Here is a 72,089-nt window from a genome sequence, read left to right as displayed (position 1 = left end):
TCCAAAAGTTTCTTCCTACCCTCTTATTTATTATTACTATTTTACAGTAAGAACACTTAACACAAGTGTTAAGTATACACTAATTAAAAAAAATTTAAAGTATACAATAATTTAAAGTGTTGTTAACTATTGGTACCATGTTATACAGTAGGTCCCTAGGACTTATTCATCTTGTCTAACCAAAACTTTGTACCCTTTGACTAATACCTCCCTGATTTCCTCTCTCTCCAGCCCCTGGTAACCACCATCTCATTCTCTGCTTCTCAGTTTGACTATGTCCTCCGTAACTAGATGGAGGAGGATATGAGGCAAGAGGATATAGTAATTAGGATTTATATGGATGTAAGTGGTAAAATCTAATTAAAATTAGTCTTGTACAAAATACTAATTTGATTCATATAAATAAATTGTACAGAGGGGAATCTGATTTTAGTCATCGTTGGTTTCAGGAGTTAGAATGGCATCCTCAGGCACATTCTCTATCTCAGCTCTACTTTCTTTCTCAGTCTCTCCCACATATTGACAAGGAAGGCCAGGAGGAGCTCTAGGTTTATATTCCACCCATTTGGAGATCATTACAGAAAGAATAACTTTTTTTCTGACACCAGAGCAGCACTTTTAGGATTGTATCTGATTAGCCTGATTCAGGTCACTGGCTAAACCATACCAATCACTATGATTAAAGGAATAAACTTAAAAAAAGTTAGTCTTTGGCAGGTCCTATTTCCATGCTTACCCCTGTTTTCAGAGGGTTGGGACATTCCCACCCTGTACAACATGGACTGAGAGTTGGGGACTGTTGGTCTCTCAAAAGAAAAATATGCATAATTTTTCTACATATTATATAGGTCTACAAATTGTGTAGCATTATTATGCAGAGATGTTGCATAACAAAAACAACAGATATCCACTTCAAAGACACTGAGAAAGGAGGGAGAAAGAAAAGAGAAGGAAGGAGGAAAAAGGAAATTATATGGAAGAGAGAGAAGAGGGGAAGTGAGAAAACACAAGGGAGTAGAGAGAGAGAGACAGAGAGTGATTGAGAGAGATTGAGATTGAGAGATTGATTCATTTTGGTGATCAGCATCATAAGCTTCATGGGAGCAATTAGCAGACCTGCTTAGAGCTGGAAATCCAGCAGATAGGCACTATTTAGAAGATTTACATGAGCACTTTATTTTGAAAAGAATGGGAGTCCCATATTTGATTTTGTAAACATACAAGCTATAATGACAGTAGGTTTTATAGATTCATCTTTGAATACAAAAGACAAGATCTGGAGACTAGGGGGGAGGAGTCCAAGATGGCAGAGGAGTAGGAGACCAGTTTCGTCTGGTCCCAGGAATTCAGCTAGATAGCTACCAAATCATCCTGAACACATGCAGATTCAACTGGAGATCTAAGAAAAGAATAGCTGCAACTCTACAAATAGAAAAGTGACCACTTTCTGTAAGAGGAGGTGCAGAGAAGTGAATCCGAGGCGATACATGGGAAGATAAACCTGGGTGGGGTGGGGTGGGGGACCCTCTGTAAGCCAGCTACTGGAAAGTGATATAGCAGCAGAGCACAAAATCAGAACTTTTAGAAGTTGGCTCCACCTGAAAGGGCTCAGATGGTGAAGCGGGGGTGGAATCCTAGATGGAACAGTGTGGTCTCAGAATTCTTGGGGTCATAGGAAGATTGGGGGAGCCTGAGTGTGGCAGAGTTCCCAGGCAAGCCGGCTGCAATCAGCAAGCCCAGGAGAGGGCTCTCAGCTCGGGGTTGCCATATACTGTGAACCATGGCACAGTCGGGCAACTGCTCTCCAAGCCCAAAAAACAGCAGAACAGGCAAGACCCCCCCACCTCCCCTGGGAGGAATGGCATGGCATCGCGCCGCAGGAGTCTGCAGGGTTTGGAGAGTTGAAATGGGGTTGTTTGCCTGAGATAGAAACACTCGGTCACAGGCTGGGTAAGCACAGAGTGTGGATGGAGACCAGGGAGACAAGAGTGGTTGACTGCTTTTCCTTGAGGGCCCACTGAGGATTGGGGCCCTCAGCTTTTGGCTCCAGGGCTAGAGATTGGGAGGCTGCCATTTTCATTCTCATCCTCTAAAGCTGCACAGAAAGCCTTCAGGGAACAAAAGCCACATAAAGCAATTGGGAGCAGATTACTTAGACTGGCCCCCTGGCAAGGGTGGTGCAATTCTGCCCAGGGCAGAGACACTTGAAAATCAAAGCAACAGGCCCCTCCCCCAGAAGATCATCAAGAACATCTGGCCAAGACCAAGATTACTGATCATTGAGAACTGCAAAACTCCATCGCTAGGGGAATATAGCATATAGAATTCATGTTTTTCCCCCCCCCATGATTCTTTAGTCTTTCAATTTTAATTTTTTTCTCTTTCCTTTTTCAACCAATTTCTTATTTTATCAACTCTTTTTAAAAAATCTTTTTTAATTTTCATTTTTACAGTTACATTCTATCCTTTCCGTGTATTTAATTATATATATGTGTATATTTATATGTACATATATATATATAATTTTTTCTTTCTTTATAATTTTGGAATGCAGTTTTTCTAACAGACCAAAATACACCCAGAATCTAGTATATGACGCTGTTCTCTTCACCTGTCTGATCATATTCTCTCTTTCCTCCCCCTCCTCCTCCTCTTTCCTTTTTTTTGTTTTGTTAAAGTCTTTTTAAATTTTCATCTTTACAGTTATGTTCTATCCTTTCCATGTATTTAATTTTATTTTTGTATATATATTTTTCTTCTTTTTTTTTTTTTTTAAGATTTTATTTATTTATTTGACAGAGAGAGACACAGCAAGAGAGGGAACACAAGCAGGGGGAGTGGGACAGGGAGAAGCAGGCTTCCTGCCTAGCAGGGAGCCCGATGTGGGGCTCGATCCCAGGATTCTGGGATTATGACCTGAGCCAAAGGCAGATGCTTAATGACTGAGCCACCCAGGTGCCCCGTGGTTTTTCTTTCTTTACAATTTTGAGATGTAGTTTCTTCTAACAAACCCACCAAAATACACTCAGGATATAGTGTATTGCTCTGTTCTGTTCACCTGTCTGTTTATAGTCCTTCTTTTTATTTTTGTCTTTTAATTTTCATTTTTACAGTTACAGTCTATCCTTTCATTGTATTTAATTTTATTTTTGTACATATATAGGTTTTTCTTTCTTTATTTTGGGATCTAGTTTTCTAACAAACAGACTAAAATACACACAGAATCCAGTGTATTGCTCTATTCTGTTCACCTGTCTGATTTATTCCTTTTTTTTTTTTTTTTAATTTTTCTCCAGTTTCAGGTCTCTTCTGATTTGTCTAGAGTATATTTCTCTGGGGTCGTTGTTGCCATTTTAGTATTTTTTCTCTCATCTATTCTTCGCTGGACAGAATGACAAGATAGAAAAACTCACCTCAAAAAAGAGAACAAGAGGCAGTACTGACTGCCGGGACCTGATCAGTATGGATATAAGTAAGATGTCAGAACTAGAGTTCAGAATAACAATTATAAAAATACTAGCTGGGCTTGGAAAAAGCATAGAAGACACTAGAGAATCCTTTTCTGGAGAAATAGAAGAACCAAAATCTAATCAAGTCTAAATCAAAAAGGTTATTAATGAGATGCAATAAAAAATGGAGGCTCTAAATGAGGCAGAAGGGAGAATTAGTGATATAGAAGACAAAATGATGGCGAATAAGGAAGCTGAGAAAAAGAGAGATAAACAATTACTGGATCATGAGGGAGAATTTGAGAGATAAGTGATACAATAAAGTGAAACAATGTTAGAATAATTGGTATCCCAGAAGAAGAGGAAAGGGACAGAAGGGCAGAAGGTATATTGGAGCAAATTATAGTGGAGAAATTCCCTAATCTGGGGAAGGAAACAGGCATCCAAGTCCAGGAGGCACAGAGAACCCCCCTCAAAATCAATAAAAATACATCAACACCCTGACATCTAATAGTAAAACTCACAAGTCTCAGAGACATAGAGAAAAACCTGAAAGCAGCTCGGGACAAGAGGTCTGTAACCTACAACGGTAGAAACATTAGACTGGCAGCAGACCTACCCACAGAGACCTGGCAGGCCAGAAAGGACTGGCAAGATATATTCAGGGTGCTAATTGAGAAAAATATGCAGCCAAGAATACTTTATCCAGCAAGGCTATCATTCAAAATAGAAGAGATAAAAAGTTTCCAGGGCAAACAAATTAAAAGAATTTGTGATCACCAAACCAACCTTGCAAGAAATATTAAAGGGGATCCTTTAAGCGAAGGGAGAGCCCAAAAGTAACATAGGCCAGAAAGGAACAGGGACAATATACAGTAACAGTGACTTTACAGGTAATACAATGGCACTAAATTAATATCTTTCAATAGTTACTCTGAATGCAAATGGGCTAAATGCCCCAATCAAAAGGCACAGGGTATTAAATTGGATAAAAATAGCAAGACCCATCGATATGCTGTCTGCAAGAGATTAATTTTAGACCTAAAGACACCTCCAGATTGAAAGTGAGGGGGTAAAAAACCATTTTTCATGTTAACAGACACCAAAAGAAAGCTGGGGTAGCAATTCTTATATCAGACAAATTAGATTTTAAACCAAAGACTGTAATAAGAGATGACGAAGGACACTATATCATACTTAAAGGGTCTATCCAACAAGAAGATCTAACAATTGTGAATATTTATGCCCCTAACATAGAAGCAGCCAGTTATATAAACCAATTAATAACAAAATTAAAGAAACACATTGATAATAATACAATAATAGTAGGGGACTTTAACACCCCACTCACTGCAATGGACAGATCATCTAAGCAGAAGATCAGCAAGGAAACAAGGACTTTGAATGACACACTGGACCAGATGGACTTCACAGATATATTCAGAGCATTCCATCCTAAAGCAACAGAATACACGTTCTTCTCGAGTGCATATGGATCTTTCTCCAGAATAGATCTCATCCTGGGTCACAAATCAGGTCTCCACCAGTACCGAAAGATTAGGATCATTCCCTGAATATTTTCAAACCACAATGCTTGGAAACTTGAACTCAATCACAAGAGGAAATTTAAAAAGAACTAAAATACATGGAGGCTGAAGAACATCCTACTAGAGAATCAGTGGGTCTTGTTGACTGTTTCCTTTGCTGTGCAAAAGCTTTGATCCGAAGGGGTACGTGCACCCCAGTGTTTATAGCAGCAATGTCCACAATGGCCAAATTTTGGAAAGAGCCAGGATGTCCATCAACAGATGAGTGGATAAAGAAGATGTGGTATATACACACACACACACACACACACACACACACACACACACACACAATGAAATATTATGCAGCCATCAAAAAGAATGAGATCTTGCCATTTGCAACGATGTGGATGGAACTAGAGGGTATTATGCTAAGCAAAATATGTAAATCAGAGAAAGACAAGTATCATATGATCTCACTGATATGAGGAATTCTTAATCTCAGGAAACAAACTGAGGGTTGCTGGAGTGGAGGGGGTGAGAGGGATGGGGTGGCTGAGTGATAGACATTGGGGAGGGTATGTGCTATGGTGAGTGCCGTGAATTGTGTAAGACTGTTGAATCACAGACCTGTACCTCTGAAACAAATAATACATTATATGTTTAAAAAAAAAAAAGAAGAAGATAGTAGGAAGGGAAAAATGAAGGGGGGATAATCGGAGGGGGAGATGAACCATGAGAGACTATGGACTCTGAGAAACAAACTGAAGGTTCTAGAGGGGAGGGGGGTGGGGAGATGGGTTAGCCTGGTGATGGGTATTAAAGAGGGCATGTATTGAATAGAGCACTGGGTGTTATACACAAACAATGAATCATGGGACACTACAACAAAAACTAATGATGTAATGTATGGTGATTAACATAACATAATAAAAGAAAAAAAATCATGGAAACAAATGAAAATGAAAACACAACTGTTCAAAACCTTTGGGATACAGCAAAGGCATTTCTAAGAGGGAAGTATATAGCAAATACAAGCCTTTCTCAAGAAACAAGAAAGGCCTCAAATATACAACCTAACCTTACACCTATAGGAGCTGGAGAAAAAACAGCAGATAAAGCCTAAACCTAGCAGGAGAAGATAATTAATAAAGATTGGAGCAGAAATCAATGAAATAGAAACCAAAAGAACAGCAGAACAGATCAACAATACTAGGAGATGGTTCTTTTTTTTTTTTTTTAAGATTTTATTTATTTGTTTCAGAGAGAGAGAGAGTGCAAGCAGGGGGAGTGGCAGGCAGAGGGAGAAGCAGGCTCCCAGCTGAGCAAGGAGCCCAATGTGGGACTTGATCCCAGGACCCTGAGATCATGACCTGAGCCAAAGGCAGACACCTAACCAACTGAGCCACCCAGGTGTCCCTAGGAGGTGGTTCTTGAAAGAATAAGATTGATAAACCCCTGGCCAGGCTTACCAAAAATAAAAGAGAAATGACCCAAATAAATAAAATCATGAATGTCTGGAACCAGAAAAGACCCCAAAGAGGAATGTTGAAAAAAAAAAAAACCAAAGCTGGTGGCATCACAATGCCAGACTTCAAGCTCTATTACAAAGCTGTAATCATCAAGACAGTGTGGTACTGGTACAAAAACAGATACATAGATTAACGGAAGAGAATAGAGAACCCAGAAATGGACCCTCAGCTCTTTGGTCAACTAAATTCGACAAAGCAGGAAAGAATATCCGATGGAAAAAATACAGTCTCTTCAACAAATGGTGTTGGGAAAATTGGACAGCCACATGCAGAAGAATGAAACTGGACCATTTCCTAACACTATACATAAAAATAGACTCAAAATGGCTGAAAGACCTAAATGTGAGGAATCCTTCAAAATCCTAGAGAATACAGGCAACAACGTCTTTGACCTTGGCTGCAGCAACTTCTTTCTCAACACGTCTCCAAAAGCAGGGGAAACAAAGGCAAAAATGAATTTTTGGGACTTCATCAAGATAAAAAGCTTTTGCACCGCAAAGGAAATAGTCGACAAAACCAAAAGACAGCCAACAGAATGGGAGAAGATATTTGCAAATGACATATCAGATAAAGGGCTAGTATCCAAAATCTATTAAGAACTTAACAAACTCACACTGAGGATATCACATGCCTGAAGACCTTTTATATTTTCCACAGATGCAGATATCTGCTCAGGACTTTCTTCACAGCCTCTTTCACCTCCTTATTCCTCAAGCTGTAGATGATGGGGTTCAACATCGGGGTTACCACTCCATAAGACAGTCCAATGATTTCATCAGATACTTTGGTGTCCTTTGACTTGGGCTTCATGTACATAAAAAGGGCTGAACCATAGAATAAGATAACCACAGTCAGGTGGGCTGAGCAGGTAGAAAAAGCTTTCTTTCTCTCCGTAGCAGAATTAATTCTAAGGATGGAACGGAGGATAAAAACATAGGAGATGAAAATTAACACAGAGGAATCACCAATAAAACAGTACTTGCCACTGTCATGATAAGCACATTCATGGAAATATCTGAGCAGATGAGTTTAAGAAGGGCCAGGATCTCACAGTAAAGATGGTCGATGACATTATTCCCACAGAAAGGCAACACCATTGTCAGGACTGTTTGCACTAAGGAATTCAGACAGCCTATGATCCAGGACCAAGCAGCCATGTGCACATAAAGCACTCTGCTCATGATGATGGGGTACCTCAGTGGGTTGCAGATGGCCACATACCGATCATAGGCCATCACAGCCAAGAGGACACATTCAATGCAACCCAACCCAAGGGAGACAACCATCTGCAGAGCACAGCCAATGAAGGAGATGGATTTTGTCTCAGAGCTAAATATGATGAGCATCGGAGGAATGGATGATGATGTATAACAGATGTCCAGGAATGAGAGGTTTCCAAGGAAGAAGTACATGGGGGTGTGGAGATGAGAATCCAGTATGCTGATAATAATGAGGAGGCTATTTCCCAGGAGAATTATCACATACACGATGAGGCAGAGCATGAAAAGGAAAAACTGGAGCACTGGGTATTGGGAAAGTCCCACCAGAATGAATTCAGTCACAGGCGAGTAATTCCCCATCTTCATGAGTTCCATGTCACTTTCAGTGTTTAGAAAAGGAGAAGACTCAGGGAAATTTAAATTTATAATGTAGATTTTTAGTACACCTTCACTTCCAATATTGCATTTGATTCATCTTGAAACACTCCTAGGAATCAAAAGAGGAGGGATATGATATTTATTTTATTCATGATGGATGGTAGTAAGGCTTTGGAGAAACCCAGAACATCTGAGGACTACACAGCAACATAGTCAAGGCCAAAAATTCTCCTGGAAAGTGTCAAATAAAATTTAGGACAAACTGCTTTCAAATGTAGATATATAAGGATGTCTTTATTAATGGAAAATTTTAAATTAAAGCTGTTCTGATGAAGCTGGTCTCTATTTAAAAGATTATGTAGACTGGGTGTTATACGAAAACAATGAAACGTGGATCACTACATCAAAAACTAATGATGTATTGTATGGTGACATAACATAATAAAATAAAAAAAATTTAAAAAAAGATTATGTAGATCTAGCACCATATCATTTAACCTGGGTGTAACTTTAGTAAACTGTTTATTTTTTCAGGGTCTTAGCTCATGGTAAACTGGGAAAAAGCAATAATTATTAGTTAAGTTGTCATTAGAATCAACTTAGATAAAATGTTAGGCCCCTACAACAATGGGTGGTTCCAACATGGCATATATATAATATATAACTATATTTACTCTATGTAATATAGTATATTACATAATACATATATACACACAAAGATGAAAGAGCAATGTCTTTCTCTGTGTTCAGAAAAGGTCCCAGATGAAGGAAGCCTCTTACCAGAATTTAGGTCAAAACAAGAGAAAATGGAAACAGTAAGTTTACCAGAAACACCAAATCAACCCGTCAGGTGGGCCTATCTGAACTTCTTCAGGTACCTCTGCTTTCATTTTTGCCATTTCTTCTGCTATGGTGGTGTCAAGGGAGGTTTTGTTTCCTCATGATCTTCATCAGCAACTGCACAAAAAATATTTTAATAGGAAAATATAATCCGTGTAAAACAGTGTGCTTCCTATGCAACACAACTTCAAGAAAAGTCCTCTAGCTTCTCCACCAATCACATTGTTACCCCTTGATTCTTCTGTAGAAATTTTGGAGGCACCACTAACACCCTAAATGCTCTGCAGAGGCCATGCTATTTCTTTCAGTCTCCCCATAATACTATACTCTTTATGCATTTTTTAATTTAAAGATTTTATTTATTTATTTGAGAGAGAGCACGTGAGAGATAGCATTAGTGGGGGAAGGGGTAGAGGAAGAGGGAGAAGCAGGCTAGGGCCTCGATCCCAGGATCCCCGGATTATGACCTGAGCGGAAGGCACACGCTTAACCGGCTGAGCCACCTAGGCTCCCCTCTTATGCATTTGTACATGTTGCCTTCTTAAGCTAGAACGACCCCTCCTAACTTAGACTTCACCTTTCCTAGGAGAACAATCTCACCTCCTCTTGTGAGGAGGATGCCCCTTGTAAGTACTGTCACAGCACTCTGTACATAATGTCTCTCATAGAATCCTTTGTTTATTCATCTACACAGCTCATACTCTGCTTTATGTACTATTGTAGGTAATAGAGATCCCATTATGAGAACTTGGTTTTCAAAATGGAGCTGGATGCAGAATGCTTATGAGTTATTTTAAGCTTATTTCAAGCTGAAAATATTGTTAAAAATTGTTAAAAATTGTTTCTTTTTCAAGAAACAATGTCTGTGCTATATGACATGTTTCAATGTGAAAAAATGTGGAATATTTTACAAAAACATTTTATCAAACTAAAATAGCCTGTTATTCCAAATTGTCAAGGATAGAAGAAAACTATGATCAGTATTACTTATGCATATATTTAAGAATCATCAGTAAAGTACATCCAAACTGTATACTAAAGTGATATAATTTATTTCATGAATTAGTGAAAGTCCAAATTAATATTTGAAAATCTATCAATATAATACACTAAACAATTAGGCAAAAAATCAAAACACATGTTCATCTAATAAGATGTCAGAAAGCATTTGATAAAAATACCATACTCAGTAAAATCTCTTAGAAATCTAGATATGGGATGATACATAATTAATATAATAAAGATCATCTCTATCAAATCATTGGGCCCCGTAATTCAAAATGGTGAAACTCTGGAGTGTATTTGTAGAAGTCGTCAGAGATTGGTATTAGCACTATTATTATTATTCAACATTTTTTCTTCTGAATGATCCACCAAATAGAAATAATAAGAGAAATAAATGATATTTATTTATTGATATTTTATTGCATGTCCTTTCATGTTTCAAATTTGATCAGGATTTGAACAGTTGCAGCAATTTTTCTTTTAGGTTGCTGGAAGTCTGGTTTGTGTTGATCATGGGTCATTCTATATTCATGAGATGACATACCTTCATATGTTATACAACCAATAAAAATTGTAATCTTGGAGAAGAGTAAAGGGAAGGGAAGATGCTCATGGTATAATGTTACATTAAAATAGGAAGCATATAGCAGTATACATGATTACAATTTGTATATATGTGGCTGAAAAAAAGCCAGAGCAAAATGTTAACTAGTTTTCTCTGAAATGCATTTGGAAGCATTATTAATATTCTTAATTTTTCTTCATTTCCCCAAATTTTCAAAACATGAAGCATATATATTTTATGACTGTAAAAGTCAGTATTTTAAAAATCTTCAACAATATACTAGCAAACTGAATCCAACAATACATTAAAAAAATAATTCACCACAATCAAGTAGAATTTATTCCCAGTATGCAAGGGTGTTTCAATATTCACAAAACAATCAGTGTGATACATCACATCAATACAAGAAAGGATAAAAACCATATGATCATTTCAGCAGATGTAGAAAAAGCACTTGACAAAGTAAACATCCATTCATGATAAAAACTCTCAACAAAGTAGGTGTAGAGGGAACATATCTCAACATAATAATGGCTACTTATGAAAAACCCACAGCTAACATCATCCTTAATGGGGAAAAACTGAAAGCTTTTCCCCTAAGATCAGGAACAAGACAAGAATGTACACTGTCATCATTTTTATTCAACACAGTACTGGAAATCCTAGCCAAGGCAATTACACAACAAAAAATAAAAGGCATTCAAATTGGTAAAGGGGAAGTAAATCTTCCACTTTTTGCAGATGACATGATACCATATACAGAAAACCCTAAAGACTCTACCAAAAACTACTAGAATTGATAAATGAATTCAGTAAAGTCACAGGATACAAAATCAATATACAGAGATCTGTTGCATTTCTATATACCAATAATGAAGAACCAGAAAGAGAATTTAAGAAAACAATCCCATTTACAATTCCACCAAAAATAATAAAGTACCTAGGAATAAACTTAACCAAAGAGGTGAAAGACCTATACTCTGAAAACTATAAAACACTGATGAAAGAAATTGAAGATGACACAAGGAATGGGAAGATATTCCATGCTCATGGATTGGAAGAACAAATATTGTTAAAATGTCTATACTACCCAAAGGTATCTACACATTTAATGCAATCCCTATCAAATACCAGCAGCATTTTTCACAGAGCTAGAACAAACAATACTAAAATTTGTATGGAACCACAAAAGACCTTGAATAGCCAAAGCAACATTGAAAAAAAAAAAAAAGCAAAGCCAGAGGCATCACAATTCCGGACTTCCAGTTATTTATTATAGGCTGTATTCATCAAGACAGTACGGTACTGGCACAAAAACAGATACATAGATCAATAGAACAGAATAGGAAACCCAGAAGTGCACCCACAAATATATGGTTAATCAGTCTTTGACAAAACATGAAAGAATATGCAATGGGAAAAAGTCTCTTCAACAAATGGAATAAACTTAACCAAAGTTCAGTTGGGAAAACTGGACAGCTACATGCAAAAGAATGAAATTGGACTACCTTTTTTTTTTTTACAGCATACATGAAAATAACCTCAAAATAGATTAAAAATCTAAATGTGAGACATAAAACCATAAAAATTCTAGAAGAGAGAACAGGCAGTAATTTCTGTGACATCAGCTGTAGCAACATATTTCTAAATATGTCTCCTGAGGCAAGGTAAATAAAAACAAAAACAAACATTTGGGACTACATCAGAATTAAAAGCTTCTCGGGGCGCCTGGGTGGCTCAGTTGGTTAAGCGACTGCCTTCGGCTCAGGTCATGATCCTGGAGTGCCGGGATCGAGTCCCGCATTGGGCTCCCTGCTCAGCGGGGAGTCTGCTTCTGCCTCTGACCCTCCTCCCTCTCATGCTCTCTTTCATTCTCTCTCTCTCAAATAAATAAATAAAATCTTAAAAAAAAAAAGTTAAAAAAAAAATTAAAAGCTTCTCCACAGTGAAGGAAGCAATCAGCAAAACTAAATGAAAACCTACCAAATGGGAGAAGATATTTGGAAATGGCATATCTAATAAAGGGTTAATATCCAAAATATATAAAGAACCTATACAACTCAGCACCCAAAAAAATAATCCAATTTAAAAATGAGAAGACATGAACAGACATTTCTCCAAAGAAGACATCCAGATAGCCAACAGACACATGAAAAGATGCTCAACATCACTCATCAGGAGGGAAATGCAAATCTAAACCACAATGAGATATTACCTCATACCAGTCAGATTGGCTAAAATCAAAAACACAAGAAATAAGAAGTGTTGGGAAGGATTGGAGAAAAATGAACCCTCATGTACTGTTGGTGGGAATGCAAACTTGTACATCCACTGCAGAAAACAGTAAGAGCTTCCTTAAAAAATTAAATATAGAACCATCCTACAATCCAGTAATCACACTACTGGGCATTTAGCCCCAGAATACAAAAATATTAATTCAAAGGGATACGTGCCCTCCTATATTTACTGCAGCATTATTTACAATAGCCAAATTGTGGAAGCAGCCCAAGTGTCCATTGATAGATGAATGGATAAAGAAGATGTGGTATATATATATAATGAATATTTATGTATATATACCACATGATGATATACCATCAATATAAATATATACACACACACAATGGAATATTATTCAGTCAAAAAAGAATTAAATCTTGCCATTTGCAACAACATAGAGCTATATAGTGCTAGGTGAAATAAGTCAGAGAAAGACAAATCCCATATGATCTCACTCATATGTGGAACTTAAGCAACAAAACAAATGAGCAAAGGAAAATAAAAGAGAAAAACCAAGATACAGACTATAGAGAACAACTTGATGGTTATCAGAAGGGAGGTGGGTGGAGGGGTGGGTGACACGGGTGATGGGGATAAAAGAGTACACTTACTATCATGAGCACTGAGTAATGTGTAATGTGTAGAATTGTTGACTCACTATATTGCACCCCTGAAACTAATAGAACATTATGTTAAGCATACTGGGATTAAAATAAAAACTTAATTAAAAATCAGAAGTATTTTAAAGTATTCCTTTTAAGGAAACCGTGGCAAGGATTTAAGGAAATCTGTCCTCAGTTTTTCATTAAAACCCAAGAAAGGGTAAGAACAGTTAATGGGTATTGGAGAGAAGTTTTCTGTTGATTTATTACACAGACTGACTTAAGGCCATTTGATGTTTTGATTTCAAGCAATTACTTCACAAATATATGCACCCTGAGCAGACTCACTGAAACAGTTCCAATTCTTGGAATAGGATTCTAGAGGTCACCAGTTAGAATGGTCCAGGTGGGCAGTATAGATAAGATGTACCTTATGAGGCACGCAAGTATATCACACAGTAAAAAGATAAGGCAGAGGAGAGACCCAACGTGAGGAGTGTGTGGGATATTAGTGATTACTATTACCGCAGCTTCTTTATTTCTACCAAAAGAGGTAAAGTTTCAGTTTCTTTGCTGGCTGTTTTTTGTCAATCTCTCTCCAAAGTGTCTGTCCTTAGATTGATGCTCATCTTCGGAGATTATCTGTAGAAGGAAAGCAAACCCTGCTTGAGGACTTGGATCATGAAGCATTCACCTTTCTCCCCATGTTTACCAAGAAAAAAGAGTAGAAGTTTGTAAAGCACATGTACTCACCCAGACTTCCTGATTTTAACCTGAGGAACCTCTTGAAACAGGCTGTGCCTCGTTCCCCTCAGAAGGAAACAAAATGCACTATTGCGTCCAGCTCCTGCTTCAGCTAGTTTCCCCTCCTGTTTATGAAACAACATATTCTTCATGGTATCAGACATCCCTGATGTGCTAGATCTCCAGTGCTTGTCCAAATAAATAGCAGCCCCAAGATTGCTGATAATGAGCAATAGTGTTCTAGTTAGAGCAAGGCTTCTTTTCATTTCTTACATGGTGTTGAGAATTATCCTGGGTTTTCTCATTTTCATTTCTGTGTGGAAACAAAGAACATGTCTTTGTTGCTGGGAGCTTCAGTGAGCTAGGCTCACTGCTGGGATCAATTCACCCAGCTCATCCTCTTCATGCTCTGACCATCTGTAGGGCTGTATAGTACAGTGCATAGCCCTCTGTCTCTGGAAGCCTACTATGTCCCAGTCCTCTTACTCCTGTGTCCCCTTAGCTGCTGCTAAAGAGACACACTGTGTCTTATTGGAAAGCACTTGGCTTGAAGGACCTAAACTTCAATCTTGGCTCTTTGGCATATTGGCTCTATAAATCTTGTGCAAAACATTATCTCACAGCATGATGTGTCATTTAAAAAGGGGGGATGAGGGCGCCTGGGTGGCTCAGTTGGTTAAGCGATTGCCTTCGGCTCAGGTCATGATCCTGGAGTCTCGGGATCACGTCCCGCATCGGGCTCCCTGCTTGGCAGGGAGTCTGCTTCTCCCTCTGACCCTCCTCCCTCTCATGCTCTCTGTCTCAAATAAATAAATAAAATCTTAAAAAAAAATAAAAAAAAATAAAAAGGGGGGATGATACCTATTTTTAGAGTTGTTTTGAGGATTAATGTGACGTACTTGAGAGTCACTGGCATAGACTGAATGCATAGCACATGTTCGTTAATCTGAATGCCTGGGATGGTATTCTTTCATTTTCCATGATAAGGGGAACTGACATCTATGATGTTCATGTATATCCATGATATTTTCTTCACCCAGTAATTCCTTAATTTTTGCACTTATTCAGCACTTTTAAAATAAAATAAATTATTCATAATTCCCAGTTCCCATTCATCTTTTCCTTTCTGGAAATACCTCTTCTCACCTTTGTCCTAATGTTCCCCATTAAATCTTCAGTATAGGATTTTCATCTTCTCGATCTACAGTAGATAGCATGGCTAATTGTGATATCAGTTTTCAAAGCAAGGAAAACATTCTCCTTTGTTTTTCATCAATGTTTCACCAACTTCTTGTGACAATTTGCTGCTCCTCCTCAATGAACTGACTTCTTAGTTTTCCTTTTAGAGCTAAAGCCAACTAAAACCTATGTTGAGTATTCCATAATCACACACAACTATTAGTAGTGATGAGGGAGAGGGAAAAACATCATGTTATAAATATATATGCAGTAGTAAATTAATATGTCACACAAGTACTTTCCTACCTCTGGGCCCTAAATATTTATTTCCAGGGGCCCCACCCATCGTTCTGGTAACGAATTTAAATCCTCCTTTGTTTTCTTCTAAGAGACTTTGTAATCCCAGAAGTGATTTCTTTTAATAATATAGAAGGTAGTAATTTTTAGGTACATTAGGGATGATGTTTCAAGAACTGGTTATACTTACTGAACAATAATTTTTCTCCTCTAAATTATTACTTCCCTGATTATACAGATAATGTATACTCAGTATAGAAATTTGAGACGTCCAGAAAATCCAAAGGGAGAAATGAAAGTCATTCATAATTATAGAACAAATACTAATATTTTGACATATTATCTACTCACATACTATATTTATGTGCATAAGACCATGCTGCATTTCTTGATTTATTATGTTTTTAAATAATTAACAATATAGTGTATGTATTTCCCATATTAGGCCGTTTTAATGAATTTCATAATATCTTTAACTGATAAAGAGGAAAAACACGTGAGAAGTGGAAATAAAACATTTTTTTTGCTGGAATCTCAGTAATATTTCACTTTTTTGGCTTTTTGAATGGATGACAAGGTTGGAGAACTGGAATCAGATTACCTTCATTTTATTCCCTGTGAGCTAAAGGGATGCACACCTCAAGGAGTGTCCAACATTCTCCTGCCATTGCTTCCCAACTGTCCCCTCAACTTCACTTACTTCCTAACAACTTACTGGCCCTTGACCTTGCTGTGCACTTCCAGGTTTGTGTTTTAAAACTCCATCTACACTTCTATTTTTCCAGCACTCCAGAATTGTTAGAAGAACACAATTCTATTCATATTTTAAGATTCCAATATGTGCCAGGACCTTTGCTAAAGTTCGATGCCAAATATATTCACTCCATGTTGTGGAGGTACATTAAAAAAAATGAAAAAGACTCTACCTCTTGATGGAGTAGCAAAGTTTCAGAGCTTGTTAAAGTAGAACTCTCTGCAACTATTTTTGGATACTGAATTTTTTTAAAAAGATTTATTTATTTCTTAGAGAGAGCGAGCAAGAGTGCACAAGCAGGGGGAGCAGCAGGTAGAGGGAGAAGCAGGCTTCCCGCTGAGCAAGGAGCCCAATATGAGACTCAGTCCCAGGACCCTGGGGTCATGACCTGAGCCAAAGGCAGACACTTAACTGACTGAGCCACCCAGGTGTCCCTGGATATTGAAATTGCCACAAGTATTGGTGTTTTGTTTTAGGGGGCAGTAATTTGGTGGGGCTCAAATTTCAAACTTGTCTTCTCTGAGGTGGGCAGCCACTGAAATCTCTGCTCAGGTATTTTAGGCTTAGCTATGCTTATGTGTAGTTTAGGGATTAGCCAGTATTTAGGCAGAGGTTATACAGAAATCTGGGGCTCCCATTCTTTCGCTCTTTTTTCTGTGTGTTTTTTTTTCTTCTAAATTTTTAACTGCTATGATCTTCCCAAACTCTCCTCTATTTCTTCAAGTCAATGAGATTGCATTTTCCATCTGAATTTTAGTTACCCTGTAGAAGGACTTTGTCCTTCCCTTATCTTAAAACCACTAAAAGGGAAACTCACCTAGTGCTGTTCCTTCTTACAAGTGTTGACTGCCCCCATTCATTGTCTGGATGCTGTTGGCCACTTCAGGAAGGTATTTTTTTGTTTTGTTTTGTTTTATTTTTATTTATTTTTTAAATCTTTAATTTTTTTTATTTGAATTCCTGTTAGTTAACATACAGTATAATATTAATTTCAGGTGTACAATTTAGTGATTCAACACTTATATATAACACCCAGTGCTTATCACAACAAGTGCACTCCTTAATCTCCATCACCTCTTTCACCCATCCCCCCACCCACCTCCCCTCTGGTAACCATCAGTTTGTTCTCTATAGTTAAGAGTCTGTTTCTTGGTTTTCCTCTCTCTTTTCCCCCATGCTCATTTGTTTTGTTTCTTAAATTCCACATCTGAGTGAAATCACAGGGTATTTGTCCTTCTCTGACTGATTTCACTTAGCATAATACTCTCTAGCTCCACCGAAGATTTCATTTTTTTATGGCCGAGTAATATTCCATTGTGTGTGTGTGTGTGTGTGTGTGCGCACACACACTATATATATACCACATCTTCATTATTGTAGTAAGAACATTTAACATGAGATCTAACCCTTCTTGACAAATTTCTAAGTCCACAACACCATATTGTTAGCTACAGGGACAATGTTGTACCACAGATCTCTAGAACTTACTCATTTTGAATATCTGAAACTTTATATCTGTGGAATAATAACTCCCCATTCACTCCTCCCATCAGCCCCTGGCAACCACCATTCTACTCTGCTTCTATGAGTTTGACTGTTTTAGATTCATCATGGAATCAGAGAGTATTTGTCCTTTATGACTGGTTTCTTTCACTTAGCGTAAGGTCCTCAAACTTTATCCGTGTTGTCACATGTGGCAAGACTTCCTTCATTTTTAAGGCTGATTAATATTCCATTGTGTATATATACCACATTTTCTTTAACCATTCGTCCATCCATTGACATTTAGGTTGTTCCATCATCTTGGCTATTGTGAATAATGCTGCAATGAACATGGGGAATCAAATATCTCTTTGAGATCCTGGTTTCAGGAAGTAAAATTATTTTTTTGCCTAGAGTTTATGGTTGATCCAAGTGTTGTCATTATTAGAACATTCTATTTCATATTTTATGTATTATTTACACACCTATGTTATAAATGAAATAAAATTAAAAGTTATATTTTCTTGTACTGTCTTTATCTGGTTTTGAGATAAAAATAAAAGGATGGGGTAGGTTTTGCTCTGGTTTTTGCTAAATAACTTGAATAAAATGACGACTATCTGTAGCTTGAAAGTTTGGTAAACTCTATGTAAAACTGTCCCCAGGAACTACTAAATTTCATTTAGAGGTTAATGAAAATAAAGATATATTTTTTTCCCATCTAAGTTACCAGTCCCCTTGAATTTTATTCATAGGTATCCTATGGGGTTAGGAACCACTGCTAGAGAGTATACATAGGAGAGGAATTTCTGTGTCATAGTGTATACACATATTCATCTTTTCTTTTTTTGTAATGTTTAGTTTTTATTTTAACAGTTTTTAAAAGTTTAATGGTTTCTTTTATTTTGGGATATACATTAATCTTTACTAACTTTCCAATTTTGTACCCTAATAGAAGTGTATGAGAGCTCCTTTTGCACAGTGTTCTTGTCAATACTTAGTATTGGCCAATTTTTGAATTATTAACAATCCAGCCTGATTCATTTGGAGAAGCATTCTTTAAGCCTCACATAAAGTAGATATTATTTGAAGGGTTTTGGAAATTATATGGGGTAGATATGAAACATTGCCTGAAGATTTCTCTGGTTTTGTTGCGAGATTAGGGTCATGCAAATCTGTAGAAGGAAGCAAATAGGTGGAGCCAAATGTTGGCCCAATAGAGTAGTGGGGGCATTAACTACATGTATAAACTCTACATGTTTGTAAGTTGTTGGTGCATCCCCGTGCAGGTACTTTCAAGAGTTCTTTGTAAACATTGCTGAAGGAATCATATTTTCTATTATATTCTGAGGCCACTAGATGGTGGCACAGACTAGCTTTTTCTTCATCCTTTGTGTACAAACCTGTAAGTGGAATTATGGGATCACCTCCACTGGTCTCGCTTGTTTGCTCTTCAAAATGTTAATTCATACTCCCAGTTGCAATGAATTAGATTTTGTGTTTCTCCATATTATTTTCATAATTTTGTATTTAACTGTGTTTTAGGTGGGCAATGTCACATTTATAAATATTTCATTTCTCTGATTTGATTATCCTTTCATATTTTTATTGATATTGGTTGTAGAACTTTGGGTGTAGAATTTGCTATATTTTTAATTGGATGTCTGTGTTTTTTAGAAACATATTCTGGGCTCTAATCCTTTTTTGTTTTTGTGTACTACAGATAAAGTCTCCCATATATGTCTAATTTTCAAACCTTCTTAATGGTGTCTTTTGTCATATAGCACATTTAATTTCAAGGAGGCTGAATTTCTCATTTTCTCTTTTTGTTTTTTAGCTTGTTTAACAAATACTTTTACTGCTTGTATGTCATAAAAATATTCTTTCATAATTTCCTATAGACATTCTAAAATTTTGCTTTTTAGCATTTGGCTATTAAATCTTTTTTGAATTTATATGTGGTATAGTATAAGGTAGGCATCTATATAGTTATCTTTTTTGTCAATATGAATAATCAATAACCGAACATGATTTATCAAATAGTCTGTTTGCTATGTACTGATTTACAATGCCTTATCAGTTATCAAGCCCTCTGATATCTGTTGTCAAACTCTTAGAGATGCCTGGGATATTTCTGGATTTTCTACTCTATTCTATTGATTTGTTGTCTTTCTGTCTTCACCAATACTACATTATCTAAATACCTACAGCTTTATAATCAGTCTTGATATGTAATATATTAGCTACCATCTTCTTACTCTTATTCTGCAATATTTTCTTGCAGTATTGTTCTTGCAATAAACTCTAGATCTTTTATTCATTCATGTAAATTTTAGGATCAACTTAACAATATCCAAAGAGGGGAAAGAAACTCATTCCATTAAACTTTTTTTTTTTTTTTTTAAGATTTTATTTATTTATTTGACAGAGACACAGCGAGAGAGGGAACACAAGCAGGGGGAGTGGGAGAGGGAGAAGCAGGCTTCCCGCTGAGGAGGGAGCCCAGTGTAGGGCCCGATCCCAGGACCCTGGGATCATGACCTGAGCCGAAGGCAGACGCTTAAAGACTGAGCCACCCAGGTGCCCCTCCATTAGACTTTTGACAGAATTATATTATTAAATTTAGAGAGAATATTGGGGATAAATATTTTTGAATTTCATAACTATGTATAAAATATAGCTCCCTGTTTATTTAGGCTTCCTATTTTTTTAAAAGATTTATTTGAGGGCACCTGGGTGGCTCAGTTGGTTAAGCGACTGCCTTCGGCTCAGGTCATGATCCTGGAGTCCCGGGATCCAGTCCCGCATCGGGCTCCCTGCTCGGCAGGGAGTCTGCTTCTCCCTCTGACCCTCCTCCCTCTCATGCTCTCTGTCTCTCATTCTCTCTCTCGCAAATAAATAAAATCTTTAAAAAAAAAAAATAAAAGATTTATTTGAGAGAGAGAAAGCATGAGCCGGGTGAGGGGCAGAGGGAGAGGGAGAAAGAGAATATTAAGCCGACTCTCCACTGAGTGTAGAGCCCCACATGGTGCTCGATTTCATGACCCTGAGATCATGATCTCAAGAGCTGAAATCAAGAGTAGGTGCCCCATTTCTATTTTATTTTTTAATAAAGATTTATAAGTTCCCTCATAAGTACTTGTGATGTTTTTCTTAGATTTATTCATAGGCACTTGACATATATGTCGTTATTGTGAGATTCTTTTTAAAATATGTATTTAAAATTTTTAATTATGATTTTAAAAAATTTTGAGTATAATTGACATGCAATGTTACATTATTTTCAGGTGTACACCATAGTGATTTAACTTCTCTGTATAAAATATAGAGTTGTGATCGGTACAAGGAACACAATTGATTTTCTAAATATTGATCTTTAGACTCAGCAACCCCATTGTTAATTCAAATAATTTGTTTGTAACTTTTCTTCATTTTCTATTAGACAATTACCTTGTCTGGGAAAGTGATAACTTCATTTCTTCCTTTGTAAACCTTATATATTCTATTTTTTACTCTTTTTAAAGTTGAACTCTGGTCCAGTGTTGATAGAAGAGGCAAAAAAGGCATTTTAAAATCTCATTTTGAACATTAAAAGTAATATGTTTAATATTTCCTCATTAACTGTGATATTTGCTGTGAGGTTTTTTTTTTTTTATTTGTTTGTTTTTTTTTTTTTTAAAGATTTTATTTATTTATTTGAGACAGAGAGAATGAGAGAGAGAGCACATGAGAAGGGGGAGGGTCAGAGGGAGAAGCAGGCTCTCTGCCGAGCAGGGAGCCCGATGCGGGACTCGATCCAGGGACTCCAGGATCATGACCTGAGCCGAAGGCAGTCGCTTAACCAACTGAGCTACCCAGGCGCCCTGATATTTGCTGTGAGGTTTTGATAGGTATCATTTATCAGGTTGAAGAAGTTCCCTTCTGTTCTAATCTGCTAAGATTTTTTTAAAATTATAAATGCATATTGAATTTATCAAATGCTTTTTCTGCATTTACTGAAATGGGCATGCTTTTTTTTTCCCCTTTAATTGATATTGTGAGTTACATTACCATGTTTTATTATATTAAAACTTGCTTGGATCACTGGGATAAATCTTACTTGGACATTAGGTATTACTATTTTATACATTGCTGGGTTATGTTGTTAATATATTATTTAGGATTTTTAACTATTTTATACATTGCTGGCTTATGTTGTTAGTATGTTATATAGGATTTTTATATCAATGTTTGTAGTAGAGTGACATATATTTTTCTTTCTTTTATTATTCTTGTGCAGTTTTTGTTTCACCTTATACTAGGCTCAAACTATTAGTTTGTGAAGATCTTCTTTTTTTTAAAGATTTTATTTATTTGAGAGAGAGAGAGAGAAAGAGAGAGAGAGCACGAGAGTCGGGGTGGGGGAGCGGCAGAGGGAGAGGGAGAAGCAGACGCCCCACTGAACAGGGAGCCTGATGTGGGGCTTGATCCCAGGACCCTGAGATCATGACCTGAACCAAAGGCAGAGGCTTGAGCCAATTTTCTGAAACAAATGGATTTGATAGTTTTTCTGTTTTAAAAAATTTATTGGAATTTTCTAGGGAAACTATTTGTTCTGGCACCTTTCTTTCTTTCTTTTTTTAAATTTTATTTTGTTATGTTATGTTAGTCACCATACAGTACATCATTAGTTTTTGATGTAGTGATCCACGGTTCATTGTTTTTGTATAACACCCAGTGCTCCATGCGGTATGTGCCTTCCTTAATACCCATCACGGGCTAACCCATCCCCCCACCCCCCTCCCCTCTAGAACCCTCAGTTTGTTTCTCAGCCTCCATAGTCTCTCATGGTTCATCTTTCCCTCTGATTTCCCCCCCTTCATTTTTCCCTTCCTCCTCCTAATGTCCTCCGTGCTATTCCTTATGTTCCACAAATAAGTGAAACCATATGATAATGTCCTGGCATCTTTCTAAGCAACTATTTCAATACTTCCTTGTCTTTAGTATTTTTTTCTGTTCTTCATTTTTTTGTAATGTTTGAATTGAATGCTTAGTGCATTAATTTTCAATCTTTATTTTCATGTTTATATTGAAGACTGAAATACCAATTTATTTTATGCCTATATATTTCCTTCTAGAGTTAAATTGCATTAACTGGTTTTGATGGCAATTCTACTGTCAGGTTCTAAATATTTTATAATTTCCATCATGATTTCTTTTTTAGCCAATGAATTATTTAGAAGCACATTTCAAAATTTCTAAATATAAAATATTTGGGGTTTATTTTTTTGTTACTAATAATTAATTCTATTGTGTGTTAACTAGAAATTATGGATGAGTGTTTTTAATTTTTTAATATTCATTAAGAGTTGCTTTGTATTACCAATGTGTGTTCTGTAGTGTTTGAATATAGAATTGTATAGATCTTAACATATTATCTATTTATATATTAGAATATATATCTTCCTGTTTATATATTTTAATTAATCTTAATAACTATGGAATTCAGATCTTCTATTTTCACATTTTTATACCTATCAGTTTGAGAGAGATGTGTATTAAAATCACTTACTCTTACTTAGTGTCTTTACAAAATTTGTGTCTTTAATTCTGGGGATTTTTGTTTTCTTTATTTCAAAGCTGTTTGTATGACTAGGTTGAAGATTATTTTTTCTTTCTGGTCTTTCTGCTATTATGATTTTTGCTTCAAGGCCTATTTTGTCTACTCTAAGCCAATAACTTTCTTTTGGTTGGTGTTTGTCTGGATGACTTTTTCCACTCCATTGCTTCCAACCTCCTTTTGTCAAGTTTTAGATGCTTTCCTTATAAATAAAATACAGTGGGATTAATGAGAATCCAATCTGAGAATCTTTGTCTTTTAATTGGTATGTTTAACATAATTATAACTATTGTGATGGATACTAATGTGTTCAAATATGTATCTTTAATCTTATTTTCCTTATTTGTTGTTTTCTATCTATTATACTTTTTTATTTGCTGCTTTTTCTTCCAACTTTCCTGACTTCTGTTAGCTTGTGAACTTTTCTTTATTTTCTTGACTGGCCTGAAAATTTGATATCTTGTTTCTGTTGTTTTGTATTAACCCTTATTTTTATTGTTTTATTTTGAAAATATTTAATTTATTTATTTGGGAGAGAGAGAGAGAGCACACGAGCAGGGGGTGGGCAGCCAGCACAGAGCCTTATATGGGGCTGGACGTGGGGCTCTATCTCACCACCCTGAGATTATGACCTGAGCTGAAACCAAGAGTCAGGTGCTCAACCAGCTGAGCCACCCAAGTACCTTGACACTTATTTTTAAAGATGTTTGCTTAACATCGCAAAGTCTAAACGTAACTAACATACTTTAGTTTTCCTGAACAACCACAAGGATCTTAGAACATTTACTTCTGATTGCCAGCCTCTCTTATCATCTTCTTTTTTTTTTTTAAAGATTTTATTTATTTATTTAATTGACAGAGAGAGAGAGAGAGACAGCGAGAGAGGGAACACAAGCAGGGGGAGTGGAAGAGGGAGAAGCAGGCTTCCCGCTGAGCAGGGAGCCAGATGCAGGGCTGGATCCCAGGACCCTGGGATCATGACCTGAGCCGAAGGCAGTCGCTTAACGGACTGAGCCACCCAGGCGCCCCTCTCTTATCATCTTCTGTATTTTGCGTTCTAGAATTTTATTTCCATGACCTTGTTTTTAAATTTGCATTTTTTTCCTTTTAAAAGTAAAGGCAGTAATTTTATAAATTCATATATTTATTAATTCTTTGTTGACTATTGCCTTTTTTTTTTTATTCCACTCTTTCCATCTAGATTGAATTTTTTTCTTTCTTAGGTACATTCTTTAATAGTTTACTCAGTCAGGGCGTCTGGGTGGCCCAGTTGGTTAAGCATCAGACTCTTGATTTTGGCTCAGGTCATGATTTTGGGGTCATGGGATCAAGCCCTGTGTGGGCTCAATGGGGAGTCTGCTTCAGGATTCTCTCTCTCCCTCTGTGCCTCCTCACTGCTCACATGTGCTCTCTCTCTCAAATAAATAAAAAATCTTAAAAAAATAGTTCATTCAATAACTTCTATGGATGATAAAAAAAAATTTCTGGAAAGTTATTTGTCTTTAGTCCTGAAAGATAATTTAGCTACTTTATAGTTTACAGTCATTTTGCTTCAGAAATTTGAAAATATGATTCCATTATCATCTGAATTCTATTTTCTGATTCCATTTCTATTTTATTCATTGATGCATATAACAAACCACTCTTACAATATAATAGGATCGCTTATTATTAAAAGCAGACTGTGCTTCCTGTTTTAAAAACTATAGTAAATGCTCTTTGTGTAAAATAATACTTCTTTTTAGACCCACTTCCATGTTTTATTACCGGTATTAGCTTTGCTAACATATTTTGCTTTATTATAAATATTAGTGCTCATTTATTTAATATTGATGAAAAACTTTGTTTTAAAATGTGAAGTGTTAGTGTTCCTGCCAAGTCATAAAATAAGGTATAGATATGATATGTATGTATGGTACACACAAAAGAAAAAGCAGGAAGAGGTCTTCTGTAGCAACTATACAAAGAACCATAGTCTAGGGTTCATGCTTTTTATTTTGTAAAAGGCAAGTGAAAGAAAATTCTGTATTTTATGTTTTGAAAACAGAGATGATATTAAGGGAAAATACTAACAAGTTATATACTTATTGAAAGAAAATGTAACTCTGTGCACACCATACTCTTGTATCATTATGCTTAGAATTTATTATGATTTATTTCATCATTGGACTTAACATAGCTGGTAAGACAAGGCAGTGAAATTCCCTACCTTAACCTGACACTAGAAAAAACAGAGCATAAGAACTTTCTTAAAATTTTGTCTTCTTTTACATGATTATTTACATGCTTATCTCTCTTCTCTTCTATAATTTGCTTTTGCTTCATGTTCATGGATTTTAATCTCAAATAGTATGCTGGCCTTTGTTTTGATTAAAAACTACTTGCCATGAAGACAGAATTTCATTTTTAACAAAGATTAATATGATAAATATTCTGTTTGTCATAAATGACAGTCTTTTGTATAGTATAGTCTTGTTAGTCTACTTCAATAATTTCTTTCATCACTGCTCTGAACACTGAGGCAACAGTTTATTGTACCATTCAAAATCCTTTGAAAATTAAATCTTTCAGATTTGAAGCATAAAATTTATATTTAATAGCTCTTTCTCACTAATTGCAGTAGTGTTAATTATATTGGCCAAAGTCCTAGTTTTTTCTTTAACAAACTGATAATGTACATTGTGCCTACATATTAATACTGATATCCTGTATCAGTCATTGTCACGATGTAACTACTATTAATTTAGATAGTCTCTAATCAATAGTATATCATAATTTAATCATTTTAAATCCCATATCTGTGTAAGAATATGAGTAACATAGAGAAAGAGTTCCTTCTTTCATTCAAGTTATAGTTTTATTTCTTTGGGTTGAACTTCAAAACCTTAGTTCTCATTACAGTTCTGTATTAGAATAGGTCCTGAGAAATGTTAGTAATTATATAATTTAGTTGTTTGAAGAACAACATTGCAAGCTATATAGGTGATTATCATTTGAATGTAGAGGAATGGCATTATCAAAAGTATCTTCATGGCTTTGTGGGTGGGTATTGAATGTGAGACTGCAGAAAAATATCGTAGGAATAACAAAGATCCTTTTGCTGTGGTCTATTCAATGTCACATGTCACAGGAACCAGTAGTTCCTGCAGAAATAGCTAAAAACAGATGGAAGACTTTAGAAGAAAACATATTATGTGACATAAGTTTATTTATAACTTTCTCCTCATTACTTAGAGTTTAAATTTGCTTAATCATCTGATACTTTAACTTGCTTCCCTCTCTGGTTCTTCCTATCCCCCAGGAATAACAATGAAACATTGTTAACTGCTAACTGTTCAGCATAGGAAACTAAGTTTCAAAGGGACCATTAAAATTTATTTTTCATTACTCCCTTGTTGGAGTTGTAAACAATCTATTAAAAAGTTTTTCATTTTAAATATAACTTTTTTTCTGAAGTGAAAGGACATTTATAATGACACTTTTAAAAAATTCATTTGTCACTCTTGCCTCCATTGGAGTCTGTTTTGCATCACACATTTAACTTGACAAGTTTCCTGTGAATTTAAAAGATATACATTTTTAGTATTGGAAAAAAATCTTCTATTTCAGGAAATGTTGTACAGACTGATTTAATAAAGAATACTCTCGGTGATGTGAAAAAAAATCTTCTATTTTGTTTTATTTTATTTATTTTATACATTTAGATATTTGAACCTTCTATTAGTCACACAAAATGCTGCCTTGTTTCCTCAAAAAAGGAAACATAAACTAGCTTCTTCCTCAATGACACACTTCTTTATTTTCATTTAAATGTCTTGAAGAGTTACCCAATTATCTAATCATATTGATACAGTATTTCAGAACTTGAGTATTTACTACCATTTACTTATTTATTTTTATAATCATGAGACATTGGATGGTTTCTTTATATAGAGTATAGCCTTTAAAAAATTTTTGTCAGAAATATTTGTAATCACAAGTCAAAAATTCCTACCAGTATGTCACAATTTAAATTTCTTGAATCCTCTGGGACTGTTTTGCCACTGGACAGAGTGGTAAAATGATTTTAACTTCTAGTTTTGCAAACATAGCGTATCATATATTTCTTTAGTTATTACATTAGTAAATGATGTGATCCCAATTTTTTCTCTTAGGGTGTCAAACTGTGTAACACAGTAAGTAGTATATCAGTGTGAAATTGGAAACTGACTTCTAGCTTGGACTCCAATCAAGATGTGACTCTAGCAGTGGAATTATATTAATCATTATTTTCTTTATCAGCAAAAACAAAACAAATAAACTAGTATGGATTATGGCAGAGTACATTGACCGGAGTCCAAGCACTTAGATTTTGAGATAAAAAGAGCTTCATCAAGATAGAAGTGTGTGTGTGTGTGTGTGTGTGTGTGTGTGTGTGTGTGTGAGAGAGAGAGAGAGAGAGAGAGAGAGAGGGAGAGAGGGAGAGAGAGGGAGAGAGGGAGAGAGAGAGACAGAGGAAGTGATAGTTCTAAGAATTAAAAGAAATCCAGCTGGAACACAGGGTGCAGAACAGTAGGGAGAGATAAACAGGGGTGAAAGATAGGCTGAAGAGTTACAAAGAATCTAGATCTTGGGCAAATTTTCAGGTCATTTTAAGAATTCTTTAACTAGTTTTATTAAAGTATGATTGATGTACCAAGAGCTCTAGATATTTAATTTGTACAACTTGGTCTATTTGGAGATAACTATACACCTGTAAAACCGTCATCACTATCAATACCATAAACTTATCTATCACCTCCAAAAGTTTTCTCTTTCCCTTTTTGTTTTTTGTATCATTTTTGTCTGATTTTTCATTATCCTTGTAACCGTTGTATAGGTGTCTGTGCATTTGAAGGGCCATTAACCTCTTCCAGTCTTTACAGACTGATTTTGGCAGGTAATGACCTTCTCCTGATGGATCTCCAGACAGAAAGGATTACCTCTGGCATCTCTGTCCAGTGGGGCTGGAGCTGGGTCACAGGGCTGCTTCTGTGTCTGCAGTTGGGTTTGTGGTGGGTGACCTTATTACTAGGGATTTGTGCATATGTGGCTCATGCTGGGTCCCTGGGTGGATGGGACTGGTGTTCAAACAAGGGGCTGCTGCCAGGTCCACAGTCAGACTGTGGTTGGGGTGGGGACTATTAGTGGAAGCCATTTGGGTGTGGTTCCTGCCAGGTCTGCTTAAGAGCAGGGTTGGTGGCAGGTCCAAGAACATGCAGTGCTGGAGCTAAGTCCACAGGTGGATTGGGCTGCTTCTGGGTCTGCCAGGTCCACAGTTGATGGTCCTGCTACTGGGGTGTTGGCCTGCTTTCTCAAATAACTTCCCTCATTCGTGGGCTCCACTGATATGTTGCATCCTCTTAACTGGATCCTGAAGCTTGCACAAAGACACTTTGCCCTATGGATGGTTACCAAATAGTGTTTCTGTGTGGGGACTAGAACTGGGGACCTTCTATTTTGCCATCTTGCTGATGTCATGCTTTCGTTTTAAGAATTTTGGAAATTATCAAAAGAGCAGGAAGCATTTTGTAATGGGAAAATGGCAGTAAGACAATATGGTATAAGATAACATGATGAATGAAAGAAATGTGTTTTATTTATTGCATTTAGATGAGATAACACTGTAAAATCCCCCAGAGAGAAATGTGGGATGTACCTGTAGATTTGGATTCATCATTTTATTGGTGATTCATTGAAACAATAAGAATGGGTGAGTTTGCTCTAGGAGATAATACTAGAATTTTAGGTGGTGACCATTTTGTGGAGGGACATTAATATCATGTCAGTGTTTGCATTTTACTTGGAAAACCAGACTAAGTTTTTGAATAGTTAGTGATGATGAACACCTTGAATTAGAAAGATTAATCTGGAAGGTAGACAGACTACTTAAAATTAGGAAAAATTCAGAGATTGTGAAACCACTTAGAACATTATTATAATATCCGAGCTGAAAGGTTGTCCAAACTATAATCACAGGATAGTAGCGGGGAACAAAAGACTGAAATGGACTTCAGAATAAACAGATCTGTGTTCAAACTCCATCTCAGACATTAATGTTCATATTGTTTGCCCTTATCTAGAAGAGTGTAGATATTCATATATTTGTTGAATGAATGAGTGAATTGAACTCAATGAATTCTAAGAACTAGTAGCCTACTCTAAAATATAAACTAATTCTAGTTCTAAAAATAAACTCAAGTGATATTTTCCTAAAGTATACAACTAAGAATAAAAAGTAGAAAATATAAAAGACAGGTTTTGACTTCATATAAGAAGATGTTTCTAATAACTATGACTACAGTCTTTCAGTAGGTGGTGAGATTCCCATTATTAGAGGTGTGCAAGAAAGCATGGATAACCACCAATTATGGATGTGGTAGAGGATAGTCAAGCCTAAAGTGTTGACCTAGGTGCTTTTAATTCTGTGAGATTTGACTGTTGTGTTAACTGACCTTTAAATATTATTTGGTAGATTAGAAACTTACTTCCCTCTGAGGTTACCATACTTGATATCTGATATTATATCTAATAATTGTATGTGAAGTCCTACAAATAATTGGAGTCAAGATCATTTTTGGTGACAGTGAGGAGATAGCCTGTTTTATTTGATAGTATGTCTCAGAGGTTTGCCTGAAGAAATTTTTTTTTCACCACAAAATCTTTTATTTCATTAGATGGGTAAAGATGATAAAGTGTCTTTTTATTATTACATGGTTGTTATTCTTGCTTTTTTTTTTAAAAGATTTTATTTATTTGTCAGAGAGAGAGAGCATAAGCAGGCAGAGGGAGACGCAGGCTCCCCGCTGAGCAAGGAACCCGATGCGGGGCTTGATCCCAGGACCCTGGGATCATGACCTGAGCCAAAGGCAGACACTTAACCAACTGAGCCACCCAGGTGTCCCACATGTTTGTTATTCTTGAAGTGAATGAAATCTACACTCTTCAAGGTGCAGGGCTCCAATATTTCTAAATTACTGGTATGATAGTAGGGACACATAGTTTTTTTTTTTTTTTAAAGATTTTATTTATTTATTTATTTTATCTAGAGAGCACAAGTGGGGGTAGGGGCAAAGGGAGAGGGAGAGAGAGAATCTCAAGCAGACTCCATGCTGAATGTGGAGACCAACGCGGGGCTTGATCTCACAACCCTGAGATCATGACCTGAGCCAAAATCAAGTTGGACATCCAACCGACTAAGCCACCCAGGTGCCCCAAGGATTGAGCCACCCAGGCACCCTGAAGACACATTGTTTTTAAAAGTGCCTGAACTTCTTTTCTGTAGTTAAAAGAGTAGAAGCTGCCATTTGTTTTGGGGGGTAGACTCACTCCTTTGAGAAGGGCCACAAGGAGGAGTGCTTTTAGTTGTCTATCCATATGTTTTTATTGGGTTAAGCCTAATGCTTGTAGAGAAAACAGAAGGTGATTAGCCAGGAGCTTTAAGAGGCCCTTGTGAGGGGCACCTGGGTGGCTTAGTCGTTAAGCGTCTGCCTTCAGCTCAGGTCGTGATCCCGGGGACCAGGGATCGAGCCTCACATCGGGTTCCCTGCTCTGCGGGAAGCCTGCTTCTCCCTCTCCCACTCCCCCTGCTTGTGTTCCCTCTCTCACTGTGTCTCTGTCAAATAAATAAATAAAATCTGGGGAAAAAAAAGAGGCCCTTGTGAGGAAGTATGTCTAGTAGATATAGAAGCAGTGATAGTAATGAGGTGGAGTTTTTTTTCTGCATCACTTTATTTTATAAGTCTGTTAAATGTGACAACCTCTTGAATGTACGTGTTTTGTATATACTCTTTGGGGTGTGAAATGGGCTGTAGAGAGCTTAAATACAATGAAAAATATTGTAAGATAATCAGAAAAGTGATGGAGAAGCATAGTAGAGCTGTCTGGAGAAAAATTGACCAAGAACTAGGAAAATGTAAAAAGTCCTCAGCAATATTTGCCAGGGGGGATAAATTATGTGCATTCATGCAACATAAAGGTTATATTATTGTAATTATTGTATTATTGTAATTGGTACTAAAGGAAGAGGTGACTCCTGAGTGCTGGTGAATTTGGGAACAACAGTGATTCTTAAAAATGACAAGTTTTTGAGACAGAGAGGATGAAAGAGCAAGAGTGAGAAAGAGATGGAAACAGAAAGAGAATCACAAAATGACTGAGAGGGAAAGACACAAACAGTTTTCTAAAGAATCAGGAAAAAGGGATATACAGAGGAAAAGTTAGAGCTAGGAGCTAGTGAGGGAGAGGGAGAGGATGAGGTAAGATAACACATTTTATCTTGATGAAGTCCCAATAGTTCATTTTTGTTTTTGTTTCCCTTGTCTTTGGAGATATATCTTGCAGGAAGTTGCTGCAGCCAAAGTCAAAGAGGTTGCTGCCTATATTTTCCTCTAGGATCTTTTTTTTTTAAAAGATTTTACTTATTACTTGAGAGAGAGAGAGAACACAAGCAAGGGGAGGGGCAGAAGAAGAAGGAGAAGCAGAATCCCTGCTGAGCAGGGAGCCCAATGTGGGGCTCAATTCCAGGACCCTGGGATCATGACCTGAGCCGAAGGTAGATGCTTAACCAACTGAGCCACCCAGGTGCCCCTCTCCTCTAGGATTTTGATGGACTCCTTTCTCACATTTAGGCCTTTCATCCATTTTGAGTTTTTTTTGTGTTTGTATGGTGTAAGAAAGTGGTCCAGTTTCATTCCAGGAGTCCAGGAGTCTTTTTTCCATTGGATATTCTTCCCTGCTTTGTCAAAGATGAGTTGACCATAGAGTTGAGGGTCCATTTCTGGGTTCTCTATTCTGTTCCATTGATCTATGTGTCTGTTTTTGTGCCAGTACCATACTGTCTTGATGATGACAGCTTTGTAATAGAGCTTGAGGTCCAGAATTCTGATGCCACCAGCTTTGCTTTTCTTTTTCAACATTCCTCTGGCAAATGTAGGGATCTGAAAGGGTACGTGCACTCCAATGTTTATAGCAACATTGTCCACAATAGCCAAACTATGGAAAGAGCCCAGATGTCCATCAACAGATGAATGGATAAAGAAGATGTGGTATATATATATATATGCGATGGAATATTACTCAGCCATCAAAAAGAATGAAATCTTGCAATTTGCAATGACGTGAATGGAGCTAGAGGGTATTATGCTAAGTGAAATAAGTCAGTCAGAGAAAGACAAATACCATATGATTTCACTCATATGTGGAATTTAAGAAACAAAACAGATGAACATAGGGGAAGGGAAGGAAAAATAAAATAAGAGGAAAACAGAGAGGGAAGCAAACCATAAGAGACTTTTAACTATAGGAAACAAACAGGGTTGCTGGAGGGGAGGTGGGTGGGGGATGGGGTAACTGAGTGATGGGCATTAAGGAGGGCATTTGAAGTAATGAGCAGTGGGTGTTATATGCAACTGATCAATCACTAAATTCTACCTTTGGAACTAAAAAAATGCATTAAAAAGGATTTATATGGTTATAAGCAGTGGAAATTAATTCAATCTATTTTAAAGGAACTTTATTGGCTCACATAACTGAAAAGTCCAAGCATTAATATTTTTAGACCCACCTTGAACCAGGAGTTAATAATGACATCAAGCACACCCTAAGTTCTTCCCTCAGCTCTACCTTCCTCTTTGGTGATTTCATTTTCAGTCTGGCTCTCCCCATATATTGACAAAGATGGCCAGGAGAAGATCTGGGCATATGTTCTACCTGTTAGAGACCTTTGAAAAAAAGAGTGATTCTTCTTTGACACTCAAGCAACATTTTGGCAATTAAGTGTGATTAGCATGGCTTAGGTCACAGACTACCCTGAATAAATCACTGTGGCTAGGGGATGTTCATTTCTCATGGCCCCAGTCTGTGTTTCATGCTTATCATTTGATCCAGAGAGTGTGGTCAGCCTCAGCCAAATATGGACTGAGAGTGGGAGACAGTTGATTCCTTAAAATAAAAAGATGTGTTCTTTTACAAGATGAGAGGATGCTGGGCAGACCAAAACAATATATACATCTGTACTTGAGGAGACTGAGAAAGAAGATAAAGAAGAGAGCAAAGAAAGAAAAAGGTAAAAGAAGGAAAAAGGAGAAAAGAGGAGAGAGAGAAGGTAATACATAGTGACAGAGAGATATTCATCATAAACAGCATCCATCATGACCTCTATGGGATCAAGAGGCATAGTTCCATATAACTAGAAGGACAGCTGCAAAGCTATTATATGAACAGATTTACATGGACATTCTCTGTTGTAAAAATGAGAATTCCGTATTTGACTTTACAAACACAATGTTCTCATTATACTGAGTTCTGCAACTTCATCTGTGACTACAAAAAATATATCTTCTCCCCAAATGTGTTCATATGTCCTAAGCACTTTCATATTTTCCTTGAGTGTAAGTATCTACTCAAGACTTTCTTCACAGCCCCTTTCACCTCCTTATTCCTCAGGCTGTAGATGATGGGATTCAACATTGGGGTTACCACTCCATAAGTTAACCCAATGATCTCATCAAATGTCTTTGTGTCCTTTGACTTAGGCTTCATGTACATAAAAAGGGCCGAACCATAGAATAAAACTACTACAGCAAGGTGGGCTGAACAGGTTGAAAAGGCTTTCTTTCTCTGCTCAGTAGACTTAAGTCTCAGGATGGTAGAGAGAATGAAAACATAGGAAATAAAAATTAACAGTAGGAGAATCACTAAGAAAACAATACTTGCCATTGTCATAATAAGCACATTGATGGTGATATCTGAGCAGATGAGTTTAAGAAGGGCCAGTACCTCACAGGTAAGATGGTCGATGACATTATTCCCACAGAAAGGCAACACCATTATTAGGACTGTTTGCACTAAGGAATTCAGACAGCCTATGATCCAGGACCAAGCAGCCATGTGCACATAAAGCACTCTGTTCATGATGATGGGGTACCTCAGTGGGTTGCAGATGGCCGCATACCAATCATAGGCCATCACAGCCAAGAGGACACACTCAGTGCAACCCAACCCAAGGAGACAACCATCTGCAGAGCACAGCCAATGAAAGAGATGGATTTTGTCTCAGAGCTAAATATGATGAGCATCATAGGAATGAAAGAGGATGTGTAACAGATGTCCAGGAATGAGAGGTTTCCAAGGAAGAAGTACATGGGGGTGTGGAGGTGAGAATCCAGTATGCTAATGATAATGAGGAGACTGTTTCCCAGGAGGATTATTGCATACATGATGAGGCAGAATATGAACAGAAAAAGCTGGAGCACTGGGTATTTGGGAAGTCCCACCAGAAAGAATTCGGTCACCACTGAGTAATTCCTCATCTCCATGTGTCCATGTCACGGGCACAGTTCAGATAAGTATATGACTTCAGGAAATTTAATTTTATAATTTAGTTTAAAACATCACTTTTACCTGCAATATTTTGATTTTTCATTCAGCTCTGGGAATCAGGAAAGGCATGGATACAATTTTAACTTTATTGATGACGAAAGTGAAGCGCTGAGAGATTCAGTATTTTGTACAGCCATGCAGTAGGAGAGGAAAAGCGACCAATAACCCCAAGAACTGTGCTGTGAAGTGTCAGGCCTCTAATAAAATAATAGGGACAGCGTAATTCTAAATGTACGTATAAATCTCATTATTAATGAATATTCTGAAATAAGATCTTTTAAAAAGGAAGCTGGTTCTATTTTTAAAATAATACATCATGTACAGTTAACACCATGCCATTTATCTTTTGTGACTTTCTGAGCCTCAGTTGGTTCATGGTAAGATGTGGGAAAGAAATAACTCTAGCAATTTGTTGTGAGTATTAAATTACATAAAATATCTGAAGTGCCTATTATAATACATGGTTAAAACACCATATATGTAATTATAATACTTTTATAATTATATCATTTATTATAATTATTAAGTCTCTTGACTGACTCAGAAAAATTTGTGTAGCATGTTTAAGGTGATGCCACTAAAGTTTGAGGTCCTAATGGACAGACTTTGAATATTTTCTCTTCTCAGATGGACATGTATCTATTCTTCTTTCAAGGACCAGTCTAGAGTTAATCTAGAACTATTTGAGATTGATTGCAAGGAGCATCCAGGGGTTAAGTGGCCTGGGTCCACATAAGTACAATTTTTCAGAACCTGGCTTTCTCCTCTGTCAGTATAGGTCACTTGTATTCCTAACACTTCCTAACACATGTATTCCTTTAAATTTTGTAATCATTCTCTTCCTTTTTTGTCACCAAAATCCTTGATGCAAATTTTATGTTTTTTTTTCAGGCAAGTTAATATACTAAAATACTAGTATTTAATGATAAGTATTTTTTTTCCTCTTAATCTTTATATATACTATGTTGGAATGTATCTCTGTCTTTTTCTTCTTCTTTTTTTAAAGATTTCATTTATTTATTTATTAGAGAGAGAGAGAGAGAGAGCACAAGCAGGGGGAGCAGCAGAGGGAGAGGGAGAAGCAGACTCCCTGTTGAACAGGGAGCCTGATGTGGTGCTCAATCCCAGTGCCCTGGGATCATGACCTGAGCTGAAGGCAGGCGCTTAACCAACTGAGCCACCCAGGTGCCCCTATCTCTGTGTCTTCTATACTATTTTTCTTTCATAGCAAGAAACCTTCTGATAATGAATATATAAAATGTGCTTATAACAGTTCCTGGAACAAAGGTTTTATGGATGTTGGTAAGTATTCATATGGCTGGCCCAATAATAGCTAGCTAATATTTATTGAGAACTAAGTCTGTGCAAGGCACTGTTATAAGCACTTTACCCTATTAACTCATTTAATATTCATTGCAAACCTATGAGGTAAGTAATTTATATAATAGCAGTATGAGATACTACTATTATCCCTGTTTTACAGAGGAGGAAACAGATAAATGGAAGTTAAATAGCTTCCCCAACATCTTGTAGCTAGAACCAGGATTTAATACCTGGTAGTCTAGATCAAGAGTCAGCCTTCCTATCACAGCACTATAGTACCTATCACAGATCCTCTTTTTTATCTCTGAAAATACTACATGGTCCTCAGGTGTGTTGAAATTAAACATTCTTGCCTTGTTTTTTTCTAGCCCACATTCATCTTTCCATGTATAAGTTCCTATGATATACAATGTTAATACTGTATGAAAACTCAGCTGTGCTCCAGTTGTTTTGTATTTGTCTGATATAGTACTTTGAAGAAGACTCTCCTGCAACCAGATTGTCACCCCTAAGTGTTGCTAATATAGAACTTCTGGAGCTACTATTGACCCTTCTTCCTTATGCTCTGTTATAACCATACTGAACTCCTCACAGTTTACCCTGAACATCCTTCTCATTCTTCTTCATGCTTTTGTGTAAGCTCTCATCTTAAACTAGAAAGGCCCCTCCCTGTTATCACCTTTTTCTAGGAAACCTTCGTGAACTAGTTTGGGTAGGGTTCCCATTTTGAGTGCTTTCACAGAACTGTGCTGACTTCTCTCATAGAAACTTTCATTTATTCAATTTTTAGCACAGTAGATACTGTAGTATTATCAGAAATCCAACTGGGATAAAGATAGACACTGATCCTCATTTTGACACTGGACACAGATTACTTAGGAAAGAGGTTACACTTTTAAGAAACAAATAATTTCTGTGCTACATAAAGAGTTTAATGTCCAAAAAATTATGGAACAGCTTTCAAATTATTTTATCAAGCTAAAATAACTTTTATACCCCAGTGTCAAAGACAGAATAAAACTATGGTTTAATCTCATTTGAATATACATGTAAAAATCATAAATAAATATAAAACCAAATCAACTGAATAATAATTTCATAAATTCAAGGCATTCCAAATTAATATTTAGAAATCAATCAATATAATATGGCAAACAAATAGGTAAATAAAAAACCCTATTTGATCACCCAGATAGATAATAAAAAATCATTTGATGGAATTCAGTTTTCTTTCTTAATAAAAATTTAGACAGCCAACTTGATTTTAAATGATGAAACTGCAAGTATTTCCCTAAAAGTCATCCAATGATTACTTTTATCATCTTCATCATCATCATCATCATTTAATAATTATTTTCCTGAAATATCCAACCAATAGATAGTCATAATTTTTTTTTAAGGATTCTGAAAATTGGGTGCCTAAGTGGCTCAGTTTTTTAAGCATCTGCTTTCAGCTCAGGTCATGATCCCAGGGTCCTGGGATCGAGTCCCACATCGGGCTCCCCACTCAGTGGGAGTCTGCTTCTCCCTCTACCCTTCCCCCCGCTCAAGATCTCTCTCTCTCAGATAAATAAATAAAATCTTTAAAAAAAGTTTTAAAAAGGATTCTGAAAATCTGGTATGTGGTGGTGGGACATATTATAATATGTGAGAAAGCGTACCTTCATTTGTTATACCATAGAAAATTTCAATCTTGCTGGGCACCTGGGTGGTTCAGTCAGTTGAGCATCTGACTTTTGGTTTTGGCTCAGGTCATGAGCTCAGGGTCAGTGAGTTGAGCCCTGTGTCAGGCTCTGTGCTCAGCACAAGTCTGCTTGAGAGATTCTCTCTCTCCCTCCCCTTCTTCTTCTCCCCCACTCATGCTCTCTCTCTCTCAAATAAATAAATAAAATCTTAAAAAAAAAAAGGAAAATTGCAGTCTTGAAGAACAGTTAAGGACAAGGAAAAATGCTCATGATATGATATTATCAGATAAAAACAAGTCTCACACAGTATAAATTATCATAAATATAAATTTTGTATACGTATCACTGAAAGAAACTGCATCAAAATATTAACTACGGTTTTCTTTGTCAGATTTGGTTTTGAGGTATTTAAAATTTTCTTAACTTTTACATATTTTTCATATTTTCTTTAATAAAACTATATTTCTGATTGTAGAAGTAATAAAAAAAAGAATTAAATTCTTAACAGGGAACTGCCCTGGGGCAAAGACTGATATCTTTGTATTCTTTCAAATGATTAGGAGATTACTGAAGAAGCCAAAAGGTCCAGGAATTTGTTGGCCCCAGCTTCCTCTAAAACCCAAGAAGGGAAAAGAACAGTCAATGGATTGGAAATTGACTTGAGATGTTCTGGTGCTTTATTACATACACTAATTAATGCCTTTTAACATTCTAATTTCAAACAGTCAATCTCACAAATATATCCACTCTGAGAAGACATACTGACACAGCCCAGTTTTTGCAAAGGGATGCTAGAACCCACTATTTGGAATGTAACCAAGGTTAGCAACACAGACAGGGTGCAGTAACAGTATCACGTAGTAAAAGGAAAGAGGAGATATCTTCCTGAAACACAAGACCATGGGGAAATAGTGGGGGCTTCTGTTACTTTTGCTTCTTTCTCTTTGTCCATAAAAAGGTGAAGTTTCAATTTCATGGCTCCCTGAGCTTTGTTCATCTCCCCCAAAGGGCCTGTCCTTAGATTATTTTTCACCATTGGGCACCACCTATGGAAGGAAAGAAAATTCTGAAACTCATGGATCATGTACATCTACTGTCTTCTATCTGTATCTGTCAACAGAAGCTTGTCTATAAAGTATATAAATTCAGCCAGGATTTCATATTTTGCCCCATGAGCCTCTTATATCAGGCTACATGACAGCTATCCTAGAAAGCATCCTCAGGAGAAAATTCTTAGCACTGGGTATTAAATTCTAGTTCTAGACGTAGTGTCCCCTATTGTTTATAAAGCAACTTTGTTCCTCACAATATGAAACATCCCTCACAGGAGATCCCCAGTGCTTGTCTGAATAAATAAGCCCTATGTGCCTCAAAAGAAAATAATAATGGATAAGGTGGAATGAACAAAGGCAAAGACAAAAAGCAAAGGCCTTTTCTCCTCTTTCTACATGGTATTGAGAATTATCCTGTTGTTGGTTTTTGCTTTTCTTCACTGTGGAAACCAAGTGCAGTTTTTTGTTTGTTTGTTTTGTTCCTGGAAACACAGCAAAAGTGTTTAGCTCTTATCTGGTGGGAACTTCTATCTGAGCAATAGTCTCACTCCTGGAATTGATCCACCTTAACTCTTCTTGCATGCTCTGACCATCTCTAAGGCTGTGCTATGGAAGTCTGCTGTGCCCTAATCCCTTTATCCCTTTGTCGGGACCACTGATAAGATTTATTTGTGAAACAACACCATGTCTTAAAGGAAAGAGCAATTGACTTGGAGTCAGCAAACGTCCAGTTCAGTCTCTGCTCTGTGTCTTCATAACTGTATAGATCTTGGGTAAGACACTTAACTTGCCTGAACATGATGTGTCATCTGTAATTTTAGCATAATAGCACCTATTTTATAGAATTGTTTTGAAGATTATATGTGATATGTAATAATCCTTGGCACAGAATAAGAATACAACACATGTTAATTTAATCCAGTCTCTCAGGTTGACATTTTCCCCCCTTTTTCATCCTAAGGAGAATTGAATAATTTAAAATTATGTTCATAGATAGTCAAGATACTTCCTTGATTTAATAATTCTTTTTGTCCATATTTTTTTTTCATTTTTTTCATTTGGAACTTTTCAAATTAGTAAAAAAAAAGATTGAGGAATAGTTATAAATTGGAATGGAAGAGATAAGGGAGAAAGAACAAGTATATACAATGTGGGATCCTGAGGAGGATCCTGGAATAGGAAAAGACAGTGGAAAATTTGTGAAATTTGAATAAAGTCCATAGTCAATATAATGTACCAATGTTAATTTCTTATTCTTGATAATTGTACTATGGTTCTGTAAGATGTTAACATTTGAGGTTAGGTGAGATATATAAGGGAACTCTTTGAACGAATTTTGTAACTTTTCTGAAAGTTTAAAATCAGTTTGAAAGAAAAAATTTAAAAATATAAAACATAAATTACTTATGATTTATCATTTCCATTTCTCCTTCTCTTTCTGAAACAAATCTTTACAACTGTGCAATGCTTCCTATTCAGTTCTTAGTGTAGGATTCTTACCTTCTCCCCATACAAGTAGGTATCATGGCTTGTTAAGACTTCAGTTTCTAAAAAAGCTTGTAGTTTTAGACACAGGCACATTCATCCCTATAAATCATTCCTTTTTCTAGTATTTTACCAACTTCTTTGTGTCCAGATGATAGATTCATTGTTGCCCTTCCTTAAACTAGTTGACATCTTTGCTCTCTTCTTTTTGAGCTATGGGGCCCACTGTTAAGAACACCACCATTTCAGATTACTGTGGGTAGTGTCAAGGGGAACAGACCAAAGGTAAGGCTATCATCCCTACTAAAATGTTCTGTCTTGAATTTGTATCAACAGTAAATAAATATGTGTTCTCTAATCTCTGGCCCCTAAAAATGTCCAAAGGACCTATCCATGGCTCTGGTAGCCAATTTAAATACTTCTTTCTTTTCCTCTAAGGAACCTTGTAATCCCGGAAGTGATTTAAAGAGTATCTTTAAACTGTGTGTAAGGTAGTAGTAGCTCTTAAAGCTTTAGGGATATTGTCTCAAAGACCCAATTATAGTATAGCCTATTAAGCAAGAAATTATTTTTTAATAAATTAAAAATTTCCTGATTAAATAAAGAGTATATACTTATCACAGAAAAGCTGGGAAACTTGGAAAAGTGCAAAGAAAGAAAAATTCATCCATAATTTCAGTTGTAGTAACTATTAATATTTTAATATATTCATATACATGTACTACATGTAAACTTAAGAGCATAGTGCAGTTCTGACTTTTTAACCTACTTTTTAAAAATAATTGTATATTTTGAATTATCCTGTGTCATTTTTTAAGGCAATTGTAACTGTTGTCAAAATACTTGTAAATGGAAAATAGGAAATGAAAAGTAAATAGAGAGTGAAACAGTAATTTTCCACTTATCTTTGACTTTTGAGAGTAATGACAACGGAGAAAGACTGGGATCAGAGATTCTCTTCATTCCCTATTTTTAATGAGTAAAGCCTCAGTCCCCTCATAGAGCTTCTTAAGATGCCCTTTTTATAGAATGGAAAAGTCAGTGTAGTACATTTTTCCTTGGTGGCTGGAAAAACACAAGGATGCGATACCAAAGCTATGGGTGCCCAGCCGCATCTGAATGACCAATACACTATTTCCATTGCTTCCCAACTACCCCCTCTAACTCCATTACACTATTTTCATGGCTTCCCAACTGTTTCCTCTAACTCCTCTAACTCAACTGGCTCTCTGGCCCTGCTATGATGGTTCTAGATCTTATTATTTTAACTTCATTCACATTTACATTACACTATCACCTCTAGAGTACATTTATTAGTAAGAGGGATATGACTTTAATGAGGAGACTCAAGATCATTTGTAATAGATAAACTATGAAGCAAGGAGATAGAATGAATTTTTTTTTAAAAAGTAATAGCCAACACAAAGGAAACAAAAACAAAAATAAACTATTGGGACTGCATCAAACTAAAAAGCTTTTGCACAGTGGAAGAAACCAACAAAACAAAAAGGCAACCTACTGAATGGGAGAAGATATTCGCAAATGATATATACCATAAAGAGTTAATATCCAAAATACATAAAGAATTTATACAACTCAACACCAAAAAACCCACAAATGATTTGATTAAAAAATGGACAGAGTACCTGAATAGATATTTATCCAAAGAAGACATACAGATCACCAACAGGCACATGAAAAGGTGCTAAACATCACTAATCATCAGGGAAATACAAATCAAAACTACAGTGAGATACCACCTCACACCTGTCAGAATGGCTAAAATCAAAGACAAGAAACAAAAAATGATGAGGATGTGGAGAAAAAGGAACCCTCATCCACTGTTGGTGGGAATGCAAATTGTGGAAAACAGTATGGAGGTTCCTCAAAAAATTAAAAATAGAAATACCATACAATTCAGCAATTCCACTCCTGGGTATTTACCCAAAGAAAATGAAAACACTAATTTGAAAAGATATGCACCCCTATCTTTATTGCGATGTTATTTACAATAGCTGAGATATGGAAGCAACCCAAGTGTCCATCTATAGATGAATGGATAAAGAAGATGTGGTAAGGATCTAGAGGGTATTATGCTAAGTGAAAAAGTTGGATAGGAAGACAAATACCATATGATTTTACTTATGCAAACAAATGCTAACAAACAAAAAGCAGAAACAGACCCAGAAATACAGAGAACAAACTGATGGTTGCTGGAGGGGTGGGGGTGGGGATGGGCAAAATGGGTGTAGGGGAGTGGGAGATACAAGCTTCTAGTTATGAATGAATAAGTCATTGGAAGAAAAGTTAGTCATTGGAAGAAAAGTTACAGCACAGGGAATATAGTTAATGGTATTTTAATAGTGTTGAATGGCGACTGGTGGAAGCTACACTTGTGGTGAGCATAGCCTAACCTATAGACTTGTTGAATCATTATGTTGTACACCCGAAACTAATGTAACATTGTATATCAAATACAATTTAAAAAAAGTAATAGCCAACAACACTTTAATAACATTATAGACGTTTGTTCTATTTCTTTAAATTTATTCCTATTTGAGATCCAATTATATGAAAGACCTTTCACTTGATGTTAACATTGTAGGGCAATACAGAGATGAAAAAGGCAAGGGAATGCTTTCAAGTAGCTAATTACATGAACAGAAGAAAAGGCAAAATGAAACTTGTTCCATAGGTTTAAAAACACAGAACAATAATTTTACGCCTCTATAAATGTTGCTATGTGATATTTCTTTTTTAGTAATATTATAATCTTATTATTTGGTTTTTGAATGTTAAACCACTCTTACATTTGTAGAATTAACTCCACTTAACTGTAATCTATTGTTCTTTTTATTTAACACTTTATTCAATGTTCTAATTATTTTTTAGGATTTTTTTCCAACTGTGTTCATGAGAGCTAGGTTCTTAATTTTTCTTTTTAACCATGTCCTTGTTAGATTTTGGTATCAAGTTTATGCTGGCCTCATAAAATGAATTAAGGGAGTTTTCTATCTGTGAATAGATTGTGTAAAATTTAATTTACCTCTTCCTTAAAAGAGTGAAATGATTCTTCTTGAGATCATTTTGGCTGGAGTATTTTCTAGGGAAGATTATAATAATGATTCACTTTTGAAATGGTTATAGAGTTTTCTAGTTCCAGACAAGATGGAATAGACACTTCTCCCTATTTTGTTAAATACAGCTAAAACTCTGGACATTATGTATAAAGAAAGCATAAGAAGACTCTGAAAGGTGGAGAGAAAAAGACCGGCTAGGAACTTTAGGATCTCAGGAACCAAAAAGTGTAGTGAGTTTCCTGTTTTCTTTTTGCCTTCTATATATCCCAGACTGAGTGCGAGATAAGCCTAAAACTTGGAAACACCAATGGGAACAAACAAAAAAAGCACAAGAAAAATCTTAATCTCCTTTTGATGGCTGCATAATATTCCATTGCATATATATACCACCTCTTCTTTATCCATCCATCTGTTGATGGGCATCTTGGCTCTTTCCATAGTTTGGCTATTGTGGACATTGCTGCTATAAACATCAGGGTGCACGTACCCCTTTGGATCACTACATTTGTATCTTTCGGGTAAATACACAGTAGTGCAATTGCTGGGTTGTATGGTAGCTCTGTTTTCAACTTTTTGAGGAACCTCCATACTGTTTTCCAGAGTGGCTGCACCAGCTTGCATTCCTACCAACAGTGTAGGAGGGTTCCCCTTTCTCTGCATCCCTGCCAACATCTGTCATTTCCTGACCTGTTAATTTTAGCCATTCTGACTGGTGTGAGGTGGTATCTCATTGAGGTTTTGATTTGGATTTCCCTGATGCCGAGCAATGTTGAGCACTTTTTCATGTGTCTGTTGGCCATTTGGATGTCTTCTTTGGAAAAATGTCTGTCCATGTCTTCTGCCCATTTCTTGATTGGATCATTTGTTCCTTGGGTGTTGAGTTTGATGAGTTCTTTATAGATTTTGTATACTAGCCCTTTATCTGATATGTCATTTGCAAATATCTTCTCCCATTCTGTCGGTTGTCTTTTGGTTTTGTTGACTGTTTCTTTTGCTGTGCAAAAGCTTTTTATCTTGATGAGGTCCCAATAGCTCATTTTTGCCCTTGCTTCCCTTGCCTTTGGTGATGTTTCTAGGAAGAAATTGCTGCGGCTGAGGTCAAAGAGGTTGCTGCCTGCATTCTTTCCTACTTAGTCGAAGATTAGTTGGCCATAGAGTTGAGGGTCCATTTCTGGGCTCTCTATTCTGTTCCACTGATCTATGTGTCTATTTTTGTGCCAGTACCATACTGTCTTGATGATGACAACTTTGTAATAGAGCTTGATGTCCGGAACTGTGATGCCACCAGCTTTGCTTTTCTTTCAATATTCCTCTGGCTATTCGGGGTCTTTTCTGGTTCCATACAAATTTTAGGATGATTTGTTCCATTTCTTTGGAAAAAGTGGATGGTATTTTGATAGGGATTGCATTGAATGTGCAGATTGCTCTAGGTGGCACTGACATCTTCACAATATTTGTTCTTCCAATCCATGAGCATGGAACGTTTTTCCATTTCTTTGTATCTTCCTCAATTTCTTGATGAGTATTTTATAGTTTTCTGAGTACAGATTCTTTGCCTCTTTGGTTAGATTTATGCCTAGGTATCTTGTGGTTTTGGGTGCAATTGTAAATGGGATCGACTCCTTAACTTCTCTTTCTTCTGTCTTGTTGTTGGTGTATAGGAATGCCACTGATTTCTGTGGATTGATTTTATATCCTGCCACTTTACTGAATTCCTGTATGAGTTCTAGCAGTTTTGGAGTGGAGTCTTTTGGGTTTTCCACATAAAGTATCATATCATCTGCAAAGAGTGAGAGTTTGACTTCTTCTTTGCCAATTTGGATGCCTTTTATTTCTTTTGTCTGATTGCTGTGGCTAGGGCTTTTAATACTATGTTGAATAGCAGTGGTGATAGTGGACATCCCTGCCACGTTCCTGACCTTAGGGGGAAAGCTCTCAGTTTTTCCCCATTGAGAATGATATTTGCTGTGGGTTTTTCATAGATGGCTTTTATGATATTGAGGTATGTACCCTCTATGCCTATACTCTGAAGAGTTTTGATCAAGAAAGGATGCTGTACTTTCTCAAATGCTTTTTCTGCATCTATTGAGAGGATCATATGGTTCTTGTTCTTTCTTTTAGTAATGTATGGTATCACGTTGATTGATTTGCTGATGTTGAACCAACGTTGCAGCCCAGGAATAAATCCCAATTGGTCGTGGTGAATAATCCTTTTAATGTACTTTTGGATCCTATTGGCTAGTATTTTGGTGAGAATTTATGCATCCATGTTCATCAGGGATATTGGTCTGTAATTATCTTTTTTGATGGGGACTTTGTCTGGTTTGGGGATCAAGGTAATGGTGGCCTCATAAAACGAGTTCAGAAGTTTTCCTTCCATTTCTATTTTTTGGAACAGTTTCAGAAGAATAGGTATTAATTCTTCTTTAAATGTTTGGTAGAATTCCCCTGGGAAGCCATCTGGCCCTAGGCTTTTGTTTGTTGGGAGATTTTTGATGACTGCTTCAATTTCCTTAGTGGTTATAAGTCTGTTCAGGTTTTCTATTCCATCCTGGTTCAGTTTTCGTAGTTGATACATCTCTAGGAATGCATCCACTTCTTCCAGGTTATCTAATTTGCTGGCATAGACTTGTTCATAATATGTTCTTCTAATTGTTTGTATTTCTTTGGTGTTGGTTGTGATCTCTCCTCTTTCATTCATCATTTTATTTATTTGGGTCCTTTCTCTTTTCTTTCTGATAAGTCTGGCCAGGGGTTTATCAATCTTGTTAATTCTTTCAAAGAATCAGCTCCTTGTTTCATTGATCTGTTCTACTGTTCTTTTGGTTTCTATTTCATTGATTTCTGCTCTGTTCTTTATTATTTCTCTTCTCCTGCTGGGTTTAGGCTTTATTTGCTGTTCTTTCTCCATCTCCTTTAGGTGTAGGGTTAGGTTGTGTATTTGAGACCTTTCTTGTTTCTTGAGAAAGGCTTGTATTGCTATATACTTTCCTCTTAGGACTGCCTTTGCTGCATCCCAAAGATTTTGAATAGTTGTGTTTTCATTTTCATTTGTTTCCATGAATTTTTTTAATTCTTCTTTAATTTTTCTGGTTGACCCATTCATTCTTTAGTAGGATGCTCTTTAGCCTCCATGTATTTGAGTTCTTTCCAACTTTCCTCTTGTGATTTAGTTCTAGTTTCAAAGCATTGTGGTCTGAAAATATGCAGGGAATGATCCCAGTCTTTTGGTACTGGTTGAGACCGGATTTGTGACCTAGGATGTGACCTATTCTGGAGAATGTTCCATGGGCACTGGAGAAGAATGTGTATTCTATTGCTTTGGGATGGAATGTTCTGAATATATCTGTGAAGTCCATTTGGTCCAGTGTGTCATTTAAAGTCTTTATTTCCTGGTTGATCTTTTGCTTAGATGATCTGTCCATTTCAGTGAGGGGGGTGTTAAAGTCCCCCACTATTATTGTATTGTTGTCGATGTATTTCTTTGCTTTTGTTATTAATTGGCTTATATAATTGCCCATATTAGGGGCATAGATATTTACAATTGTTAGATCTTCTTGTTGGATAGACCCTTTAAGTAGGATATAGTGTTCTTCCTCATCTCTTATTATATTCTTTGGTTTAAAATCTAATTTGTCTGATATAAGGATTGCCACCCCAGCTTTCTTTTGATGTCCATTAGCATGGTAAATGGTTTTCCACCCCCTCACTTTCAATCTGGGGGTGTCTTTGGGTCTAAAATGAGTCTCTTGCAGACAGCATATTGATGGATCTTGTTTTTTAATCCAATCTGATAGCCTGTGTCTTTTGATTGGGGCATTTAGCCCATTTACATTCAGGGTAACTACTGAAAGATAGGAATTTAGTGCCATTGTATTGCCTGTAAGGTGACTGTTACTGTATATTGTCTGTGTTCCTTTCTGGTCTATGTTGCTTTTAGGCTCTCTCTTTGCTTAGAGGACCCCTTTCAATATTTCTTGTAGGGCTGGTTTTGTGTTTGCAAATTCCTTTAGTTTTTGTTTGTACTGGAAGCTTTTTATCTCTCCTTCTATTTTCAATGACAGCCTAGCTGGATATAGTATTCTTGGCTGCATATTTTTCTCATTTAGTGCTCTGAATATATCCTGCCAGTCCTTTCTGGCCTGCCAGGCCTCTGTGGATAGGTCTGTTGCCAATCTAATGTTTCTACCCTTGTAGGTTACAGATCTCTTGTCCTGAGCTGCTTTCAGGATTTTCTCTTTGTCTCTGAGATTCGTAAGTTTTACTATTAGATGGGGTGTTGACCTATTTTTATTGATTTTGAGGGGGGTTCTCTGTGCCTCCTGGATTTTGATGCCTGTTTCCTTCCCCAAATTAGGGAAGTTCTTTGCTCTAATTTGCTCCAATATACCTTCTGCCCCTCTGTCTCTTTCTTCTTCTGGGATCCCAATTATTCTAATGTTGTTTCGTTTTATGGTATCACTTATTTCTCGAATTCTGCCCTCGTGATCCAGTAGTTGTTTATCTCTTTCTCAGCATCTTTATTTGCCATCATTTTGTGTTCTATATCACTGATTCTCTCTTCTGCTTCATTTATCCTAGCAGTTAGAGCCTCCATTTTTGATTGTACCTCATTAATAGCCTTTTTGATTTCGACTTGGTTAGATTTTAGTTCTTTTATTTATCCAAAAAGGGTTTCTCTAGGGCGCCTGGGTGGCTCAGTCGTTAAGCGTCTGCCTTCGGCTCAGGTCATGATCCCAGGGTCCTGGGATCGAGTCCCACATCGGGCTCCCTCCTCGGGGGGAAGCCTGCTTCTCCCTCTCCCCCTCCCACTGCTTGTGTTCCTGCTCTCGCTATCTCTGTCTGTCAAATAAATAAATAAAATCTTTAAAAAAAAAAAAGGATTTCTCTAATATCTTCCACGCTCTTTTCAAGCCCAGCGAGTATCTTTATAATCATCATTCTGAACTCTAGTTCTGACATCTTACTAATGTCCATATTGATTAGGTCCCTGGCAGTCGGTATTGCCTCTTGTTCTTTTTTTTTTTTTTTGAGGTGATTTTTTCCATCATGTCAATTTGTCCAGAGGAGAATAGATGAATGAGGGAACAAATGCTAACAGGGTAACAATGACCCCAGAAAAATATACACTAAACAAATCAGAAGAGACCTGAAACCGGGGGAAAAGAAAGGGAAAGAAAGAAAAATGAAAAGAAAAAAGAAAAAGAAAAAGTAAAAGATAAAACAAAGAAACAAAAAAACCAGAATATGATCAAATATGATCAGGCTGGTGCATAGATATAGTGGTGCCACACACTAGATTTTGGGTGTATTTTGGTCTTTAGAAGAAAGTACCTCCCAAAATTTTAAAGAAAGGAAAGCTTATATATGTACAAAAATAAGGGTAAATATGATGAAGGGATGGAATATGACTGTAAAGATGAAAATTATAAAAGATTTTATAAAGGAATTGATAAAGTAAGAAGTTGGTTGAAAAAAGACAGAAGAGTATTTAAAAAAAAAGGGAGAGAATGTGATCAGGCAGGAGACTAGAACAAAGCCATACACTAGAGATTTAGGGTATATTTTGGTCTGTTAGAAGAAACTGTATCCCAAAATTTTAAAGAGAGAACAACTTATATATAGATACCAAAAATAAGGTTAACTACTATGAAGGGATGAGATATGACTGTAAAAATGAAAAATAAAAAAGATTTTTTTTAAAAAAGGGATTGATAAGATGTTGGTTGAAAAAGGGAAAAAGAAAAATTCAAAAAAAAAAGAAAAAGAAAATTAAAAAAATTAACTTTGAAAGACTAAAGAATCATGGGGAAAAAGCCATGAATTCTATGTGCAGTATTCCCCTAGGGCTGGAGTTCTGCTGTTCTCATTGATTGGTAAACTTGGTCTTGGCTGGCTGTTCTTGCTGATCTTCTGGGGGAGGGGCCTGTTGCCGTGGTTCCCAAATGTCTTTGCTGGAGGCGGAATTGCTCCCCCCTTGCTGGGGTTCAGGCTAAGTAATCTGCTTGGGTTTGCTCTCGGGAGCTTTTGTTCCCTTCAAGCTTTCCGTATAGCTTTGGAGGACGAGAGTGAAAATGGTGGCCTCCCAATCTCCGCCCAGAGGAGCCGAGAACTCGGGGCCCCACACCTCAGTGTGCCCCCAGAGAAAAACAGTCAATCACTCCAATCTCCCTTGTCTCTGGCTGCACTCTGTGTTCACCCGGCCTGTGACTGAGCATTTCTATCTCTGGCTCACAACCCCGTGTGGAGTCTCCAAACCCAGCAGATCCCTGCGGTGCACTCCCACGCCGCTCCTCCTTGGGGAGGAAGGGGAGCCTCCCCGGATCTGCCGCTGTTGGGTCCCTGCTGGAAGAGCAGTGGCCCGACTGTGCCGCGGATCACGGTTTATGGCAACCCCGAGCTGAGAGCCCACTCCTCGGCTCTGCCTTTGCAGCCGGCTTCCCTGCTTCAATACCTGGGAGCTCTGCCGCACTCAGGCACCCCTGGTCTTTCTGTGACTCTGAGGGTCCTGAGACCACACTGTCCCGTGAGGGTTCCACCCCCTGCTTAGCCACTGGATCAACGTCCCTTAGCGGAGCCGACTTCTGAAAGTTCCGATTTTGTACTCTGCTGCTCTATCACGTGCCAGTAGCAGCTGATGAAAGGCCCCTCCCCTGCCGTCTATCTTCCCGAATAGCACCTCAGATTCACTTCTCCGCATGTCGTACCTTCCAGAAAGTGGTCGCTTTCCTGTTCAGAGAGTTGCTGCAATTCTCTTCTTCAATCTCCTGTTGAGTTCATAAGTGTTCAGGATGGTTTGATCCCTATCTAGCTGAATTCCTGGGACCAGATGAAATTTAGGTCTCCTACTCCTCCGCTATCTTGCTCCTCCCCCTCCGAGACCAGAATAATGTTTATCAATTCTGAGAATCCAGGATTTAGAGGTCAAAATAAAGGTGATTGGTAGGTAATTTATTAAGAACAAAGTATCATTTTCACCTAAGCATCACAGATTACTGCCACATCTCTCTATCAGAAATAGTCAATTCTAATGTCCATGTCTTGACCATTTTACTTGGGTAGTAGTTCTAAATTTGCTCTCAGAGGGTGTAAAGACAGAAGAATTTTTTGTGTGTGGTGTGAGTTACACTTAAGTTTAATTGTATTAGCAACTTTGTTTTAATTGCTTCTAGGGGACTTCATCCCAAAAGTACTGGAGAGTTCCTAAATTCTAACCAATCCACATTGCAAACTTTAAATTACTTTTGGGATTAGAAAGATCCTCAAAGCAGCCAAGACTTTAAGTTGCTTTGGTGCTCCATTGGCTGGTCCTTTTTTTTTTTTTTAATATTTTATTTATTTGTTTGACAGACAGAAAGGGAGAGAGAGAGAGAGAGGGAGAGAGAGGGAGAGAGAGCACACAAGCAGGGGGAGCGGCAGGCAGAGGGAGAGGGAGAAGCAGTATCCCCACTGAGCAGGCAGCCCATGGCAGGGCTCAGGACCCTGGGATCATGACCTGAGCTGAAGGCAGACACTTAACCAACTGAGCCACCCAGGTGTCTCTTGGCTGGTCCTTTAAAGGCTCCTCTACTAGTGAAGTGACTATAAAGAGACCCAATTTTTATTTTTACTGGAAGTCAGTTCTGTTTTTCTACTGGTTAATTTTTTTTTTTTTTTACTGTAGCAATGACAGCTACTTGGTATTAATGAAAACTGAGAAGCAGATAGTTCTTTTAGTTATATATTTGAACTTGTTGAGGTGGAATTTATGAGACTAGCAATCTCACAAAAAAGTAGGACTTCTGTTTCTGGCATTTTAATATAGAAACATTGTATTTCTAGTGAAGTGGAGATATAAATAATTATAACATATTACTAATGCTTAAGAATATTTTGAATGACCTATCCCTCTTTATTATGGGTATTCTGAATATGCAGTGAGAAAAAGATTGGCAGAGCAGCTGTTTGAGCAGAAGCTGATTTCTGTGCAGGGAAAAAATAATATGTATTTTCTGATACCTGCAAGTAAAAGAGTAAATCTCCCATCACTTAAATTTCTCAGTTTATACCTTTATTATGGTTTGTAGATTGAGACATGTGCACTGGAGTTTTTCTGAAATCTACTTGTAATTCATTATATATATATTAGGCAGGACAATAGACATCCCAATTTGTACTGAAAAAGACAAGAATAATTTTATCTAAAAATGTTTTCCTTTTTCTTTTACAACCATTAGTAATGTCTATAGTTAATATTTTTAGGATATTACAGGTATATATTTCCCCCCAGATTTGAATTAACCAAAAGTTCTTTTTCTAAAAATGTATCTTTTCAGCTTGTTTTTCTAGCCACAAAATTCTGAAATTGAGATGAAATTACCATTGAAGCAGGACTTATATACACCGTTTTGTTTTAGTAACTGAAGAACAGTGATTTTTGTTGATGGTAACATATTAGTTGTGTTCTGGATTGTTTGGTCAAAATGTTACGATGACATTGCATTCAAAATAATTTCAAATTCATAATGTAAGTGAGATACATAATTCTAACCCAGTTGTATGTGTTCTGAATCCCTTTTCTAACAAGGACTTTTTTTTTTTGAGCTAGTCTCCATGAGATCTAAAATTCTGAGTTTAGAGGATTGTAACATATTCTTATGCTGTGTATCCATTTATAAGTCCATGTTACCCATAAGGGAAGCCACATAAGGATGGAAGCAACTCTTGCAAACACTGCTGTAACAGATCCACATGTATTCTGGCTGCTACAGAATTCATTTTAGTGAAAGAAAATATTAACATGGGAAAGACCAATCAGTCCTCTGTGACAGAATTTATCCTTTTGGGACTTTCTGGCTATCCAGAACTTGAGGTCATTTATTTTGTGCTGGTCCTATGTATGTACCTGGTGATTCTGCTGGGAAATGGAGTCATCATCATTGTAAGTGTCTGTGACACCCACCTGCACACCCCCATGTACTTTTTCCTAAGTAACTTATCATTCTTGGATATTTGCTATACCAGTTTTTCTATTCTCCTATTTCTCAGCAGCTTCTTAACTTCAAAGAAAACCATTTTCTTCTCTGGATGTGGAGTGCAAATGTTTCTCTCCTTTGCTATAGGAGCCACAGAGTGTGTCCTTCTAAGCATGATGGCATTTGACCGCTACGTGGCCATCTGTAACCCTCTGAGATACTCCATTATTATGAGCAAGACTTCATATGTGCCCATGGCTGCTGGGTCCTGGATTGCAGGGGCTGTCAATTCTGTGTTGCACACCTCTCTTGCAATGCAGCTTCCTCTCTGTGGGGATAATGTTATTAATCATTTTACTTGTGAAATCTTGGCTGTCTTAAAATTGGCCTATGCTGATATCTCTATAAATGTGATTAGCATGGGTATTGCTAATATAATTTTTCTTGTGGTCCCAGTACTTTTCGTTTTTGTTTCCTATGCTTTCATTCTCTCCACCATCCTGAAGATTCCTTCTGCGGAGGGGAAGCACAAAGACTTCACTTGTTCTGACCACTTAACAGTGGTGATTATATTCTATGGAGCCATCCTCTTCCTGTATGCAAAACCCAAGGCTAAAGACTCTTCTAGTGCAGGCAAAAACAAAATCATCTCTCTTCTATGGAGTTGTGGCACCTATGTTCAATCCCTTCATCTATAGTTTGAGGAACAAAGATGTGGAGGAAGCTGTGAAGAATGTATTGTGTCGGAAATGCTCCTCAGAGGGAATGTGAATGCTTTTTAAAGAAATTCCTTTACTCTGAATGAAGGACTTGTTCTCACCTAGAGGTTCCACAGTAAATATAAGGGTTGGTGGTACCGTTAATTCCTGAAATTCTCATTTTTCTGTTCCTGATATTTAAATGTGAGAGAAATTTAGAGCCTACCATTTTCCTTCATGACTGGATTAAGGAGAATTGGGACCGCAGTTTATGGGTAAAAGGATCTCATCCAAATCATCCACCTTCTCCTGGATAACTGAATTTAGTTTAAGTCTGGAATAATGAGTTCTGTAATCTTATGTGAAAGGAAATGCCATTTTACTGGCTTAACTTCTTATCTTCAGTGTGCATTGGTTTTCTAGTCTCTTATCTTTTTTAGAAGATAAAGTAGAACTCAACAAAAAAATTTCTAATGGGGTAGTCTTTGATCATATAAAGGAAAAGAATGGGCATTTTAGGGTGTTAGGTACCTAGCCTGTGTTTATGCCAAAGAGAGACCAGAGTAGTAAAATGAAGCTATTTTTCTTAGGGCTGATTTCCTTTTAGCTGCAAACTGGCAGGCACACTTCTGTGCAGAAGTGTCTGAGGCAATGTGAGTCATTGTGCAGACACCCCAGCTGATGGGGAGATTTGGCTTATCGTAGGTTTCAATAGATGAGCAGTGGCATCTTTGAGTGAATACCATTGTTACTGTTAAATGACTCAAAAAATTAGTTTCTAAGGAACTTGTTTGCATAATTCTTTGAGAACATGGTAATAATTGGTTTAGAGTGTCACAAATTAGGTATTTTTGCAGTTACATGAATTTCCTGTAGAATATGAGCTTTCTAATCATTCATATATTCCTTCATTCAATTATTCAAGCAACCAGTATTTACTGAATAGCTATTTTGTCTCAGACATTATGTTAACTATTGGTAATATCAAAAAACTAAATACATTGAGACAAAACCCAAAACATGATCAAGGAGTACACAGTCCTGTGGAATACAGACTGACACTTAAATTGAGGACAAAAATATTAAAGACTATTCACAGCTTTTCCCTTTCCCCTACTTTCTAAGCTGGATCTTTCATTTTCATTCATAATATGTTAGATCTTTATTGGGCTGAACAGAGTAATGAGTGGACTTGGAGTAGTTTAAATGGGATAAAGTGATCTTCATATATGACTTGGACCAGCTCTAGGAAAGAAATAAGAGAAGACAATGAGAAAGAAGGGATAATGCAATGAGGAAGAAAGTAGTGCATACTAGAGATTTGGAAGATAGATATAGGAGATATTTAAATAGATACCATAAAAATATAATCAGAGAAAAGGAAAAAAAAGACTAAATAGGAAGCTTTGATGCTGGTGTTCTGTGACCCTCAGTGTGTCTCTCTCCTGGAAATTTCAGTAAAGATATGCACTATTCTTTAAGACATTTAGTGATGGATTCCATTTCTTTTGTAGTCTCTCCATGCTGAGATTAGCTATTAAGATTGGTTAACTTAAGTGGGTCACAATTATAATGTGTGTTAAGTGCTATTATTGGAGGATGTGTAAAATTCCTCTAGAAGGGGCCATCCTAGGAAGAGAAAGGGCTTTCTCCTTGGCCGAACTGGGAAAAACAATTCTCTTAGTAGTCTTGTGCAGAAGAATATTTCAGACAGAGAATACAGCATGTGGCAAGATGTGCACTACCACTAAGAGTTTAGGTTAGTTGGAACTTGGGTTGTATTGTTGCTTAGTGACAGGGGAGAGGATTGGAAAGCCAAATTGTGGGGGCTTCAGATACTAAGATGAGAATTCATTATTTCTATAGGTTTGAAGTGATCACCTTTTCCTGGAGCCCAGGAGGGTACATCAGGGCTCCACACAGATGAGCACATTCCAAGGAGTTAGATCTTTTTCCTCAGTGGAAAATCTTCCCAGCCCTTAAGTCTGAAAGAATAATGCCTCTAATCATGCACCAATGTCTATTTTGCTCTATATTGTTTGAGAATGGTATTAAATACTTCATGTGGTGCAAAGAGCCAATTTGACTCCTCAATGCAAGCTTCTTCCCTCATTCTTTCTATATGTTTCTGTTCCTTTCTTCTAAATTCCTTTCTTCTAAACTCACATTGCTGTATATGTATTCATTTGTGCTTGTAAATATTTCATATATGACAATGTAAAGGACATTGCAAAGAGACCTGGAGTTAAATAGTATATGGCCTTCAACAATCTCTGAATCCACTTATTCTCTGGAACCTTAGTTTCATAATTATTGAAATCCAACTTCAATGGATCAGTTGGTCAATGTGAGATGGCTAGCCAATGAACTCATTTATGTGAAGATCATTTATGTTGGAGACTTTAAAGTATTAGAAAATGATAACTATAACTAAATTATTAATTTTATTCATTAGTTTTTCAATAGCAGGGACTAGATCCTTTATTTCTTCTGTGTCCCACTATAGCCTAGTAATATACCATAGTTTCATAAGTGCTTTTAGGTCTGTTACAGGAGCCCAACAAATGCAATATTTATTGTTTAGTTGATTGATTTATTGAAAATTGGCTGATTGAACTGAATACAGAATATACCAGGGAAGAGATGCATTTGTCATGCTAAGGTGAAAAGATAAATAATTGAAAATAAAGTCACAGACACAAATGCTTCTGTTGAGAAAGTGAAAGATTTGTTCCTGCTGAATAGAAGAAGTGAATTTATGCATGCTATCAGAGCACAATAATTTGATTTTATGTGCTATACTAGAAGAGCTTATAATACTTTTCAGATGAAGGAAAACATTCAAAAGTGATGTTCAAGACATCTTTTTTCAGTCAAAGACCCAAATCCCCAGAGGGTGGAAAATCAATGCATTTTACTAAGGAATGGAAAAGTAAAGACAATTAGGCTTTGCATCTTACTCTTGAGCAGTGTTCCACCCAATGGCAGAAATGGGATAAAATGAAACAAAACAAGTATACATTGTGATTAAAATCTATGATGATACTAAAAACAGTAAAATCATAAAAAAACATCTTCTAGGTGTGAATTATAAACATTTTACCTGGTTCTGAAGGATAAGTGATCTTTTTTTTTTTTAAGATTTTATTTATTTATTTGAGAGAGAAAATGAGAGAGAGCACATGAGAGGGGTTAGGGTCAGAGGGAGAAGCAGACTCCCTGCTGATCAGGGAGCTCTATGCGGGACTCGATCCAGGGACTCCAGGATCATGACCTGAGCTGAAGGCAGTCACTTAACCAACTGAGCCACCCAGGCACCCAGGATAAGTGATCTTTTTCCAAGTGGAAAGTGGGGGACAGACATTCCAGATGAAGAACATAACAGAACAACATTTTCAAAGGAAGACAGGGTTTAGGGGCCTTATTTAATAAGAGGATATATTTTAACTATGAATAAAAAATAGAAGGACTAGTAAGATCGACCTAATAGAAAGATTTCATGAAGTCAGAACTGGCTTCTTTCTGCTCCCACATAGATCCCTTAAAGTCCTGCTAGGCTCCAATACTTACTCTTAGAAGAAAGCTACAGTACTGTGGCTTTCCTGTGATTTTCTTTGGAAAAATCTTCCTAGGAGGGTAAGTCCAAGTGAGGGTTCTTCTTCCCAGGTCTGCTCACAGCCATGCACCTTCTGGTTTAGGAGTGTTAAGCTGGGGCAATATTATGGACCAATAGGGCATAATTAGTCTTTTCCTTTGTCATATAAAAGGACACATCTAATATATTCATGAATGACATAAATTACTTTTTATAGATCCACACACATTCCTGCCCTTATTAGAGAAAAAAAGGTAGTAGTTTCAAATGAAGGCAGAGATATCCAGATTGTCCAATTTCTTCTAAATTGATCTACAGTGTCTTGCCTAATAAGATGCCATCTGTATGGAATGGAAATGTGTCATTTATCCACAGACTGGGATTTATAAAACGAGCCAGATATCAACTCTTGGGTTTCAGGCTTTTTGGTGAAACACACATGATAAAGAAAGGATGGATCATGGATCCATCCATGGATGGAAACATCATGGATCAAGGATCTGAGTTAGAAAAAATATTACTGGCCTTTTGTTGGTAAAATATGTCAGTAACACCATAAGAATGTGTTATTTTAGGGGTGCCTGGGTGGCTCAGTCGGTTAAGCATCTGCCTTCGGCTCAGGTCATGATCCCTTTGTGGGAAAGTCAAGCTCTTTCAGCATAAACTTTATGATCATCTATCAATTTCTACAGAAAAAGCTACTGGGGTTATGATTAGGATTATGTTAATTCTAAAGATAAATTTGGGTAGATTTAGTTCAACAATACTAAGTAAATTCATTAACATGGTGTATCTATCCATTTATTTTGGTTTTCTTTAATTTCTCCTAAACAGTTTTGTAGTTTTGGTATAGAAGTCTTATTTCTTTCTTTCTTTTCTTTCTTTTTTTTTTTTTATTTATTTGACAGAGAGAGACACAGCGAGAGAGGGAACACAAGCAGGGGGAGTGGGAGAGGGAGAAGCAGGCTTCCCGCCGAGCAGGGAGCCCGATGCAGGGCTCGATCCCAGGACCCTGGGATCATGACCTGAGCGGAAGGCAGACGCTTAAGGACTGAGCCACCCAGGCGCCCCTAGAAGTCTTATTTCTAAATAAATTCTGTTTGTTCTTTTATATTTTTGATGGTATTTTTAATTTTTATTTTTTTAAGATTTGAGAGAGAGAGAGAGAGAGAGCAGGGGAAGGGCAGAGGGGGAGAGAGAGAATCTCAAGCAGATCCCATGCTGAGTGTGGAGCCCCACGCAGGGCTCGATCCCACTACTCTGAGATCATGACTGGAGCCAAAATCAAGAGTCAGACACTCAACCAACTGAGCCACACAGGCACCACTGATGGTATTTTAAATGGACTTAAAAAAACCCCCAAAAAACAGCTTTCTCAGGATTGCTCTATTTGGGGTCTTTTGTGGTTCTGTATAAATTTTAGGTATTTTTCCCTATTTCTTTTTTTTTTAAAGATTTTATTTATTTGTATGACAGAGAGAGACACAGCAAGAGAGGGAACACAGGCAGGGGGAGTGGGAGAGGGAGAAGCAGGCTTCCCGCTGAGTGGGGAGCCCGATGCGGGGCTCAATCCCAGGACCCTGGGATCATGACCTGAGCTGAAGGCAGACGCTTAACGACTGAGCCACCCAGGTGCCCTCCCTATTTCAATTAACAATACCATTGGAATTTTGATAGGGATTGCATTGAATCTGTAGATTTGGGTAGTATGGACATTTTAACATTAGTAATTCTTCTGATCCATGAACACAGAATATTTTTCCATTTATTTGTGTCTTTAATTTCTTTCATCGATGTCTTATAGTTTTCAGTGTACTAGTCTCTCACCTCCTTGGTTAAATTTATTCCTAGGTATTTTATTCTTTTTGATGTAATTGTAAATGGGATTATTTTCTCAATTTCTCTTTCTGCTAGTTCATTACTCGTGTGTAGAAACACAACTGATTTTTTTTTTGCTGTTTTTTTTTTATTCTTATGTTAATCCCCATACATTACATCATTAGTTTTAGATGAAGTGTTCCATGATTCATTGTTTGTGCATAACACCCAGTGCTCCATGCAGAATGTGCCCTCCTCAATACCCACCACCAGGCTAACCCATCCTCCCACCCCCCTCCCCTCTAGAACCCTGTTTGTTTTTCAGAGTCCATCGTCTCTCATGGTTCGTCTACCCCTCCGATTTCCCCCGCTTCATTCTGCCCCTCCCACTACCTTCTTCTTCTTCTTTTTTTTTTCTTAACATATATTGCATTATTTCACAACTGATTTTTGTATATGGATTTTGTGTCCTTCAACTTTATTGAATTCATATATTAGTTTTAAACTTTTTTTTTTTTTTTTGGTAGAGCCTTTGGGGTTTTCTATATATAATACCATGTCATTTGCAATTAGAGACAGTTTACTTCTCCTTTCCAATTTAGAAGCCTTTTATTTCTTTTTCTTGCTCATTACTCTATGACTTCCAATACTAAATTAAATAAAAGTGGGGTTGTTGAGCATCCTTATCTTGCTTCTGATCTTAGAAGAAAAGCTTAGCTTTTCACCATTGATTATGATATTGGCTATGGGTTTGTCATATATGGACTTTATAATTTTGAAGTATGTTCCCTCTATACTCTGTTGAGAGTTTTTATCAGGAATGGATGTTACTTTGTCAATTTTTTTATGGATCTATTGATATAATCACATGAATTTATCCTTCATTCTGTCAATGTAATGTATCATATTGATTGATTTATGAATGTTAAACTGTACTTGAATCACTGGAATAAATCCCACTTGATCATGGTATATTATTCTTTTAATGTATGGTTGAACTCAGTTTGATAATATTTTGTTAAAGATTTTGCCTGTTTGATATTTCCTTGATTTATTATTTCCTTTCTTTCTTTCCTGTATGCCAATTACATGTTTTTTAGGCCTTTTGATTTCTTTCTCCAGGTACTTGATTCCTTATCACTTTATTCTATTGTTGAACCTCTTTAGTGGATTTTAAAATTTCTGCTATTATACTTTTCAGTTCTAGAATTTCCATTTGGTTCTTTTTATAGTTTTTATTTCTTCACTGAAATTTGGTATCTTTTATTTCCTTGTGAACATATTCTCTTTTATTTCATTTAAGCAGTTATAAGTAGTTGCTTTATCACCCTTTCTGCTAATTCCAACCTTTAGGCTATCTCGGGCTTGGTTTCCATTGATTGCCTTTTTATCTTGAGAGTGGGTCACACGTTCCTGATATGTTGAGTAATTCTGGATTGTAGCCTGGACGTTGTAAATGTGATATTGTGGAAATTCTAAAACCCATTAAATTCCTCTGAATTGTTTTGATTTTTTGGTTTTAAAATAAACCTGGTTTGACTTAAACTGCTAACTCAGTCTTTTTGTTAATAGTTCACATCTTTGTTCAAGGTTTTTGTTCGTTTATCTTTAGCTAGGCTGCGCCTACATGGCACAGGGGTCAGTCAGAGAACTGGACCAAGATTTTTACACAGAATTTGATGTTTCCTCTTTTATATTTTCCCTTTCTGGAATTCTCCCCTGACTTTACACTGGCTGTGTTTCCATTGAACTCTGAGGTTTGTCCAGAGGACTGCCAGTTTATTATCAGAGTTTATACCACTCCATACAGTGCCTAGTTGAGCCTATAGGCATAAAAATGTGAAACTTACACCAAAACATTACTTCTCCATAGTGATTTTTAATAAAAAATTTTTACAAAATTTATCATCTCTGACATGCTTGAGTCTGATAGGAGCTTATTCAGCCACAGTGAAGACAGCAGAAATCAGAAATTCCTCCTTCACATTTTAGGACTAGAATGTTTGCACCTCTTGCTTTCTCTGATCATACTTATGTTGTTGTTGTTTTTTTTCAAATTTTTATTTAAATTCTAGTTAGTTAACATATAGTATAATATTGGTTTCAGGAGTAGGATTTAGTGATTCATCACTTGCATGTAACACCCAGTGCTCATCACAACAAGTACCTTCCTTAATGCCCATCACCCACTGAGCCCATCCCCCACCCACCTCCCTCCATCAATCCTCAGTTTGTTCTCTATTGTTAGGAGTCTCATATGGTTTGTAACCCTCTCTCTCTTTTTCCCTCCCTTCCCCTGTGTTCATCTGTTTTGTTTCTTAAATTCCACGTATGAGTGAAATCATATGGTATTTGTCTTTCTCTGACTGACCTATTTCACATAGCATAATACACTTTAGCTCTATCCATGTCATTGCAAAAAATGGCAAGATTTCATTCTTTTGATGCCTGAGTAATATTCCATTGTATGTGTGTGTGTATGTGTGTGTGTATATATATATATATATATACATCTTCTTTATCCATTCATCAGCTGATATTTGGGCGGTTTCCATAATTTGGCTATTGTTGATAATGCAGCTATAAACATTGGGATGCATATGCCCCTTTGAATCACTATGTTTATATCCTTTGGATAAATACCTGGTAGTGCAATTGTCGGGTCATAGGGTAGTACTATTTTTAGCCTTTTGAAGAATCTCCATACTGTTTTCCACATTGGCTGCATCAGTTTGCATTCCCACCAACAGTGTACGAGGGTTCCCCTTTCTCCACATACTTGCCAACACCTGTTGTTTCTTGTGTTGTTGATTTTTAGCCATTCTGACTGGTGTGAGGTGGCATCTCATCATGGTTTTGATTTGTATTTCCCTGATGATGAGTGGTGTTGAGCATCTTTTCATGTGTCTGTTAGCCTCTGGATGTCTTCTTTGGAAAAATGTCTATTCGTGTCTTCTGCCCATTTCTTAACTGGATTATTTGTGTTTTGGGTGTTGAGTTTGGTAAGTTCTTTATATATTTTGGATACTAGCCCTTTATCACATGTCATTTGCAAATATCTTCTTCTATTCCGTAGGTTGCCTTTTAGTTTTGTTGATTTTTTCCTTCACTGTGCAGAAGCTTTTTATCTTGATGAAGTCCCAGTAGTTCATTTTTGCTTTTGTTTCCCTTGCCTCTGGAGATGTGTCTAGTAAGAAGTTGCTATAGCTGATGTCAAAGAGGTTTCTGCCTGTGTTCTCCTCTAGGATTTTTTAAAAAAATTTTTATTGTTATGTTAATCACCATACACTACATCATTAGTTTTTGATGTAGTGTTCCATGATTCATTGTTTGTGCATAACACCCAGTGCTCCATGCAGAGCGTGCCCTCTTTAATACCCATCACCAGGCTAACCCATCCTCCCACCCACCTCCCCTCTAGAACCCTCTGTTTTTCAGAGTTCATTGTCTCTCATGGTTCGTCTCCCCCTCCAATTTCCCCCCCTTCATTCTTCCCCTCCTGCTATCTTCTTCTTCTTCTTCTTTTTTTTTTCTTAACATATATTGTCCTCTAGGATTTTGATGGTTACCTGTCTCACATTTAGGTCTTTCATTCATTTTGAATTTATTTTAGTGTAGGGTGTAAGAAAGTGGTCCAGTTTCATTCTTTTGCATGTTGCTGTCCAGTTTTCCCAACACTATTGGTTAAAGAGACTGTCTTTTTCCCATTGCATATTCTTTCCTGCTTTGAAAGATTGATTGACCATATAGTTGTGGGTGCATTTCTGGGTTTTCTATTCTGTTCTATTGGTCTGTGTATCTGTTTTTGTACCGGTACCATGCTGCCTTGATGATTACAGCTTTGTAATATAACTTGAAGTCTGGAACTGTGATGCCTCCAGCTTTGCTTTTTTTCTTTTTCAAGGTTGCTTTGGCTATTCGAGGTCTTTTGTGGTTCCATACAAATTTTAGGATTGTTTGTTCTAGCTCTGTGAAAAATGCTGTTGTTATTTTGATAGGGATTGCTTTAGATGTGTAGATGGCTTTGGGTAGTATAGACATTTTAACAATATTTGTTCTTCCAATCCATGAGCATGGAATGTTTTTCCATTTCTTTGTGTCATCTTGTTTCTCTCACAGATGTTCTATAGTTGTCAGGGTACAGAGTTGTTTCTTAATTTGCTTCAGAAACAAAGTGATGCTGATATTTGGAATGGAGAATATGCTACAATGAATAAGGAATTTGAAATTCTCCTGAGGCCAGAGTTGAGCATACCATAGGGCTAAATGATAGGGACTAATTCAGTAGTCTGATTTGAATGTATTATTATCCTATTGAGGGTTAAGTGGGGCTTTATGTAAAGGCACCTGGCTCATGGGAGGGATTCATTACATTTTATTATCTCCCTTTTTTCTATTTGACTTCTTAGTCTCTTTCTACCCTTAATATTGCCCTAGTCCATTCTTTCCTTGATTAGATAAAATGAAGGCTGACCTCCAGAGTTCCCTTCCTTTAGCTATATCTTGATCATTTTTTGCTAATGCTCCCTCCTTTTTGTACCTTATTCAAATATAACCATGTAGGACTCCATGATTAATTACCTTATTTTCCAGAACTCAGAAAGCAAATGGAGAAAGTAAGTAATGGGATGAGAAGTAATATTTAAATAAGTCATATGTATCTAAAATGTGCTAGGTTACTAGATAAGTTATATATACTATTTTTAAGTTCCTTTTCATTAATTAATGCTGGTGGAAAATGCAATAAACGATTATCCCTTACTGTCTCATTCAAATATAGACACCCAGAAATTCTTGCTTAATGTCCTATTTTCAAGAAAACAGAGAGCAAACGAGGAAGACAATAGATGGATAAGGCAATATTATTTAATAAATGCCTAATATACACTATGTGGTGTACTAGGTGTCATAATACATAATATTTTAAAATTATTTTCATTCATTAATAATAATATTAATGTTAATGTCGCCTTCATTTTTTAAAAAAGATTTTATTTATTTATTTGAAGGAGAGAGGGAACACAAGCAGGGGAGTGTGAGAGGGAGAAGCAGGCTTCCCGCTGAGCAGGGAGCCAGATGCGGGGCTTGATCCCAGGACCCTGGGATCATGATCTGAGCCGAAGGCAGACACTTAGCAACTGAGCCCCTCAGGAGCCCCAAGGTTGCCTTCATTTTTGTGTTGATTACGTCCCTTATTTTTTCAACAGTGTATATGCCTGGTAGGGGTTGGGGATTAAGTGCTGGCCATTGTATTGTCCCTACTTTCAAGGATTAGCTTCAGATGGCTTTGTAAGGTAGATAAAAAAATTTAGGCCTATATAAAGGTCACATAGTTCTTAAATGGCAGCCAAAAGTTAAGTCCATTTTCTGTCTATATTTCCTATGTAAATTTAAGAATATGTTTGAGGATTAAATTAAATATGAAGCAATATATCAGGAGGAAACCGTGAGAAATTCTTAAAAAGTGAAGAAAAGATTGTCTAGTACTGATGCTGCCATTTCTCTGAACGAGAATTACCATTTTGATTGTGAATTTTTTTTCATTTCTTTTCCTTCTTTTTTTTTTTTTTGATGTAGTGTTCCATGGTTCATTGTTTTCGTATAACACCCAGTGCTCCATGCAGTACGTGCCCTCCTTAATACCCACCACCAGGCTAACTCATCCCCCCACCCCCCTCCCCTCTAAAACCCTCAGTTTGTTTCTCAAAGTCCATAGTCTCCTATGGTTCGTCTCCCCCTCCAATTCCCCCCCTTCATTTTCCCCTTCCTTCTCCTGATGTCCTCCATGCTATTCCTTATGTTCCACAAATAAGTGAAACCATATGATAATTTACTTCCTGTGCTTGACTTATTTCACTTAGCATAATTTCCTCCAGTCCCATCCATGTTGATAAAAGTTGGGTATTCATCCTTTCTGATGGCTGAGTAATATTCAGTCATTGTATATATGGACCACATCTTCTTTATCCCTTCATCTGTTGAAGGGCATCTCTGCTCTTTCCACAGTTTGGCTATTGTGGACATTGCTGCTATGAACATTGGGGTGCATATGGCCCTTCTTTTCACTACATCTGAGTCTTTGGCGTAAATACCCAGGAGTGCAATTGCTGGGTCATAGGGTAGCTCTATTTTTAATTTTTTGAGGAACCTCCACACTGTTTTCCAAAGTGGCTGTACCAACTTGCATTCCCACCAACAGTGTAAGAGGGTTCCCCTTTCTCCACAACCTCTCCAACATTTGTTGTTTCCTGCCTTGTCCATTTTTGCCATTCTAACTGGTGTAAGGTGGTATCTCAATGTGGTTTTGATTTGAATTTCCCTGATGGCTAATGATTATGAACATTTTTTCATATGTCTGTTAGCAATTTGTATGTCTTCTTTGGAGAAGTGTCTGTTCATGTCTTCTGCCCATTTTTTGACTTGATTCTTTGTTTTTTGGGTGTTGAGTTTGAGAAGTTCTTTATAGATCTTGGATATCAGCCCTTTATCTGTAGTGTCATCTGCAAATATCTTCTCCCATTCTGTGGGTTGCCTCTTTGTTTTGTTGACTGTTTCCTTTGCTGTGCAGAAGCCTTTTATCTTGATGAAGTCCCAAAAGTTCATTTTTGCTTTTGCTTCACTTGTCTTTGGTGATGTATCTTGAAAGAAGTTGCTGTGGCCGATGTCAAAGAGGTTACTGCCTATGTTCTCCTCTAGGATTTTGATGGATTACTGTCTCACATTGAGGTCTTTCATCCATTTTGAGTTTATCTTTGTGTATGGTGTTAACGAATGGTCAAGTTTCATTCTTCTGTATATAGCTGTCCGATTTTCCCAGCACCATTTATTGAAGAGACTTTCTTCCATTGCATGTTTTTTCCTGCTTTGTTGAAGATTATGTGACCACAGAGTTGAGGGTCCATATCTGGGCTCTCTATTCTGTTCCACTGGTCTATACGTCTGTTTTTGTGCCAGTACCATGCTGTCTTGGTGATTACTGCTTTGTAATATAGCTTGAAATCGGGTAATGTGATGCCCCCAGCTTTGTTTTTCTTTTTCAACATTTCCTTGGAAATTCAGGGTCTTTTCTGATTTTGTGCAAATTTTAGGATTGTTTGTTCCAGCACTTTGAAAAATGTCATTGGAATTTTGATCGGGATGGCATTGAAGGTATAGATTGTTCTGGGTAGCATAGACATTTTAACAATGTTTATTCTTCCGATCCATGAGCATGAAATGTTTTTCCATCTTTTTGTGTCTTCTTCAATTTCTTTCATGAGTGTTCTGTAGTTCCTAAAGTATAGATCCTTTACCTCTTTGGTTAGGTTTATTCCGAGGTATCTTATGGTTTTTGGTACTGTTGTAAATGGTATCGTTTCTCTAATTCCTCTTTCTACAGTTGCATCGTTAAGTGTACAAGAAAGCAACTGATTTCTGTGCATTGATTTTGTATCCTGCCACATGACTGAATTGTTGTATAAGTTCTAGTAATTTGGGGGTGGAGTCTTTTGGATTTTCCACATAAAGTATCATGTCATCTGTGAAGAGAGAGAGTTTGAGTTTTTCTTTGCCAATTTGAATACATTTTATTTCTTTTTGTTTTCTGATTACTGTTGCTAGGACTTCTAGTATTATGTTGAACAATAGTGGCGAGAGTGGGCATCCTCGTCATTTTCCTGATCTTAAGGGAAAGGCTCTCAGCTTTTCCCCATTGAGGATGATATTCGCTGTGGGTTTTTCATAGATGGATTTTATGAACTTGAGGAATGTTCCCTCTATCCCTATACTCTGAAGAGTTTTAATCAGGAAGGGATGCTGTATTTTGTCAAAAGCTTTTTCTGCATCAATTGAGAGGACCATATGGTTCTTCTCCCTCCTCTTATTAATGTGTTCTATCACACTGATTGATTTGCGAATGTTGAACAACGCTTGCATCTGAGGATAAATCCCACTTGTTCGTGGTGGATGATCCTTTTAATGTATTGTTGGATCTATTAGCTAGGATTTTGTTGAGGATTTTGGAATCCATATTCATCAGGGATATTGGTCTGAAATTCTTTTTGATGGGGTCTTTGCCTGGTTTGGGGATTAAGGTAATGCTGGCCTCATAGAATGAGTCTGGAAGCTTTCCTTCTGTTTCTATTTTTTGAAACAGCTTCAGGAGAATAGGTATTATTTCTTCTTTGAGTGTTTGGTAGAATTCCCCAGGGAATCCATCAGGCCCTGGACTCTTGTTTTTTGGGAGGTTTTTGATCACTGTTTGAATCTTGTTACAGGTTATTGGCCTATTCAGGTTGTCAATTTCTTCCTGTCTCAGTCTTGGCAGTTTATAGGTTTCCAGGAAGGCTTCCATTTCATCCAGATTGCTCAGTTTATTGGCATATAGTTGTTGATAATAATTTCTAATAATTGTTTCTATTTCCCTGGTGTTAGTCGTGATCTCTCCCCTTTCATTCATAATTTTATTAATTTGGGTACTTTCTCTTTTCTTTTGGATAAGGCTGGCCAGTGGCTTGTTGATCTTACTAATTCTTTCAAGGAACCATTTTCTAGTTTCGTTGATCGGATCAACTGTGTTTCTGGTTTCTAATTCATTGATCTCTGCTCTAATCTTAATTATTTCTCTTCTAATTTATGGCTTAGGCATCATTTGTTGCTTTTTCTCTAGTTCTTTAAGGTGTAAAGTTAGTTGGTGAATTTGGGATTTTTCTATTTTTTTGAGTGAGGCTTGGATGGCTATGTATTTCCCCCCTTAGGACCACCTTTGCAGTATCCCATAGGTTTTGGACCAATGTGCTTTCTTTCTTATTGGTTTCCATGAATTATTCAAGTTCTTTGATTTCCTGGTTGACCCAAACATTCTTGAGCAGAGTGGTCTTTAGCTTCCTCGTGTTTGAATTTCTTCCAAAATTTTTCTTGTGATTGAGTTCCAGTTTTAAAGCATTATGGTCTGAGAATAGGCAGGGAATAATCTCAATCTTTTGGTATTGGTTCAGACCTGATTTGTGACTCACTATGTGGTCTATTCTGGAGAAAGTTCCATGTGCGCTCAAGAAGAGTGAGTATTCTGTTGTTTTAGGATGGAATGTTCTGTATATATCTACGAGGTCCATCTGGTCCAGTGTGTCATTCAAAGCTCTTGTTTCTTTGTTGATTTTCTGCTTAGATGATCTGTCTATTGCTGAGAGTGGAGTATTGAGGTCTCCTACAATTAACATATTTTTATTAATATGACTGTTTTGGTTAACAGTTGGCTTATGTAGATGGCCACTCCCATGTTGGGGGCGTAGATATTTACAGCTGTTAGATCTTCTTGTTGGATAGACCCTTTAAGAATGATGTAGTGTCCTTCTGTGTCTCTAATTACAGTCTTTAGTTTAAAATCTAATTTTCTGGTATAAGAATTGCTACCCCAGCTTTCTTTTGAGGTCTGCTGACATGGAAGATGGATCTCGATCCCTTCACTTTCAGTCTGGATGTATCTTTAGGTTCAAAATGAGTCTTTTATAGACAGCATATGGATGGGTTCTGTCTTTTTATCCAATCTGCAACCTGTGCCGTTTCATGGGAGCTTTTAGGCCATTCACGTTGATAGTGATTATTGAAAAATATGAATTTATTGTCATCATGTTGCCCCTGAAGACCTTGTTTGTATAGATTGTCCCTGTAAATTTCTGTTGTAGATCACTCTTGGGGTTTTTCTCCTTTTATAGAACCCCCCTTAATATTTCTTTCAGGGCCAGCTTAGTGGTCACATATTCTTTCAGTTTCTGCTGGTCTTGGAAGCTCTGCATCTCTCCATCCATTCTAAATGATAGGCTTGTTGGATAAAGTATTCTTGGCTGCATGTTCTTCTCATTTAGTACCTTAAATATGTCTTGCCAGCCCTTTCTGGCTTGCCAGGTCTCTGTGGATAGGTCTGATGTTATTCTGATGTTCCTCCCTCTGTATGTAAGGAATCTCTTCCCCCTAACTGCCCTTAGGATGGTTTCCTTGGTTCTAAGATTTGTGAGTTTTACTATTACATGTTGGGATGTTGGCCTGTTTTCCTTGATCTTGGGAGGGGTCCTCTCTGCCTCTAGGACACATGTTTGTTTCATTCCCCAGATTAGGGAAGTTCTCAGCTATGATTTGCTCAAATGTATCTTCTAGTCCTCTCTTTCCATCCCCTCAGGGATCCCAATAATTCTGACTTTGGAACGTTTCATAGTGTCAGTTATTTCTCTGATTCTATTTTCATGGATTTTGAGTTGTTTTCCCTGGTTTCCTCTTTTTCCTTCTTGTCTATTAATTGGCCTTCTAGATCACGAATTTGTTCTTCTGCCTCACTTACCCTAGCTGTTAGATTATCTAGATTAGATTGGATCTCATTGATAGCATTTTTAAGTTCTGCCAATTCAGCTTTCATTTCTGCCCTTAGAGACTCTATGTTGCCATTAATCGATTTCTTCATTCTAGCTATTGTATTTACAGTTGCTACCCTGAATTCCATCTCTGACATCTCTGACATCTTGGTCATATCTGTATCCATTTGTAAATCTGTGACATAAGTCATAGTCTCTGAGTCTTTCCTATTTTGGGGGTTCCTCCTCCTAGTCATTCTGTTGATGGGTGGTTGAGGGAATGTATAGAGTCCAAATTATTGACCACAACCCAAGCAAGATGCACATGTTTTCTAGGGACGTTATGGTTGCTGGCCTCTTGTTCTCCCAGCCTGTCTTCTGGGGGAGGGATCTGCCACGCTATTACTCAGGCAACCCTGTTTGGGCAGAGTTGCTCTTCCCCCTGTGGTGGGGGATGGGCTCAGTGAAAACCATTTTTGGGGGGCTTTTGTTCTCTAGTGGCTTTCCCTGGTTGCTTTCTGCATCTCTTCCGAGAGTCAGAGCAGAAGAGATTGTTTCCAACCCTCTGCCTCAGAGCAGAGAGATCACAGTCTATTCTTCAGTGAGCTCTCCAGGCCACACTATCTCTGTTTCTGTCTGTGCTGCTATAAACTGCAGCATCCTGGGTTGTGTGCCCCTCAGGAGTGCTCCCAGTCCTCTCCTCCAGGTTGGGGCAAATCTCTGGCCATTGTGCTTCTAGCCAGCCACCCACAGTTCACACGTGCAGCCCCACTGCTCCAGTTTCATTCCGGGGGGCTGCCCTAAATTCCTTTCCCCACTGCTACAGGTCTGCGAGTCTGTGCCTGGTCCCTAGTTTGGAGGCTATCACTCACCAGCATTGTAGGATCCCAACAGCTTGGCTCCCTCCCCCTTCAGTTTATCCTCTGATATATGCCAGTGTAATCACAGCTCCCCGCTTTGTACCTAGAAACCAACTGCGTGCGATATTCTGTTTGTAGAGATCCAGATCTACCTTCTTACATCTCAGGCTGATTTCTTGGGTGTTCAGAGTAGTCTGGAAGATACCCAGCTCAATTCAAGGGACCGGTTAGAATAGGGTCCCCTCCTCCTCCACCATCTTTTCCCTTCTCCTTGATTCTGAATTTTGATTTTGAATCAGGGTCTTTCCATTTGTGCTGCAAACTAAATGTGTGTGTGTGTGTGTGTATGTGAAAAACAAATAATCTTTGTCTTCCAAGGTATTTTGACAACATTCCTCAGAAATCTTACTACCCTGTATGTGGAATTAATTTAAAATTTGTTCTTAAAAATGAAATCTGAGTTTATAGTGCACGATTGGAGTAGAAATGAAATCCGAAGGGCAATTATATCTTCCAAACACCACCATGTATTACAACTCAATAGTCACACAGAGGAGACACTTTTAGGACCTTTTCAGCATATTTTACTCAGTTCTACTTTTATCATCTCCTATTTTCTCTTACATTTAAAGATTAGCTGGTATTTTACAAAAGTATTCAGAATTGTAGTTGGGGATGAAGTAGTATATAAAGCCCATTTCTCTTATTTCCCTAAGTGGTATTTCAGATATTTGGACTTGTAATTTTACTATTCTTTTTCCATTTCAACAGTTAAAGACTACCCACTATTTTTAATTAATTTGGCATTGTACTTAATACTGAGAACAGTGAGCCATAGTTCTGCCATTGGGAACATTTCAGAAGCTAACAAATGGTAATAACATAAAAGAAAATGTGCTGGAGTAGGTAAGCGTCAGGATAGCATAGAAGAGGGAGGAACTAACTCAAGGGAGTTATTGGAAGGCTTTACAGAAGATTTAACACTTAACCTATTTCTTCTGTCATTGCTAAGATTTCACTAGAGAAAGAGAAATCTGACAATTCAGAAGAAATAGCATTTGCTATTGTTCTTAGGTGAGAAAGAACATAAAAGAATTGGGTAACTGCAGTGAGTGGAGTACAGTATGTGCAAAGGGAATGGGGGCAGTATAGGTAGGAAACAAAAAGGTGAAATGTGTAGTTGGAAATGTAGATTGGGGCCAAATGAGGTCTCGGTAAAATTAAAAAAAAAAGAAACAAGCACAAACAAATATATCAAAAGTATTTCAAATAAAAGCTACTAAAATATAGTTTTATTTGTTAAATAGCTGTATGTGTTGGATTTTCTTGGAAAGGCTTAATTTCAGATATTTTTTGTTTCCATAAGTTTACTTGCATTTCTTAGACTACTTAGCCCTACCTTTTAATGAAATCATAGTTATTTTCCCAAAGTGATATAATTAGATTAAGTTCTGAGATTCTACATATGACCTTCTTTTGTTCTCTTTATATTGAAAACCCTTGTCTCAAAATATGTGAGCTTCTTTTTTTCCCCTAAGTGATGTGAGCTTCTTTTGTGCATGAATTCAAGGATATTAGTTTCTCATCATTTTCTCCATAACCAGTATCTACTCATTAATTTTCCCATAGCCCCAAGCACTTCCTTATTTCTCAGATTATAGATGATAGGACTGAGCATGTGGTTGACTAATCATAGAGAAGGGTAACCAGTTTGTCTGAAGTCAATGTCTTTGGACTTCAGCTTCATGTACATGAAGAGGACTGTCCCATAAGATATTGTCACCACTGTTATGCAGAAAAGGCCTTTTCTCTTCCTTCAGCTGAAGTAATTTTTGGTACAGTATAGATGATGAAAATATGGGAAACAGAAATTAGAAGGAATGGAGCAAATGAAAATATTACATTGCCCAACATTATTATACTATTTTTCAAGAAAACACTTGTTCAGGCCAGCCTTATTAAAGTTAGTATTTCACACAAAATGATTAATGACATTTCTTCCATGAAGGAACACTCTTAATGAGAGTACATTTTCTGTCATTCCATTGAAAAAGCCTAATCTCCAGGAGACAGCTGCCATCTAAACACAAACTGCCTTGTTTATGATGATGGGCTATTTCAGAGATTTGCTGATGACCATGTAGAAGCCATATGCTATCACTGCCAGGAACACACACTCTGTGGACCCCATTACATGAAGAGATAGACATTTATATAATACAGCCTGTGAATGAGAGGTTTTTTTTTTTTTTTATGGTAGCAAGTTTGTCAGCATAGAGGGGACAAAAGAGGATAAATACCAGATATCCACAATGACAAGGCATGTAGAGGCAGGCTTCTAGGAGGGTTATGATGACCAAGGTGC

The 72,089-nt window shown here is 37.1% G+C and overlaps 2 protein-coding genes and 1 pseudogene across 2 annotated transcripts; 1 reads left to right on the top strand and 2 right to left on the bottom strand.

Annotated features, from left to right (window-relative positions):
• Positions 1-7,149: 7,149 nt before the first annotated feature.
• Positions 7,150-8,102, bottom strand: LOC110581619 (olfactory receptor 13D1). The gene is given in 2 exon segments (XM_021691539.2): positions 7,150-7,460; positions 7,463-8,102. Coding segments are annotated over 2 exon segments (951 nt in total).
• Positions 8,103-33,844: 25,742 nt separating this feature from the next.
• LOC110581617 lies at positions 33,845-34,788 on the bottom strand (annotated as a pseudogene).
• A 17,468-nt stretch (positions 34,789-52,256) lies between these two features.
• Positions 52,257-53,196, top strand: LOC110581614 (olfactory receptor 13C7-like). The gene has a single exon (XM_044920605.1). It carries the CDS (start codon positions 52,257-52,259, stop codon positions 53,127-53,129), a length of 873 nt encoding a protein of 290 aa, XP_044776540.1. The 3' UTR covers positions 53,130-53,196.
• Positions 53,197-72,089: the final 18,893 nt, after the last annotated feature.

The sequence above is a fragment of the Neomonachus schauinslandi genome, chromosome 13, assembly GCF_002201575.2.
Source record: "Neomonachus schauinslandi chromosome 13, ASM220157v2, whole genome shotgun sequence".
NCBI lineage: Eukaryota > Metazoa > Chordata > Mammalia > Carnivora > Phocidae > Neomonachus > Neomonachus schauinslandi.
This window is presented reverse-complemented; position numbering and strand designations above follow the sequence as displayed.

Excerpts from the sequence above, each read along its gene's own strand:
- LOC110581614 (XM_044920605.1), top strand. The coding sequence starts at position 52,257 with ATGGGAAAGACCAATCAGTCCTCTGTGACAGAATTTATCCTTTTGGGA.